This window comes from Capsicum annuum, chromosome 4 (genome assembly GCF_002878395.1).
Source record: "Capsicum annuum cultivar UCD-10X-F1 chromosome 4, UCD10Xv1.1, whole genome shotgun sequence".
In the NCBI taxonomy this organism is placed as follows: domain Eukaryota; kingdom Viridiplantae; phylum Streptophyta; class Magnoliopsida; order Solanales; family Solanaceae; genus Capsicum; species Capsicum annuum.
Genome location: NC_061114.1, coordinates 195,913,730 through 195,985,818, shown reverse-complemented (window position 1 = coordinate 195,985,818; position 72,089 = coordinate 195,913,730). Strand labels below are relative to the sequence as shown.

Here is a 72,089-nt window from a genome sequence, read left to right as displayed (position 1 = left end):
TGATATTAACGTGCAACAAATTCGCTCACGTGACAATGTGACTGATTTATTCACCAAGTCTCTTCCAACTACAACTTTCAAGAAGATGATGCACAAGATCGGGATGTAAAAGCTCAAGGATGTTCTCATTAGGTGGAGTTAATACGCGTTGTATTCTTTTTCCCTTACGAGGTTTTTTTCACTGGATTTCCCTTGTAAGATTTTTAATGAGGCAACCGATATGTGTATTGTTAGAGATGTGTACTTTTTTTCTTCACTGGATTTTTTTCCCACTGTTTTTTTTAGTAAGGTTTTAACGAGGCACATTATCTATCGATTAGACATTCAAGGGGGAGTGTTACAAATATATTACCATATATAATGAATATCTATTTTACCATACATAGTGAATGTCTACTTTACCATAGATAGTGAATATCTATTTATGGAAAAGTTAGAAACCCAAGGGTTAGTTTTTTCCAATAAATAAAGAGATTTTCCTTTATTGTAATTCACTCATCAAGAATTCGTCATGAGAAATACAGAAGTCTCCTCTCTTTTTTCTCTATTTTCTTGTTCTTTATTTTATATTTTATAACAATACTATAGATTTAGGACATATAGTTAATTTCTACCCAAACTGCCGTGGAATGTAAATGGAAATTAGAATTAGGTTTAATTTACTATTTAATGTCAATTTAATTTTAAAATTCTTGTACTAATTAGTTTTATTATTAGGTTAGTTTGATCCGGAAAAGATTTAGTGCTTTTTGATTTCATATTCTTTAATATCTAAAATCTTAACAATGTCTATTAATATTAGAAAATTTATATTACATCGGAATTGATTTGATTTCAGATAATCATACTTTATTTTAAAGATGAAAAGGCCAGAAGGACGATGAAAGTATACCTCATTATACTAAGAAACCCCTCTATTACAAAGTATGCTTATGGCGGCAAAGATACATCGTTATTTATAACATCAATTAATTTATCAAGTTGAGTAAGCTATTGAAATTAATTTAGTGGGCTTTTGGCCTTGAAAAAAGTTCACTTTGTTTGAAATTTAAGTTGGAATTGAATTTAGAGTTGTGTTTGTCATTATTTTTTAAATAAACATTTAGAATTTAAATATATTCTAGAAAAATATAATGTGATTTAAACATGAAATATAATTTAGATGGGGTTATTTTTATGAAAATAAAAAAATAAAAGTTTTAAAAAAGTGAAAATAGCATTTTGGCGTACAAATAGTTTTGGAAAAAATAAAAAAAATTTACAACTAAATGGATCCTAAATATTCTCATGGAGTAATATAAATATTGAACATTATTGTAATATTGCATGTAATTCTTTTTGGACTAACAAGATCATAATTACCGCCAACACAAAAAATTTTATTGATAGAGTTCATTCAGGTTAGCATTTTAATTGTTTTTCAATTGCACTAAGCCAACATAATATTCATTGATACAATTCTCTTGGGATGATGTGAGTCTTTATCTAAGGATACTTTTATTTGTTATTTAAGGTGACACAAAGGTCAATTAAATAATTAATCCCACTATTTAGTGTTAAGTCTTTTGAGAAATAATTTCTCCATACCTATAAGGTAGGTAAGGTCATATATAAATAATTTTTGTGGCTATAAATTATTTTTCATTCACTTTTGTTTGTTTATTCTGAATTTTACACACTCTTTAAAAAATAATGGCTAATGAGTATTTTATCAAAATATTCATATTAATTGATGTATAGTTTTATAAAGTAAAGTATAAAAAAAATATATAAAATTTTATTAATTGGCGTGAGGTACACGTGCAAAGCACGTACTCTAGTAGTATAGTATCTGCAGTAACACACACAATTATATGCTCTCGGAGTTAATCAAATAGGTCAACACCTTTACTTAAGCATGATTCTCATTCAAAGCACCACAATTAGAGATGATAAAGAAGATAAACATTTATGCACAGAAGCTGAAGAAATAATTATTCAGCAAGAACTTAACTACAAATCCTAAAACTCATATGTAGTTATATCAAAGTACCTTACTAAACAACGAACAAACAAGTTCCTGATAAGAACTAACACAAAATTCATCAAATAAGGAAAAAGAGGAAGTGATTCCAAAATCAAACACAGATCACAAATCATTGAGCGAAGTTCTTGCTTACCAATTGAGCGACTTACGAAGTTGTTTTACCATCATTAATGTATTATGAGAGAAATTGAATGCATTAGCAATTGACGAGCAAACTAAGAAAAACAAAGAACTCATGGAGGGATAGCCAAGGTATTAATCAATTTGACTATGCATTCTGCACTTTGGTTAAGTCAATAGTTTACTGCAATATTGTTTATTGTTTCTTGTATAAGTAATCGAATTTGGGTTTTGATTTGATCTTGTCTTTTAAGATTACTTCACCTGTGACTTAACCATTCTCTCCCACAATTACTTGTATACTAATACGTAAATTAAAGTAATATCTTAATTATTATCTAAATAAAGGGTGTCACATAAAATTGGAGAGTTTAAATGTTATGTGTAATATCTTCCAAACTTATTTCTTGTACTATTTGCTTTTTATCTCTAACTTTTTCGGCCTTAATTGACAAGACAGTTGTGGATCAAGTGATGAGTTCACGAATTCAATATAATTCAATGTTTTAAGGTTGAACCCTAAATATGTACACAAAAATAAGTGTTACAAAGTTGAACTCTATATATGAACACAAACACAAGCATGCTATGGTAGAATTACATACCTAACATGGGCAAATAGATTAACTTGCTGCGAAGTAAAGCACAACCAATGCATTTCAAAAGGGAGACATTCATATATCGAATTGAGCTCGTATTACTTATAGCTAAGATAGCTATTTTGACGGTATTGAAAAGTCTCACACTTTAACAATGTAGTCCACGCCACGCAATAAATAAATATAATACTGATTGTCTCTCTAAAGCAATAAAACATATAGAAAGTAAAATATTCTATCGGATTACTTCTGGATGGTCCAGAACTCTCTAATTCTCAAAAAACAACTAAATAGTCATGCCAATAGAAAGTACAAAAGCTAACACGAAACAAGTTTCCAGCGCTAGCCTTTCATCCCACTTGGCCATTTCTGTCCGTTTTGCAACGTTGATCTTTTTGATTTCTTGTTGTTTTTGCACGTCAATCAGTATTACCAAGCCAATGCCTCACTTAAACAGTAGCATATTATTTAAACTTTGAATTTCTACATTTAAAAAAACATTATCAAGTTAATAAAAAGAGAGACAAATTAATATCATATCAACTAAAATTAAAGTTTTATTATCAATAACTAAGATTTTAATTAAAAAAAATTAATACCAAAGGAGATAATAAGTTAACTTAAAGCAAAGACTACTTAAAATTTTTAATGGTATCATTAACCATAATAATAGAAACAAACAGAGGCGTGTCAATAAAATAATGGTCTAAAATCAAATTTTAATAAAAGAACTTAAATATATATATATACATACAAAAATAATACTGCAATAATTTAATATTCTCTTTTTTTATTCTTGCATATTAGTTGTTTTTTGTGTAGTATTTATAAAAGATACATAACATTTAACTTCACATATTAATATGATTATTAATAAAAGTAAGGATTAATTCTAGGGAATAAAATGCTAGACATTTATTTGCAATACATTAACTTGGATGTTAGTGTTAAAACTTTATTTATTGACTAGATATCAAAGGCTCGTGCTAGCACGGGCCTAATATATGTTATTTTTTAGTCTCAATTTATGTGACATAAATAAAATATTGATAATTAATTATATTTTTTATAATTTTTAGATATTTTAAGTTGATAGCTATTGTAATTTATAATAGTTTTTGACATTGTAATTTACTATTTTAAGTTGTTAGCCATTTATAATTTATAATACTCTCCTTGTCCAAACTTTTGTAGTGTTGGTAGTCAATTATATTTTAAAAATAATTTATGTTTCTAATTATTGTGATTTATAGTACTTTTTCTTCTATTCCAATTTAAGTGACACTTATATAATTTCGAAATTCAATCAAATATCACGGTTGAAGTCGCGAAGCAGACATGTCTTAAATGACTACTTATTAGAAGTGATACAACAAAATTACTACAAAAAATAGTTGAGAAAAAAATATAAACGGGCCTCATATAAGATGTCAAGTTAATTTAAAACATCAATAGTTAATTTATCATTTTTTTCGTTTATTTCATCCTTTTTATTAAATATTATTTTTAATACTTAGATAACCCATAATAATTAATTAGAGATGAAATAATAAAATTACGATTGAAACAATTGAAATAGACATGTCATAAATGTTTATTAAATATTATTAATTTCTTAATATGTAAATGACATATAATAATTAATTAGAAAATAACTTATTAGAAGTGATATAATAAAATTAATATAAAAAATAGTTCTGAAACAATTTAGACATGCCTCATAAAAGATGTCAAGATAATTTAAAAGGAAAAAAACAGAAACGACACTTCAAATTAAACCATTTTCATGAAAATGGCCATGGAATTTAAATTTCACTTTCTAACCAATCTAATTTACTGGCTTGTTCTATACTGTTTCTACACGCCTTTTATACAATTTCTATACAAATCTTATACAAATAAATATTTTATATGAAAATTATACAATTTTGATACACAATTTATACAATAACTGTACATTTTTTTTACACATTTTATACAACAATTGTATAATTTTCATACACTTTCTATATTTTTTTTTAATATTTTGTACGTATTTGATAGAACTATACGATTTCTATACATATATCTCATAAAGATACATATACTATTTTACAATTATATCATTTTTATATAATTTAATTATTATTTTTGAACAATAAAAAAAAGCATAATATTTAATCAGTTAAACAATTTATAGCCAAAAAAAAAAAAAAACTTAAAAGGACCGAATTGTCCAAGTTGAATACTGTATCAGTATTGTATATAGACTATATCAGTATTGTATATGAACTACGTGTAAACACCTAATTTTTGACCCAAACCTAATGTTTTTATACCATTTTAATGTTCAATTAATTTTTTTTATTTTAGGCATTTTAAATTTATCTTATTTTTTGAGGTTTGTTAAAAATTTTGAAAACTACAAATATAGAGTCACATTTTAAATAAGTTTTTATTTTATTGTTTATTTATTTTTAGAAAAAAAAAGAATTTTTTCTAAATTATATTTGTTTTTCTTCTTTCAACTTTTAATAAAGAATGTTGTGATATTAATATTTCTTAATCATATTCCTAAGACTAGTTATTAACTTATATTATATTTTATTAGTTTTTAATCATTTTTATTTTATTAATAATAATAATAATAATAAAAAGAAAAAAAAGAAACCTAAACTACCCAAACCACCCCACAATTCCCACTTCTACTTAACCTCTCTCATTTCCTCCACACAAACACACGACACACACCCACCTACACTACAGATATAAGACACACAACACAGAAAAAAAGAAGAAGAGGAAAACGGAAGAGGGAAAAGAGAGAAAAACACAGCAAAGAAAAACTTTGAAGAAGAAAACAAAGGAAAAAGGAGTAATAAATCGAGTTTCGAGTTTCTGTTTGAGTTTGGTGATATCGCTCTTGCTTCTACATTCGTTTAATTCATCAGGTTCTTATCCCATTTTATATATATATTTTTTGTAAGTTTCATCGTTATGAACCGAAGTATGAATGAAAATATTGAAGTGGTTTCTCGCATTATTTAGTATATATAATTAATTAATTAATTAATTATGTGAACTTTCATTATTATTTGTTATGCAATTAAGTTATCAAGTTTATATGTTTAAACACGAAAAAAAAACTTTGTATTCACAAAGTTTGATTTCATCGTGTAAATTAAATTGGACATAATTCATCAAGAGCATTATCAAAATTGATGTCTTGTTTCGGCTTCAGTAAGCAATTATGTTAAGCAAGTTTTTTTTTTTTTTTAATTTCCTTAATTTTAATTATGTTATTTTTGTAGGTTGATTAATGTATGCATTTATTTTATTTGAATTTATTTTGTTTATGAAGAGGTTGTTAAGTTAAATTGATGTTTGTTGAAGTAATTGCTAAATATTAAAGTCTATTATAAGTGTTGAAGTAATTGATTGACGGAAGCAAATCTTTATCTATATAGTAAGTACAGTAATTAAATTTCATGGGAGTTATTTTTATTATTTACCCCTATTAATTTTACTTTATTTTCTGTGCAAATCATACATAAGGTAAAAGACGATTGAAGGAATGAAGGTTTATTAATTGAATATTTTATTGTAATTGTAATAATTTAACCGCTTTAATTGAATATTGTTTAAGGTATATTGTTAAGGTGTTTATTTTTTATTTTTTTTTGTTTTTTTGAATCAACTAATCAACGTTTAAAACGCTAGAAAATTTTAGATATGTTTAAAATTTTAGCCTCAATTAAGAATGCGGCATACGCATCTTTCCGGGAGATTTTAAAATTCAAGGATGCAATAATGCACCTTGACAAATATTTTTCTAAAATTAATTTTCATCAATTTTTATTCAATATAAGATGATAGACAAGTTTTCGGTATAATAAAAATGAGCGAATATAGGCCTTAACACAATTTATCGAAATAGTTTTAGATAGACATAAGTCATTAAAGCGACCGTGCTAGAACCACGGGACTCGAGGGGTGCCTAACACCTTCCCCTCGGTCAACAGAATTCCTTATCCGGATTTCTAGTTCGCAGACCAAAAAATAAAAATAAAGAGTCATTTCCTTTTGAACAGGGATTCAATAAGGTAACTTGAAACACCCAAACTCAATTCCAAGTGGCGACTCTGTGAATAAAATAATCCCTTTTCAAAACATCACTTTAATTGGAAAAAATCATTTTCTCTAAAGCCAACTCCCTAGCGGGGTCGGATGCGGTGAAAAACAGGGGTGTGACACTACGTAGGCCAAAATGACCCAAATTAGGAAATGGCTATAAAGCGGAAATACTATATCCGACTGGTCACTTTTTGAAAAGTTTTTAAAAATTGGGCGATTTGTTTTAAAAAGTGTTATAGAGTGTTCTTTTCCCTGATTTAAAACATCAATAGTTAGTTAATCAATTTTTTTTATTTTATCTTTTTATTAAATATATATATATTTTTTTAATACTTAAATGACCTATAATAATTAATTAGGGATGAAATAGTAAAATTACGGTTGAAGCAGCTGAAGCAGACATGTCATAAATCTCTGCTTTATATTTTTTTATTAAATACTATTAATTTTTTAATATGTAAATGATATATAATAATTAATTAGGGTGATGTGGTAAAATCACGAAGGAAGCAAGTATGACGACCGCCTCCTGCTTCCCTTCACTCTTTTATATATTAGAATATGAAGCTTGAGTTGTTTAATTCAAAGTTCTAAAATATTCTGGTAAAAATTAGATGATTTTTTAAAGTTATTATTTCTTTTTTTCGGATGTAGGTTTTTCTTTCTTTATTATTGTTTTTCAGACGTATTTCACAATATTCATTATTATTTCGAGTAAAGTTGAAAATTATAAAATTTAATATTAAAATTTTGAGGAGAGGAAAAAGTGGTCTGTCGGCCAAAAATATTCCTCCGAAAATGGCATGTGAATTGAAAATTTCATATTGTAGCCATTGGGCTGATGCATGTCCTTTTTCTTTTGCTTTGTTACCTTTTTGTCCGGGCTTCTTCTTTCTTTTTTTGTTTGCCACTGCTTCTTCATCCTTTTTTTCTCCTTTGCTTAAAAATAATTTATCTATTTTTTTTTTTAATTCTAACAAAAAGAGCAATCAACAATTATAGAATTGTATAATTTTTAATTTTTCAAATACAATTAAAACAAATGTGTATATATATATACATATATATATATATATTTAAGTGTATAGGGTCTTAGAAATATTGTTTGAAGTTTTTACCCTTTATTAAAAGTCTTTGTTTTAGACAAAATTGACTTTTCACTTTTTTTTTTCTAATATTTAAGAGTTAAAAATTAATTAAATATATTTATGGTGAAACATTTTCTTATTAGAATTCATCTGAATTAACGACAACTAATATTTTTTTCATCAGTTTAAGAATTCTAAATCAACTAAATTTGATTTTAAGAAGATTTGAAAAATCTAGAAATAAATATAAAAGCGTTAGAATTACAGAAGTATCAAATTTTTAAATCTTTTAAGTACGTAATATATGATTTTATAAGAATTTGACTTTAAAAATAAGAAAAGTTTTTAAATATAGAAAAAAAAAAAAAAGAAAAATAACCATACCACAAATATAGTTCAAATTGATGTGTCTCTCTTAACCTCTGACAGCAAAGGAAAGAGGTACTGCATGACAAATGCAGAAGTGATGATCCATCATCCATAGGGATGGCAATGGTGCGGTGCGGGTTTTTTCTAAACCCGCAAATTTTAAAACCGCACCGCACCACATCACCTTTAAACCGGCATAAACCCGCCCCACACTCATATCCGTGCATAACCGCACCGCCCCGCCCCGTGTATGTTTTTATTTTTTTTGAAAAAATTGTAACTCCATTGAAAATCATAATATTTTCAAATCTACAACTAGGAAATAATAACTAATTTCTATTGTATCACTTTTCACTAAAAAATTGTTAAAAAGTATAACGTGTACAAGTAATCATATTTTTATAAAAATGAATAGAGATGTTAAAAAAGCTACTATAAAATTATTTATTTGTACTGTTATACATATCGTTTTAAATATTATAAAATTTTAAGTAAATAATACATATAGTTTTAGGTATATTCACGTGAACAATACTAATTTTTAGCTTTATTTTAATTTAAACCCGCATATACCCATAACCCGCACCGCACCATTTAAGAAAAAACTTTCTTTAACCCACCCCGCATCCGCACCGCACCGCATAACTTAAAATCCACACTGTCCCGCATAGCTCAAAACTCGCACCGCACCCACACTGCACCGCACCATTGCCATCCCTAATCATCCACTTGAAACTTCTGGTGGTAAAATATATATGTGATTACACTAAAATATATTTATGTTTACATTATTATATTAAAGTGTGAAGAATCTTTGAAAAATGATTTAAACTTTTACACTTCATTAAAAATCTCCGCAATAGATAAAAATTATTTAAGTTTAAATAATCAAACATTGCACATGTAAAACATGTACTGTTAAACTAGCATATATATATATATATATATATATATATATACATATTTTAAACATTAATAATATAGTTTCTATACACACTCTTATACCAATACATATTCTATGCAACAATAATATAATTTTTATACACATTTTACATAATATTTAGCCGCAATTGTTTAGATACATGTTTTATATAATAATTATACACTTTTTATACACATATTATACATATACATATCATATACAATTTTTATACATTCTATACAACATGTATTTGCAGTAATTATTCAGACACGTTCTATACAACAATTACATAGTTTCTATACATATTTTTCACATATACATATTATATACAAAAATTATATAATTTTTGTACATATTTTATACAACCTTTAACTAAAATAATTATTCATATTTTATACAATTACTATACAGTTTCTATACACATTCTATATTATTTCTATATATTTTTATATAGATATGTATTTTATAGAACACTTACACAATTTCTATACAATTATATTTAATTATTTTTTTTAAAAAAAAAAGATGTTGTTTGCCTCCAAAAAATTAGGAAAAAATAATTTTAAAAAAATTGAATAAAGGGCCCGAATTGGGCCATATAAAAAAGGTTAAATTACACAAATCTCAAACTTAAGAGGCTATATTATCTAATATCCCTTATTTTTTAAAAATTTACATAAAATTTCAACTTTTAATTTTACTCTTGATACATATCATCAAAACCTCACATCCTATTTTTACTCCATCATTAACTCATGCAAGATATTTTTTTTCAAATATTTTCTTCTGTAAAATCTCTCCCCAACTATCATCAATTAAATCTATCTTCCTTTCTGATTCTTCTCCTCCATCAATTAATTATTGTAAGCCTTAATTACATTACATAAGAATTAATTATGTCGGTGTCTTTGGTCAAGGATTAAGTCAACACCCAAATATTCTAAAAAAGTGAAAAATTGAGCTCTGTTGTTTATTATGTAATGGTGATTCATATGAATGATAAATATAATATTATTATATGGATATAATAGTGATTCATACGATATATACAGTTTGTATAATTTTAATGGTGATACATATGATATTAATGTGTGATCCATATGGTATTATGGTGATTCATATAACAGATACAATTATTTATTTCAATTATTGGGTGATTCATATGTTTTACACTGTATCTAAAAACGGAGCAGCCATCCCCATCACCGAACCTCACTGTTCCGGTGAACCAGCATCGGTCCACTAAAAAATGACCCACTCACCACCAGAAATCACATAACAGACTACCAAAAAAATACCCCATAAGCGTCATCAATTACTGGGTGATTCATATGTTGTTAACGAGTGATACATTTCAAAAAACGTTCCACTCACCACCGAAAATCTCAATAACAGTCTACCAAAAAATTCACCCCACCGGCATCATCAATTATTGGGTGATTCATATGCTGTTAATGGGTGATTCACTTAAAAATTCAGGGATTTAGTTATTCATACATGTTTAAGTTAATATTAGTATGAAATTCGTCGGTGATACATATTTTTTTGTTAATACAATTGATACATATATAAAAATATTAATTTTTGGGATACATTTTCATAGTTCAACGGTGATTCATATGAATAATAATTTTGTTATCAATATATGAGTGATACATTTGTTAACAGAGTAAGAGTGATACATTTTGCTGTTAGATTATTGGTGATATATTTGTATTGACAATGTATGAGTGATACATTTGCGGTCAGATTATTGGTGATACATACATTTATTTCAACTATAAAAATATATCACTAATATAACAGATAACTTCTGGTGAACAAGGAGATCCATTTTCTGGTGATGAAGAGAGAATGGGAGAGGATGCATTTGAAGTAGCCACAGATACTCTCAACTTGCAATCACCAATTGAATTTTTTTTTTTCGCAAAATAGAATTCAATTCATTATCGATCTACTTGTGCATGAAATTAATACATGATACTGCAATCACTTGATAAAAGTTTAAAATCCAAAGCATAAATAACTTAAAAATTCATAGCAGAATTCCAAAACAATAGCAATAAAGGATAAACATTTTCCAACAAAAACAAAAATCAACGGTAGGATTTCTGGAACCTAGAACAAGCACCACAACCACTAAACTTCTTAGGATCACACCTTCTAGGATCAGCAACAAGCAGGGTTACTGCTACAACAATCTTCTTCTACCCCAAAACACTGAACAGATTCCGTCGTTGCCGCCGCCGCCGCCTCCATGTTATGCTCCTTTGCTTTGCTTCAACTGAAGTGGTCACCAATTGAAATTTGAAAGTTGATTGGGTGTATTGAAATCTCATCAATTCATTGTGTAACTGATTGCGCGTGATTTGCTCCACAGAATAAAAGAGAATCTATTACTTCTTTAAATAAATATCTAGTCAGTTTTAAATGCATCACTTTTTATATGTATCACCTTATAACATATGTATCACAATTTCAAAAAACCAAAATAAGATGTAATTAACCAAATAGTTGGAATAAAATGTAATATCACTTAATGCATGGATTTATGTAAGTTACCCTATAAAAAAAATGGTCAATAAGTGAAATTTCAATGAGCCAAGTGGTCTAATTTGTCCTAAAGCCTAAATTTGAGCTATTTGTTTTGAAAAAGGTCATACAATGTCCTTTCTTCTAAAATTTTTTAAACTTTAAAATAGTTTAAAAAATTTTGGGGGCCTAAAGCAAAAGCTTTACTAGCCTTACTTTTGAATCACCCCTAAAAACGAAAATCATGAATGTCTTTTCATCCTTCTCCTTCTGTACATAGTTTATACCATGTAAGCCAATCTATGCCAGTGTTCAGTTTGAATTTCTGTTTAAGCTGTGCAATGGCATCCTTAAGTCATTTGTTGATTCTTTTTTAATCAAAGACCCCATGGGTCATATTTTATTCAATAAAAGTCAAGATACGTACATAGTTAGCAAACTCTGACCAAACAACTAATTGTCATTTGCTGAATTCCAACATTTTCATTCTTTTTATTCTTTACATAAATTATATCCTCTCTCTTAAGAAAACACATAGAATCAAGACTAGAAACTTGAGGATCACAAAGAAAAACTACGATTTGAGTAAAGGAACATTTTCCATCGTTCATATCGGATCAATTTATGATACAATAATTGTAAAATTTTGTTATATCATTTTTTTCACCTTCAATATTTTATACTTCTTGTGCTCTATCACTAAATAATCTGTGACCATATATTCTTTTATTTGATTTTTCATACGATTAATGACCTCTAAAATAATCACGTCGTAAGTATGTTTCATGGATTTATCTTTAAATTTTTTCATGATTTGTAAAAAGAAAAATAAAAAATAGTTAATAATTCTTCTAATTCAAAATTACTCAAAATACTGATTTCATGTTAGGGTGTTGAAATTTTTATTGGTGAAATTTTTTTAAGGTGACAACTCTCTATCATAATATATGTCATTGCGATAATATAAATTCAAGTGTCCTCTGTTAAGATATTTATAGACATGCAGCGTAGTTGTATTATAACTTTCAATGGTAAAGTATACCGCCACAGGAAATACATTTTTTTTTCAATGTAAATAAAATTAAAAAAAAAAAAGAATATACCAAAAATATTTAAGATAATTCAGATCCAGGTTTGAAAAAGTGTCGAATAACTTTGGATTGGGATAGTTGTATTTCATGATTCTCAATAAATCATTTTTTAGTTGATAAGTTGATTTAGTTGACATAAATTCACTGTGTACCTCAATTAATTTATTTTTTGTCAATTCTCTAGAGTTTATAGTTGTCATAGGAGGTTGTGCTTAGCTTAGCTTTGAGCATTTGTGTCTCTGAATCTTTGAGTCACGATACTGTAGGCAAAATTGTTATGTCCCCAAATGAATGACGGGTGTAATTGAATTAGAATTTGTAATTAAATGAATAATTGAAAATCATATAAGCGGTCGAGCCATATGAGATTTAGTAGTCTTAAACATGACTTTCCTATTTTGTCTTAATCCCGGAGGCATGGGTGATAACTCAACCTTTTCTTCTTCTAATTCTTTTTTTTTTGGTTGCTTCCCTTAATTTGATTCCAAAGTGAAGAATAAGGAAATTTCTAGAGTTTGTTTTTGCTTTTGTTAGATAGTTATAAAGTTTGCATCTTTTGATTATTTTGTGGACCTTCTTGTGAGATTTTTTTTTTTAATTGGTCCAATTCATTGATTTCTCTTTCTAAATTTTTATGAATATAAGATAAAAGATATCTTTTTGTTGTTTGTTCAATCTGCTTCTTGATTTTAAGAGGCCTAAGGAAGTTTTCTTTAAATAGAAAATAAACTCAAGGTGTTTTTTTTTATTCTTATACAGGAGAAATTGAATGTGGTTGAAATATCAAATCCATAGTTTATGTACAACAAAAAGAGATACCCTCGAAGTTTCCATTTGTTAGCTCTTTATTAGAATTTATTTATGTATTTTGAGAGTTTATTTTGCAGAGAGTAATATCCATGGATAGTCACTCATATTTTGAAAATTATCTATAAATATCATTTTTATTTTTTTAAGGATAAAAATACCACTCAACTATCTCTATTTTCCTCAAAATATATTTGATACTCCAAAAATATTTCTTTTCTCCTAGTTGACATGTCATTTCATTAATTTTTTTTAATATATATAATAAATAGATCTATTTAACTTATCAAATTTATTTAACTAAAATTTTATTCTTTTTTTTAAAAAATAAACACACATGATATATTTATCATTGAGAAACAATTTAATTATGTACTTTAAATTTTATACTCTGTCTTTCTTAAAAAAAAAAAAGAATATAAATTATATTTATTCTTTATTCAATACGAGAAAAATTATTACATCACATGATAAAAATATCATATAATCACACAGCTTAAAGATAAATAATTCGTCTGGTAATGTTATGCACATTACTCATCAATGAAGTAGTTGATGTGTAAAGGTTTGAATTATTTTATTTGGTACTTTTCAAAGTTTTTCTAATTTATTGATTTTACCACTTAATAATATTTTTAAAACTCAAGGTATTTATATGAATTGGTACTAATTTAATATTTTTTGGTTATTTATTTCATATACTAAAGATTCTTAGAATGTAAACGAAATAAAAATGATGTCTTTCGAATTTTCATATGCGTACTAAATGTATTATTTTTGAAGGAAAGAAAAATGATTTAGTCATGAAACAAATTAAATTTTTTTAAAAATATTAACAAAATGATCTAATATTACAAGTGAATCTTTAAAATAGTACCCAACCAATTATCACTTCTTTTTTGTGGGTTTAGGATGAGAAAGAAATATAAATTGGCGTTTAATTATATAATAAGATAAAATATAGTATAATAGAAATAAAAATTAATATGAAAAAACTAAATTAAAAATAATAAATTTTAGTTTTCTAAAGTTTCTTTGCCTATGCTAACTTTGCGAATTTGTTTGATTCGTTTATAAATTTACTTGGGGAAAATCCGCAAAATGAATTCATTTTTTTTTATTTTTAAGATTTTTCATCGAATTAGTTTGGTTGAAAGACTTGTAGAGAATTAGGTAACCAGTAAATTTTTTTAAAATTTTTTCACAGAATGTAGATTTTTTTTATAGTTTGTAAGACGTAGGTATGAATAAATAAATTTGGAGAATTAAACAGGTTTATTATTAAGAAAATAAGATTTTAATAACATGATATTTCAAGTAGGAAAAAAAAGTTTTTTAAAGTGTTAAGATTTTTTAGAGAAAAATAAAGATAATTGAATAATATTCTTGTTCTAAAAGAAATAAAAATGATATTTGTAGAAAATTATCAAAACATGAATTAATATCTATGAAAATTAACCTGGATAACATTAAAACGGTAGAAGACCATTCTACTAAGTAACTATTTGGGTTGGGACTTTCAAAGTGAGGTAGATAAAATAGGACCCACACAAGTGTCAGTGCTCAATTATTGATGCAGTAGATGATCGTAGACAATATCAAATTCAGTTTTGCACCTTTTGAAAATAATTGTTTTCTTTTACGTAATTGTTGAGACAAAAATGAGTTGCAGATAATTATTAGAAGTACAATTACTTGCACTGTTGACCCACAAATTATTTTAACGATTTAAACTTTTTGTTATCCATTGTGATAACTTATAACGTAATTAATTGATATTTCAATCTTTCAAGATTGCTGAGCAAATCAATTTAACTGGGGAACTTTCAATGCTTTATATGTAAACTTTTTTTTTGTATTAATCTTTCCTTTTTTGTGTGTGTTTTTCTCCTCTTTTATTTAAAGCAAATCAACTTCAAATAATATTGGTTTACCCAAAAAAAAAAAAAAAAAACTTCAAATAATATCTTTCAAGGAATACTTTTTACTTAAAATTTTGTTCAAAATCTACCAGGTATGAATATTACATTCCAACCTCTCAAGGGACTGACTTTTCCTTTTTTAAGACATCTTTTCTATGTTATTTATTACATCCGAAGTATTTTTTAGATTAAAATTAAAGTCTTATCAGGTATAAATTTGTTCAATCGTTAGATGAGGTTTTAAGTGTCGCCAAAAAAATGAATGTTTTTACCCCATCGTTTTGTTTGTTTACCTTCTAAATATCTTAAATTATTATAGCAAGTTAAACTTTGAACTCCCCAACATGGCCTTACATTAGTATTTTGGACTTTGCCTTTCAAACCTAATAATAGTAATTCATTTAGGACTTTTTACTTTTGGTATCAAGTTTCTCCATCCAACATTGTGCTTCAATTATATTTTCCATTATGACACCAATAAGGTAAGGGTTAGTGTTGGGATGGATATAATTTCTTTGATCTATATATTTAATTATAGGTCTTGAGTTTGAGTCTTGTGAATATATATATATCAAAAATTCTGTTAGAATTTGTTATTCGAGGTAGCCATTCTTTTGAATTAATCCATGTATATTAGCTTCTCCCTCTCTCTCTCCCAATGTTAAGATTTTGTAGAAATTAGTCCATTTAAGTATTTTGCTTTTTCGGAGCTTTGATAAATTCGTTCAGGATGATTTTTTTGTTCAAGAATCTAACAGCTCTTCACCATCTTAGCCAGGGGAGGACCACGTAGTTGCCAGGGTTCATTCGAACTCCAATGATAAAAAATTACGTTATATATATAAGATAGAAAATTTATATTTATGTATATATATTAAATTTGAACCATCTAACTCTAGGATGTTAGATAGCCTAGTGGTATTGGCTGCATTTCTTGGATTGCTTGTTAAGGCTCATGTCACGAGTTCGATCCTAGCTCTAGGGTGCAGGCTACCAACCCTTTTTTCAATTATTTCACTATTTGTCTTGTACAACTGCTATTATTATTAAAAAAAAAAAAAACAGCAAGAACTTAAAACCCTTTTTTCAAAATTAAAAAACCCAAAACCCTTTTTCGTTTTTTCCTTCTCACTTGAAATTGTATTTTGTTGGCTTATTCACACATTTATATTTTAATTTTTTGAATCTTCTGAAAGAAAATTCTAGATCCGCTACTGATCTTAGCCCCATCAATTGACTGAGTTACTAGCTAATCTCTTTATGGAAAGTTATTTTGGTGTGCGAGTTTTCTATTGAATTTTGACTATAACAAATACATAAAAAAAGGTATTCTAATGTCTCCATACTTTTCTAAGGTCTGCTGAGTAACTTTATGGAAAGCTTAGGATGACTATTCCTAATTTTATGGAAAGATTTATTGTAAAAGAAGTACTACATATATGTTAAGGCATATTAGAAAAATTAATAATTGAATTTAATAAAATATATGATAAAAGAGAAATATAATTTAAAAATTAAAGAATCTTAAAGTACTTGAGGAGTAAATACATGATAAGAAATATTAAGAGAATTAATAAGAAAATAACAAAATACATCATACAATAAAAATATATCTACGTATTTGTGTATTCTAATTTAAAAATAGTAAATGTTATATCACGAGCAATCTGGAATTCCCTATATATGATTACTCATGAGATTGTTCAAATGGATTAGCTGATGCTGTAATTTTGAGAGTTCGGGATCAAACTATGCCATCAAACTAAAAATTGTATCAAGATATGTCATATATTTTAAAAAGTATTAAACTATGCTTAACTCACATTTTTGTGAGTTATGCACAAATTTTTTAACGACAGATTACAAATGGCGTCAGATTTTTTGAAAAATGCATAACTCACAAAAATTGTGAGTTATCCATTTTTATTTTAACATAACTCACAATTTTTGTGAGTTATGCATTTTAGTTTAACATAACTCACAAAAATTGTGAATTATCCATTCTTCTTTTAACATAACTCACAATTTTTGTGAATTATCCATTTTTATTTTAACATAACGTACAAAAGTTGTGAGTTATTCATTTTAACATTGAACAATGAAAAACGTTTCCGATCTTCTATTTAACATATTACTCACAAAAGTATATAACTCACCTTTTTTGCAGTAACTTTTTTCCATTAAATTATTAAAAAAATACAAGGAACATATAGTTAACGAGGGGGTAATATAGTTATGTTATGCTATAATTATAATTAACGAGGAGGCAATCTAGTTATATTATGCTATAAATTATAATTAATTGAAGCTTAGAATTGTTAATTAAGTACTTATATTTGATAAGTCCGATAGTTTTTTCTTATTTTAACCATATGGCTTGAAAAGTGTCAATAGACATTAATTTGTTTCTTTTTATAATTGTTGAGTATCTTCTTATTTTTAAGAAAAAATTATATATAATATTAAAAGTGTGAAGACCCTTTGAAAAGTGATTTGAACTTTTTGTCCTTCAATTAAAGTCTCTTCTTTAGACAAAATCGTCCTTTTTACTATCATATAATTATTAATTAATTGTTATATTATAATATTTAAATTAAGGAGTCCTATACTATATGTACTAGAAAAGTTACTAATTAAGGATTCTAAAAATATTTGATAAAAGTTACTAATTAAGGAATCTAAAAATATATGGTAAGAGCTACTAGAATAATTTATAATTAAGGTATCCTAAAATATATGGTGCAAATAAATTTTATGTATTAAATTCTTCTTTATACATTTAATGTATGTAAAATATGTTTTTGTTCTTAAAGTCACATGTGGGTAAATATTTTGACCAAAAACATTTTAATTGTTGAATCCTTTTCCCATTAAAACTACACATAGTCCTAGTACTTAACATTTTAAAATTCAGTTGATCTAAATTATAATATTTAATACATTTAAATTAATTAGAATTTTACTTTACATACAAAAATAATTTCTATAATCCTATTTAAGCAATATTTTGAATTACAATTGATAAGAAACACACTATTCTTCTATTTTTACTTACATTTTTTTCTCTTATTTTGATTTTGAATAAACTCGTCTTCTTATATTCATTACCATCATACTTTGTGTTTTTTTTTCTTTCTTTTTATCAATAGTTTTAACGATTATATAAATTATAAATAATGAACAATTGATATAATTTCTCGTGTTTCTCTTTAAGTTGAAAATTTTACCAATCGAAGAATCAGACGAACAAAGCATATTGTCGCTGAATGAAATAGCCAAAAGTCTAAGGTTATTATCTCTTTTCCTTTTTTTTTGTTCTTTCTTTAATTATGACTTAATTTTGATTATGTTATTTAATGATAGTTGATACATTATTTATTAAACTTATTTGTTGAATTCAAAAGTATAAAGCTATAATTAAGTGTTAAATCTGAATGTATAGATTAACCTCAAAATAACTCTACCTTATATTTTATTGTTGTGCGTTTGTTTGTTGTAAGTAATTTCACTATTTTCTCAATTTTGTTAAAGACATTATGCCCTGATGTTTCAAACATCATGAGGTTCTTTGCATGAAAGTTCAAAAATATATAAATATTCGGTGAGATGTTTTAAAATGCTATATCAAATTATATTTGAGGTATTTTAATTTTGTCCTTCTTTGCCTCCTTATATTTGAATTAGTAAAAATTTAATTGTAAAAGGTGCTATTTTTTAGATTGATGCTTTGTTACTTTGTTTGCTCAATTGAATTTCCTATATTTTGTTTGTTTTTATTTTATCATGCACTTACTAAACGAATAAAAATTCCTTTGTATTTGATTTTATATTTTTTCTTTTGATTGTAAGGTAAGTTGTTAACTATTATTAAATGTATTGTGATATTCGTTAGTGTTAAATCACCGCTCTTGGGATTTTTTCCTACTTTGATTTATTATAACTAAATTTATTATAAAAGGCTTGTTGGATAGTTAAGCTAGTATTGTCTTGCTTATTCTCATTATTATTAACTCCAGTACTCAAATCGTTAATAATTATGTGATAACTACTAAGATTTTTATGTTCAAATGATTCTATAAAATTGAACTCATTAAAATGAAATATACGTACAAGGCACGTATATAATCTATTAAGAGTGTGAAGCGCTTTAAAAAGATTGTTTGAACTTTTTACCTTTCATTAAAAAATTTTGCTATAAACAAAATCGTCTTTTTATTATTTTTCTCAAATTATTAATTAATTATTTTATGATATTTAAAATTAAGGAATCCTAAAACAATATGATAAGAGAAACATATATGGTGAGAAATATTAGAAGAATTAATTAAGGAATCCTAAAATATATGATAAGAAAATAATATATTTAAGAATGAATGAAGGACGTACTACTAAAATTAGAATCCATGTTCTATGTTGAAATAAAATTACTACACGTATATCTAAAAATATAATCTGACTTTATTTGCTTGAAAAGATACATTTTTATGAAAATAAATTATTCATTGAATTCAATAATATATGGTAAAAAATAATTTTATGGTAAAAAGTAAGTAGGAGAAATTAAGCAAAAGAGTCCTATAAATAATGACCTTATAATTTTTAATGTTCCATGTTAATACAAAGTATAAATTATTCCGGCTTATAATTTTATTTCAGGATGATTGCATTTTCTTATCTTGAACCTGGACTTGATGAGAGAATTTGCTTTGAGAAACTATTGCAACTGTATTATTTTTGTTGATTTTTATGTGGATTTTTAAAAATAAACAAATAATATATGATCCCAGCTTTTTAAGGTGACACTATATAATTATGTTATTATCGTGAATTTATGATTTGATTGTCGATCTCTTTTTCTCTTGATTATATATTTTATTGATGAACAATATATATGTTGTCAATATTGAAAAGGTTCATGTTTTATTATATGTGGGTATTACAACTCTATTCAAATAAATCAATTTTAGAGGTCTCTTTTTTGTTTAATTTTTGTTGCATATATAAAGTTTAAGAATTTGTGATATTAGTTTAAGGATGAAGATTCTAATAATTTGACCACAACTTATATTGGTTTGCGATTTATAATTTATCATGTTTTTCTTTCAGTTGAAACTTTTTAAAAATTTGAATGAGAATAAGCATGTTGTCGTCGGATGAAGTAGACGAAAAAAATTAAAATTTATTTCCTTAATATTTATCATCTAAAATATTATTTTCTTCTAAACGTCAAAGTCCTAATATCTAGGGCTCTGGACCGAAATTCTTGCTTAGCAACTATTTTCGTGTTGACGATTCAAAGTTCAAATCTCGATTTTTGCTTTCCTCTCTGTCCCATCTTACAAACCGAAAACATGCAAAAGAGGGATGTTGTTTGTAGCTATAAAGAAGTTACATAATACATTATTTTTCATAGAAAATAATTATACATTGCTACTTTACATTAGTTGACAACTTTAGATTTAAATTACCTTTACGCTGGCAATAAATTTTAAGAATGGAGAGTAGGAATAAGTTCTTGCATAAGAAGAGAAAGGAAGGAGGGTTCATGTCTTTTCATTTCTTTATTCATGTTTCTGATTTTTTTAACAAAGTAAAAGTATTAATTCACGCACATTTGGTGTGTGATTGGTAATTATGTTATCCACTTTAACCATATCAATGCCAAATAAGCTCATCCAATAGTCATAAGGGTTTAAAATACCGTCAAACCTCTTTATAGTGATATCTAACATTTGTCTAAAAAATTCATGGCTTGCTATATCAAGATTTGTTGTATTATTTATACTAACATTTGATGTTTAGCTTTCATTTAATTCAGCCGTTACAAACAAAAGTATAAAATATATTTATGTTAATTAACTTGACAGAGATAATATGCAGCGTCCTAATCTTTTTACAAACGAATTGAACATCAGGCATGCATATGATTCTCAATTCAAGTTTGAACAAATGCATAATTATTTAGCTATGTCCTTTATTAGAGATAATTAGAATTAATTAAGATTCCTAAGTACTCCCGTTCTTGAAGTGAAACAACAACAAGAGGAAGGTGATGGGGTATTGCATGCAATTGGTGAAGCTATAGTTGAAATAGGGAAGACTCCGACAGAGTGAAAAAAGAGAGTAGAAACGAAAAGTCCAACATAATGAAATAAAATAATTGAAATGTTACCCGTTGGGCGCTTGGGCCTCTACACCACAAGAATATATATATATATATATATATATTATACCAAATCTATAGTCTAGTGGATTAACCTCCGTGCCATATATACTAGGCGATTTAGTTTGTTTGGGACACGTGGGCCAAGAAGCTCTAGGTAATTCTCACGATCACGATCGATCATGGCTCAACTCCATGTCGTGAAAGTGAAACCAATCATTTCTTCCCCTTTTTAGCTAGTTATGATTCAGGAAAGGTTAAGACTCGAGTCAAAATGACAGAAAAGAAAGCTATCAACCTAAACTTATTTTTTGGCTGACGGTTTGAATATCATCAGTACACACTTGTGCTGACAGTGATGGAACTTCTTAACCACGGTCTTAGAGAAAGCAAGGACATCTCTGGGGTAAAGAATATTTTCCATATCCACCTTATGATATCCACTATCTAATAGAACAACCACCATTCCACTATGATCTACTTCACACTAGAATATGATACAACAACTATAACTTACTTTTCAACTCTATGATATTGACTGGTTGGAATATTCGTCAGATATTCATTTCTTCTATATCATTAGTATAGTATTCGAACTTTGATATAGATTCTCACCTAACTGCTTACCATTGGACAGTCACTATGTATGTCACTTGCTTTCACTCACTAGAAGAAGATCTTAGACGTCGACACATATATGATGCTTCATTGGTCACCAATGAATATGGAACATCATAACAATGAATAGGAATGAAATGGCTATAGCTCCTATATAAACTACTGGGAAGATCATAGCGAAGAGGTCGAGACCTATCAAAAGAAGTAAACCTGAAGTGTTGCAAAAGACTGGGATGAGAAACAAAATGGAATGTACTGGATTTTTAGCACGTACAACCATCAAACCAGAGACCAAAGAAGGGATCGACAAAATAGAAAGTATCATAGTACGTCATCCTTCCCTGAAATGGAACTTTCATGCTTGAGCAAGAACTAGTATGAAAGTCGATCAATTATGACCAGTGCGGTTGTTCCTATTTTATTTTCTTCTTCTAAGCCCTTATAAGAAAGCACTCACTGAGTTATTTACGAAATATCAAATCTCTAATTAAAAAGAAAGAAGAGAAAAAACTGAGAGTTATTGCCTGCTTGCTTACCAAGTGATCCTGGCATTCCATTTCTCTCCCGTCTGATCCACTCCACTGTCCGTCTAAGTATAGCAAAAAAAGCAAATATAGCAGCTTCAAGAACATATAACAAATATTTCTCACGTCACTTCGATGACGAGATCTTGTATCTATTTACCCAAATGGAATATTGAAATATACGGAGTTTATTTCATTTTTTCACAGATCATGTAAAAATTAATTCAAAAAGCGGAGTTCTTATCGGTCTTTTACTAATGGGGTTCCGCCCTCTTGGTTAAGTTCATGGCATTTCTCATTTAAAAAGCACATTAAGGCTTCTTGGGGGTTGGAATCAGCATTTTCTGTCAAGGCAGAATGATCAGTAAAAAGTCATTGAAATTGACAATCGCAAGAGTGTTGCAGCTCCCGGATCTAGAGATCCCTATTCTCAAACTTAAGCAATCGGTTATATTCCCATTGAGAGGGACAATTATAGAGTTCCTTCTTTACTTATGCCCAACACTCCCCCCTCTCTTTAGAGAGTAGAAAAGGGCAGTGTGAAAATTTAATTTTGTATCGAAGATTCATAACCTATATTATGAGTCACAGGCCAAGGCTCCGGCAGGACCTGGAGGTCGGATGAATCTTCCAAGCAGGAGGGGTTAGAAGGGATTGAAAGAGGAAGTGATCCCCCGACACTTAAAACGCAAATCCCAGAGAGAAGCTGAGAACCCAAAATCCCTAAATAGGATAGCAAAAAGTTCTTTAGAAAAATCAGAATAAAAAAAAATAGATTAATAAATCGATATTTTCCTTTTGAATGAAAACCAAAAGATCTCCAAATCAGGATCAAGCTCAGAATCACTAAAAGGAAGAGCATGGTACACTTACCTGTTCTTAGAATTGGCATTACTCTAACAGAGAAATGCCCAAGAAAGATTGTTATAAGAGAGAGCATTTTTAAAGAACAAATTGTTCATAATGTAATTGTTTCTAGGGAGAATGCTGCTGACGGAACCAAGTCCTAACTACATATGTGTCCAAAAATATAAACAAAGTTACTACTGTCTGCCATTACTAATGAGATCCAAATAGATTTTGTTTAGCCCGAGAAATTATTTTTTGAGCTCTTCGTCCATAATAAAGGAATGCTCAACCACATCTTTGAAATGGAGTCCTTCCAATAATTGCGGAGTTCCATTCGTATCTCTAGTCTCGATTTGGTCTTTTGTTTCAGCTTTTTGAGAGCCAAGTCATGTATACTCTTCGCAATAGTACTTTATTCAAAAATTCATCCTGCTTTAAAAGCCCCAAAAATAGCTCTCGAAAGAAGGAGTTTGACTGCCAGTGTAATCACTTCAGAAAGAAAATGATCCATGTAAAATTCAGGTAATTCTTCTTCTTGCTCGAAAAATGCAAGCTTGTGCAAAAAAAAGGACTGGGTTAGTTGGTTGTTGACCAATGGAAAGCATGGGAGTTATTGGGTGTAAAAGTGACTTTCTTCCTTATATGATATTTTTTGTTAGATGAAAAGAGGACTCCGGTAACCAATTGACGTCGGAACTTTGTACTTCACTTTCGCTTCCTTCCTAGGTATATTCCTACCCTACCTATCAAAATGAAAAAGAAGTCCCCTTTACCGGGCATGACATCATTCTCAAAAGTGTATTTACAGGTACCAAGCGCCTAACCGTTCTAAAAAGGTTGGAATAAAAACCACATTTCGAAAGCCTAGGAAATCACTTTCGTTACTTCACATCTGCACTTCTGTTTCCCACCCCTTATTAGTATAGTTATGAAAAGTATATTTCCCAATAGGGGTGTGCATCGTTCGGTTTGATTTTATGTGTTATTGGTTTGATATATTGATTTTTGGTTTATAAATATGCAAAACCAATAACCAACCAATAAGATATTTTCTTATCGATTTTCGGTTTATTAGTTTTTGGTGCTTAACGGTTCGATTTCCAGTTTAACCAATAAGAAAATACTCAAAAAATAAAAATAGTAACAACTAAAATAAAAAATAAAATCTTAGTTGCAGCCAAAATCATACGCAATGCGTTTTAGTTTACAAGAATCTTTAAACTTGAACTGAATGTTAGTTCAGAAAAAAACTGAATCCTAATTGTTGGAAGCTACTACATGCTTCAAACTTTCCAATACGACAATACCCGAGCTTTGTATTGTGCCTTTGTTTCCTTGAATAGGTTAATACTTTGTGAATCTCTTAATTGTGAAAAAGTAGTATGTGTGTATGTGTGTGTGCGTGTGTATATATATATATACATATATTAGTAATATAAATATTTATATATATAACACAAATAAGAGTAAAACAATAACTTAGTGTATCCTTATTGGGTTATTGATTTAACCGATAAACCAATAAGATAAAACCAAAACCAAACCGTTTACCTAATAAATTTTTTTTATAAAACCAATAAAAAATTATTAACTCAATAACCCAATACAATTAACCCAATAACATTTTTATCGGTTTAGTTTATCGGTCGATTTGATTTTTGCACACCCCTAGTTTCCAATCGGCTATTTGGTATATTGATAGTTCCAGGGAAAAATGGATAAGACGTGGCATTGGTACTAGTGATGTACGAATTACGAAAGCGTTGTTTTCATCCCATTAGAAATATGACAATACAATAAGGACAACGGGGACGGGATAACAAAGAAAAACATTGATCTATATTCGCTGCTTTAGGGGTATAGTTCTATAAAGGCTATTTAAATCCCTTCACTAAAGGTTTCACTCTATAATCTGATGAGTCACCACGAAAACAGAATTCGAGAAAGGTGAAAATAAGACTTCTATTCCGATTGTTCAGCTATTCCGTGTTAAAAGAGGCGGTACCGTAGAGGGACAAATTGCTTGCCAGGGTTGAAGGGAGTGGAACCAATCTATCATTCAAGGTAACAGGGTATTAAGAAAGTTGGCATGGGGTTCCGTACCTTATACTGTTAAAATCAACTCTAAATTACATATAAGAACACGTCTTTACTTCACATCTTTTTGGTTAGATAATGGAAGACGATAAGCCACTGCCCAGTAGTGCTCTCTGAGCTTGATTGCTCCGAGACGATAACCGGAAGGTCACAATATGAATTTCTAACTGAAAAGCAGAAAGTAATAAGTTCAATGGGTAAGAGAATGCGTTTAACCAATTAAAAGTATGATAAGAGTCACTAATGGTACAACGAATAGGGTGTTTAACTATAACACACCGGTAGGAAAGATAACATTTGTGTTTTGAGTTCGCTTATAGAAGTGGAAATCCGACCTATATTTATTTCCAACTAAAGGTAAAGGCATTTTTTGCTTCACCGGAATTCGACGTCAATTGGTTACCAGTTGGTAGTTCCTCATCGTGCATTGACTGACTCCTCATGGGGTTGAAAAAAATGCTCTGAAACTGGTGGGAAAGAAACCTTAAGTGGGGTTTATTCATCTTGAATGAAAGGAACCAATAGTAGGAAATATACCCTACATTTGAGAGAGTAGAATCTCACTCATAGATTTGGAGGAGTTGAATAGGACTGTGTGAGCTGCATCGAAGAAGTACTTCCTAGAGCGAGTAAGGCATAGGGCCATGCCTTACGAAGTGAAGGCGTCCTTTATTGATTTAAACTAAATAGTACAAACCTGCATCTAAAATGGCCTTAGCGACCATTAGCAACATATAATAGAAAGAAATAGAAAAACGGCCATAACCCCTTCGATCGAGTAGTAAAGACAAAGGGAAAGGTTGAACAACACTATGCATTCCAGACCTGATTGAGAAAGAGCATTAATAGTTGTGTGTGTCGTAAGGGGAACCAAGTTCGCACTCCCATGTTGCCCAACACAACAAAAGGGGCTTTACTTTCAGTAACTTCTTTCACTCATTTTGTCATCTCATTTCTGCTTTCAACCACATTTCCACCATGATTTTTCTCCAAATGAGAAGCTTTGGCTAGCAGTTCACTCACTTTCGATGGTCTTCCATTTAGTTCATTCGTTGTAGCAGTGCGAATAATATGCTAATGGAAGGTAGCTGAATGCAACATAAAATAAAAGAGATTGACATCAGACAACTCTTTATCCTTTCCATCCAGAGGTGGTATTGATCCAGCTTACGAGCAACTGCTTTGTCTTTACCTACTCAGTATACTTAGGATTTGAGGACTTCTTTTCATCATCTATAAATTGGTTGTGATGAAGCGAGAGAGCGCTTCCTGGTAGAGGTAGTCAAGCTAAGAGCTAGAAAGTAGCAATTTGGTTAAAATCTAGAAGCATGATAGCTGTTCCTCGATCTCAGTCCATTCAGTCAAGCCAGAAGACAAACAGGTGTAACTCCTAAAGCCCTTGTTGCTTTAGTCAAAGAAGTTTCCTACAACAGCCAGAGAAAATTCATCTTCCATACCATCATGGCATACCAAAGAAGAAGGGCTTCTAAGACAGATAGAAAGCCTTGGAAAACCAAGATAGTAGCAAGTGCGGCTACTGGAACACGATAAGGTGATGGTACAACCGCGGAATAAAATCCATGCCTCGACAAGAAATCTCACATCTAGCATGTGGATTCCAAAGCTGTGGATTCATGACCTGCTTTACGCCTATAGTTTAGAAGCCTCTGTCTAGTTAAAAACTAATCCACTCTTGGAGTGGTAGTGGTATAGTAGTTGTGTAGTAGTTGAGACTCCGACCCTATTTCTTAAAGCTATGGCATCCCACCGATCCTCACATTGGCTCTGCTAGTTGGCTTTGCTATCAAGGTATAGCATTCTCTGGACTCTTCCACCATGTCCAGAAATGGTATGCCAACACGTTTTCTCCTTAGCCAACCAAAGTTTTCTGATGGCAAGAACCGCGTTTGCCATTAAAAGTAAACAAGTTTCCTATGCAGGTAACACCCTAGTCGGAAGACCTAGGTAATACGAGTAGGATATGTAATACGTCCATAGGGATGATAACACACCAGACATCCTGCTTTAACTTCTGCAATTCCAACTTAGCAGCAGGAGCACCTTCTCACCCCTTACTCAACATTGGGCTACTACTTTATTCCCGAATCATTTGCTAATCCACTATTTTTCTTCTGAGAAGAATGAGTTGGGGAAAGAAGGTGCTGAAGCACCAGAAGGTCTCTCGCCCCCTTCTTTGATTCTATAGCCGATCTTTTTTAATCCAAACCTGGTGCATGCTTCATCATAGGTGGATTCATGGAGAATAACTTGAGATAGAAAAGTAAGAAAAGGCTTTTACTTTACTAAATAAGGCCGGTTCTTCTAAGCAATTAAAGAGCTATGGCTTTCGCAGGCAATCAAGATGCAAATCCCTAGCTAATGAACGAAAGACTACACCTTATAAGCTGTAAGAGCTGATTTGTTCACAGACGATTTTTGAACACTTTAAAAAAACTTTTATAGATTCGAGCTATGCCCTGAGTGAGGTTGAAAACCGTTATCAAGGCTATGAACCCTCTCGAAGGCTTACAGAAGAGTGCCTACTTCCCATATCAAGAGTATAAAAGAGAACCACGCATAGAAAGAGCCGTTACATAAGTAATAGGGTGCGGAAAATGCGCTCTTTGAAAGAATAGGCTCTGGGAATGTTTACTTTCCTTTCTGTGTTTATGAGGAAGAGGGGTTCTTCCCCATCAGGCTTTACAGTTAACCGCCCAGTCTTGGAAGGGAGGGTATTGCAATCATTCCAATCCCTCTACTATAGTATTAGCAGTTTCCTAAAGCCATTCTGCTATCATTCTAGTTGTTAGTATAGTGAATGCCGTTGTTGATGTTCGATCGTTTAACTCACAACCAAGGAATGTTCCTGATCTGTGAACAACACCGAAGGAGGTTACTGTGACAACAAACCAACATGCATGATTTAGAGAAGAACGATGATCCATTGTGTATATAGGGATTGTTATTGGATAGAACTGCGTGAGATACATTCTTCAATTGTGACCCAAGGGAGTACTATCGCCAGGTTGGGAGAGTGGCTATCATCTAGGAATTTCCCCTTCTTTTATCACCATTAAAAACACTTTGTCCCGCCTATCAGAACCGCTTCCACCCTTGAGACTTCAAAGAGCTGCTAAATAATAAGGTTCGACATTTGCTTGAGAAGAAAGAAGAAAGGTTGGATCCGCTATTAAAGAAGACATTTCGAGGGGAAGAGTTAGAAGTATGAGTTCCGTTCCTATTATAGAATTATCCACACTTGGACGAAGACAAACAAAAAGCAAGTCTTTTTTAGCATAAGACAAATAAATATAGGGTTAGCATCCAGTTCTGAGATTAAGAAAAAAATAGTGATTAGCAATTAGAGGAATATAACTATGCAACAATGGATATGTGACATAGAATATATAGATCCTTTCAGTCAAGTATATCCTCTCAAGTAAGATTTCCCTCCCGGCTTCGTTAACTAGACTTGAGAACAATGCCTTCATTCCCTTTTTCTGCTTTTTCATACTTTCTTAATACACTAATTCTCTTTCATTCCGTTAAACTATACCTTGCCTTGAACCGAACCTCGTGCTTACCCTAGCAAGAAAAGGGATGTGCTAAGGCACAACGACTTTCGTACTTATTCAATCCATTGCTTCTTTCCTAATCCCATCAGCCATAACGTGGTCTATCTGGGTTGGTCTAACTCCTTAGCTTGGACATGGTTATTATTCTCGGGTCATAGTAAGAAAGGATAAGCTATATATAAATAGACCACGAATGGCTTCATAAAGCTCCTCGCAATATATTGTTAGGAGGATGGGATGACGTGATAGATTGGAAAGCACTTTTACCATAGCCACTTCTACCAATATCAGATGACCACTGGGCTAGACTTATACGATCTCGTTTATAATCTATTCTAAGAGCTAAGAGGAAGGAAGAAACAGCAGATTAGTGGCATCGAAGACTAGTTTCACTTCCTTACTCACTTATTACAGATGCTTATTTCCTCTTATTAACAAACAAGGAGTTTTCTCACCAAATAGCAACTGCACCGATGAGATAAGCGAGTTCTTTCGTAGAGATAAGGGAAAACAATTAATCAATGAGGTATGGTACTACACAAGAAAGACAAGTTACAGCGGATCGTAGACCAATGAACAAGTGTATCTATTTATTTGCAACATAAGTCTTAGCTTATAACCGATTAGCGACCGACTTTAAGGAATTTAAGGAATCAACCCCTTCTCCCAGTCTGCCCCGAAGAGTAACTAGGACCAATTTAGTCACGTTTTTATGTTCCAATTGAACATTGTCCAGTTTTGATTATTCTCAAAGGATAAGATTATTCTCTTTACCAAACATATACGTATCAAATCACGATCTTATATATAAGAAGAACAAAAGATCTTTCTTAATCAATCCCTTTGCCAAGATAACCTTTGAGGTACCTCAAGATCCTTTTCAAGTTTGAATTTGTTCATTTGGAATCTGGGTTCTTATACTTTATATTTATTTAATATGAATATTTTCCCATTATTTTTTATATCATTCCTTAAGTCCCATAGGTTTGATCCTGTAGAATTTGACCAATTTTCTCATTGAATGAAACGTACAAAATAAATCAGATTGATAAAAGTACCATGTGAAATCTTCAGTTTTTTCCCTTCCTCGAACCCTATCCCATAGGTACAGTGTTTGAATCAATAGAGAACCCTTTATTTATTGAATTGATATTATTCCATTCCAAATCCTTCCCTATACCTCCCAAGGAAAATCTCGAATTTGGATCCCAAATTGATGGGTTAGTGTGAGCTCATCCATGCGGTTATGTACTCTTTGAATAGGAATCCATTTGTTGAAAGATCATGGATTTCGTACTTTGGTGGGTCTCTGAGATCCTTTCGATGACCTATGTTGAAGGGATATCTTTCTAATCCAATCGATTGCGTAAAGCCCACGGTAGAAATGGAACCAGGGAAAGTATATAGAAAAGATAGTTCTTTTCTATTATATTATTATTTTTTATGAGACTATTTTATTAGATTAGTATTAGTTAGTGATCCCGACTTTGTAAGTCCTTTCTTCTGTGCTGAACTATTGGCACCAATCCAACATTTTGTCTCTATGGAACGAGGAGAAAAGGGTATCGACGGGAAGAAGAGTGTACCACGAGAGAAGCAAGGAGGTCAACCTATTTCAAATATACAACATGGGTTCTGGCAATGTAGTTGGACTCTCATGTTGATCTGAATGAATCAGCCTTTCTACGGAGGTAAATCTTTGCCTGCTAGGCAAGAGGATAACAAGTTCCAAATTCTGTCTCAGCAGGACATGTATTTCTATTACTATGAAATTCATAAATAACGTATTTAATGGTAGGGTTACCATTATCCTTTTTGTAGTGACGAATCTTGTATGTGTTCCTAAGAAAAGTAATTTCTCCATTTTTTTGGGGTCTCAAAGGGGCGTGGAAATGCATAAAAGCTCTTGAATATAAAAAGATGTAACCCTAGTTCCTTCGGAATCGGTAGTAAATCCTATTCTGATAGGGGCAGTTAACAATTGAATCCAATTCTGACCGATAGTGGTAGTGCAAAAAGAAGGCCCGGTTCCAAGTTGTTCAAGAATAGTGGCGTTGAGTTTCTCGACCCTTTGACTTAGGATTAGTTAATTTTATTTCTCGATGGGGTGGGGTTGGGATATAACTCAGTGGTAGAGTGTTACCTTGACATGGTGGAAGTCATCAGTTCGAGCCTGATTATTTCTAAGCCCAATATGAGTTTTTCTTGTTGGATTTGCTCCCCCGCGGTCTCTCAATGAGAATAGATAAGAGGCTTATGGGATTGATGGGAGAGGGGCAGGGATGGCTATATTTCTGGGAGCGAACTACGGGCGAATATGAAGCACATGGATACAAGTAATACCTTGGAATGAAAGACAATTTTGAATCTACTTTGTCTATGAACAAGGAAGCTATAAGTATGCAACTATGAATCTGATGGAGAGTTCAATCCTGGCTCAGGATGAATTCTGGCGGCACGATTAACACATGCAATTCGGATGGAAATGGTGTTTCTAATGGAGGACGAGAGAGTAACGCGTAAGAACCTACCCTTAGGAGGGGAATAACAACTGGAAATGACTACTAATACCCCGTAGGTTGAGGAGCAAAAAGAGGAATCCGCTGGAGGAGGGGCTTGCGTCTGATTAGCTAGTTGGTGTGGCAATAGATTACCAAGGCGATGATCAGTAGCAGGTCCGAGAGGATGATCAGCTACACTGGGACTGAGACACGGCCCAGACTCCTACAGGAGGCAGTAGTAGGGAATTCTTCACAATGGGCGAGAGCCTGATAGAGCAATGCCGCGTTGAGGTAGAAAGCCCACGGGTCGTGAACTTTTTATCTTAGAGAATAATAAATAAAGGTATCTGGGGAATAAGCATTGGCTAACACTGTGCCAGCAGCCGCAACAATACAGAGGATGCAAGCGTTATACGGAATGATTGGATGTAAAGCGTCTGTACGTGGCTTTATAAGTCCGTCGTCAAATCCCAGGGCTCATTCCTGGACAGGCGGTGGAAACTACCATATAGGGAATTTCTGGTGGAGTGGTGAAATGCGTAGAGATCAAAAATAACACCAACGGAAAAAGTACTCTGCTGGGCCGACACTGACATTGAGAGACGAAAGCTAGGGGAGCAAATGGGATTAGATACCCAAGTAGTCCTAGCGGTAATTGATGTATAGTAGGTGCTGTGCGTATCGACCCATGCATTTTTGTAGCTAACACGTTAAGTATCCCGCCTGAAGAGCATGTGGTTTAATTCGATACAAAACGAAGAACCTTACCAGGGTTTGACATGCCGCTAATCCTCTTGAAAGAGAAGGGTGCCTTTTGATGTCTAAAATTGGTGCTGAGGATCTTATGAATAAAAGCTGGATGGGCATGATTTCTCACCATGTCCTCATCCCAATTTCCATTGATTAAAAATTGAGAAACAATCATGGTGTTAAGCCTGGGAGGGAGATTTCTGTGATAAGCAAGAGGCCCCACTCCAACCAATCATCCCACCAAAAATTATAGGTACCAAACTTTAAAGACCACTGAATATGAGCCTCAGTGATGACTTTGTTTGTCATCATATGCTTCCAAAAAAGAGACTGCCCTGTATCCCATTTCTTGGCAACTGGATTGGCCTTTCGGCAATACTTAGCTTTGATAAAATCTCCCCATAATGATTCATTGGATCTAAAAAGCCACCATTGTTTATATTGTAGAGACAAACAAACATCCTCCAGTTGTCTCACACCAATTCCACCTTCTTCATAAGGAAAGCTAAGGGTTTCCCAGGAAGCCCAATGGTACTTCCTCTTGTCATTGTCCCATCCCCAGAAAAAATCTGCAGTGAGGCTTTGAATTATTTAAGGGTAGTTTTGGTAGGAGAGATAGCTGCCAGAGTGTGAATAGGAAGAGATTGTAAGACAGATTTAACAAGAGTAACTCTCCCACTTAAGCAAATTGGATTGCCATCCCTTGATCTTAGAAATCACTTTAGAGACCATTCTAGTGAAGTAGATGATCTTCGGAACTCCTATACATAGAGGGCAACAAAGATAAGTTAGAGGACTTTCTTTATAGCTGAAACCAGTAATGGTTTTGACTCTATCAATGATGTATTAATGTCAGGGAAATGAAATTGGAATTCAAACGTCAGGGCTTAATAGCCCCTTCAGCAAAGAAATAGTGAACCGCCCTGACCAAGTCATCAACAAAACTATTCCAATAGTGATAACAAAAAAGACCTGGGAATAAAAAAATTGAAAGGATAGGGGAGTCACAGCCCCCAACAAAGGGACTTGTTACGTTAACTATGTCCCCCATATTCTCGATATGCTATGGTGCCTCAGAGCTGTCTTGTGAAGATCTTTGATCCGAACCTTTGCATCTACTCTCTCTTAGAGGATGAGCCACGCCTTCGCTATCACAAGAATATAGTGATCGAAGAGCTATGGCTCAGCTGCTTTGCATATTACATCGTATTGCCCAAAGTTGGCATGCTGCAAGAGCGTAGATGAGTGATAAGCATAAAAGGCATGCCCGAAGGATAGCGGTAGTAGTGTGGTTCCCATCACATCATTGAGATCTGCAGGTTGATAGGTACTTCAACTGCTTTGTATCAGGTGAAGAGAAGGGGGTGGTAGGCTTAGTAGGGCTCGAACCTACAATATCACCGTTATGAGCATTATATTTCAACCAATTAAAATATAAGACCCTACGGATCTTTACATATAATTCGCTCACTTCGGGAAGAGCAGGACGGAAAGAGAAGGCCTTTGTCCTATATGTTTCTTTCTCTTCCCAGGAATGAAAAATTTTTGAAAAAAAGATTTTTTTTCATTTTTTATTTTTGTTTATAGATTATTTATTATTATTCTATAAATAATATTAAGAATAATATTAAGGAAGCAACCTTTCTTTTCGGGACTCAAACAGCCGGTACGCTTTTTGGCTCAAACGGGTGGGGGCTTTCTATTTGCTTGCAATGCCGGCTGTTTGCCTTTAGTTAGAAGTAGAAGTAAAGGGCCCCATTTGCCCCACACCTCAGAAAAAGTCAAAAAGTATGGATGAAGTAAAAAAAAGTACATAAGGAGTGAGAAAGAAAAGCTTGGTTACTTGAACCGAAGGTTAGGCTGACTACTTTAGTAGAGCAAGACCTATAAAAGTTTATTCCTACCCCTTACCCTTTATTTCAATGTTGCCAACTCCCAGAATACTAATGTACCCTCGTGTATAGAGTTGTTCAAATACTTTCTTCCTCCGATTTCTGTAGCCACTTCCATATCTGTCGTATTTGGGAAAGCTTTACTTCGTGGTGAAGCATTTAGCAATACCAGTAGCCAGGTGAGAGCTGGTTGTCTGAGGACAGGTTAAGGCAGGGCCTGTATGGCTTGATTCTCATGATAATGGGTGAGGGTATTCTACCTAAAAAGTAGACACAGGTAATAAATATGAGAATACTAAAGATCCAAGCTATAGAATTTCTCAATTCTAACACAAGGTACTTATTAGATTGAATGTACTTCATAGATCTAATTGAATGATTTTCCATATACAGACTAATACCAATCCAAGCCATTTCATGAATAAAATTTGACCAATTAACCAACCAAAAAAACCACTTGTTACAAATAAGATCTTCTTGTTGCATCGAAAGGGATAAATGTTGACTAATCTGGCTAACATTGAACTTGGTAAAATGAAATAGTTGAATAATTGAAAAATGAGATTATTCAGGAATACACATTGAATGCTGAGATTACGCATTGAATTTCTGGTAGTAGGTCCATAGTAAAAAAAGTCTTTGTCATTGTTCTAGAAGAAATGAAACAAAAGATATGGTAGAGCTAAGACAGTTATTGTATGAGGTCTACCCAATGCTAAATGCAGAGGCACATAATAGATCGATATGAACATTATGAGCTGCTCTGTAATAAAACTAGTTATTATTGATACCTTCTTCTGGGTTCCTTCTTCCATAACCATAGCTTGGAGAGAAGGAAGCCTCATAGGCCAAAGCCTCTGTTCAGTTCTTGCTCCTGTTGGTTTACGAATCAAAAGAGACTAACAAACTACAATAAAGCAAGTGCGCCGGTTGGATTGAATAAACCAATGCAACAATCAAGAAGGCGATTAAGAAGACATGAGTTCTCAAACTGTAGTATAAGTCTTTATCGCATATGTGAGCTTCCCCTCATCCTACTTCCCTCCACAAAGACAATAAGAGAAGGAAACCTCAAATAATAAAGAAGATGCACTACAACCGCATACACATACCCTCTATACAAAGCAAGAAAGAAAGCAGTCCTCGCCTCGGGTAAGCCCAAAAGTCAAGCAAGAATCGACTTCACACACTAAGAATATTATCATTATCTTTGAACGAGTTTAAAAGATCAAATAAGACGAAGGATTTTCCTTTTTTCATACTACGACATTGACTAAGCTAAGAGAAGGATTTAGGACTGACGGAGAGACTGAGACAAGCACTATAGCACAAGGATTATCATTCTCTTGCCTCAAAGTTTCAAAGCAAAGAACCTTCTCCGCTACTGTAACGACCAAAAATCTCCTCCCGGGATGTCACACGGTGCTTAAGGCTACAAATAGCCCCAAGCTAACCCTTGGAGCCTGTCACTACATAAAATAACTCATTTCAAGAAGAAATAAATAGAACACTGGCACTGTCATATCAAATGATAGAAAATATAAATAAAATGCTTGGTCCAAACGACCACAATACTAGAAATCTCAACATACTAACAATCTGATAACTAGTCTGACAAAGCCTCTACTACTTCATGAACTATAGATCCATTGGGACAGGTCCCCAACTGACTCAAACTGAACTAAAAGCAATAATATGTCTATTAACATTACTGACATATTTGAAGATAGGTCCTCGAACCATGAGGACTCACCATTATAGAGATGAAGACAAAGGTACTCAAAAATTACCGACGAGGCTGGGACTGAGCACCAGAACCTACATTATAAAATAATGTAGCACATAGACGTATATGTGGATCAGCACTTGGGAATATACTGAGTATATGGGGGTGTATGCATTTATATAAAATAATATCAATACTCTTTAATCAAATCATGCATGCAAATATGAATGACTTAAATAGCTTGAATAGGTCTAATATAATAAGCTCATAAATCATGTAGACTGAAGCATGTAACACAAATCTCGTGACTCATTATACTTTATCTTTAAAATCTATACTCTCCTCTTATTCTCATTACTCGAAGGTTGGAGGAAGCTTTAAATAATACATATATCTCATGGAGAGTAAAACTTCTTTAATGCTCTAGAACTTATAACTCCTTTAGACTCAGGACACTTGGAACTTGAAATTATATAACTTTGGTTTAAAATCTGATTATTTACTCTTACTGGTTAATAAAACTACTTCCTTCTTGGGAAAATTTTACTTCAAGAAACTATTCTAAAAATCTTACTATTAGGGAAAAATACTCAAAAGTTGTTTATTCATTATTTACTAGAAGGGAGGTTCTCTTAATCGACATACACCATGCAAGGTACATGGAGTCCAACGTCTTATCATCCTAAGGAAGACACCTCACATTGGGGAGAAGCATCATACTCTTTCCAGGGAGTATAACCTCAACACAGTGATCACTTATCTCGACCTCGGGCCCATAAATCTCAATCCTGCGGTGGCACGTAGTTCTGGGGTATGAAACCATAGTAACATACCCATCTCGGTGCTATATACTACTCCCTTTAATTAGCTATGCTCATCTCATGGAAATCTACTTTAAAATAATCTCATGGTTCGTAAGAACCCAACTATAAAATTTATAATCTTATTTAGTAAATGGATTTCAAAGCTACTATGACCATTAAGGTCAAAACTTTCTCAATGATCTCAAAATACTCAAACCATGGGTGCTTATATCACAAAAGTTCTTAAAATAGAAATCTCTAGTAGAGTTTAATGACCAATAATCAAATCTCAAGTTAAGACTTATCAAAATTCATACTAGATGTCATAAGGATACACAAATCATATAGAAATCTGGAATGTTCAGCAATTTGTCTTAAAATCTCAACATACTCATGTACTTCAATTTCTAGAACATTGGCCAATCTCAAAATCTCATGCATAGGAATATTGGGTATGAATCCACGCTTCAAATTCATAGGAGAACTCATAAAGTCATATATCTTTGTAATTTAAAACAATTTTTGGGTACAAGAATGAAAGAATTGTCTTTGTTCAAACCCCACATCCTTAGATTGTGTAATTGGATGTACAAGCTTGTTTGAAACTCTTCCTCTTACTCTTTGAGAGAGAGTTCTTGAAGCTTTGGACTTGGTGAACTCGAATCTCAACTCAAGTTGTAGAATCTATGGTGAGTTCTTGAATTTCTTGGAGAAGGGTTTTGGGTTTGTTCTCGAGGAAGAAACCCTAGCCTTTGGATGTTTTGGGAGATAATGAAGTTATATGCTTAATTTTGGATATATCTAAGTGTCAAAAGGGGAAAAGACCAAAAGTTTTTTTAAAAACTACTTAAAATAGTTAATGGGATTTACGAAGGTCGGAGTGATGGTCCGTCGCTAGTCTGACGGCCCGTTGGATCGTCCATCGCATGTCGGTCAAAAAAGGTCACACTGCCTCAATTGCGACGGTCTTAGCGACGGTCCATCGCTAGCTTGATGGTCTGTCGTCTTGGCCATCGCACTTGGGCTAGAAGTGGGAGTTAATGCCTAGGTTGCGAAGGTCTGGGAGACGGTCCACCGCAAGCTCGGCAGTCCGTCAACCTGCCTGTCGCACCTGGGTGGTTCCAATAGCTCTTAATAAAATGGCCATAACTTCTCACCTCGATACCAGATTTTGATAAAATTGGTATCGTTGGTAAGCTAATTCAATATCCCACACGATAGAAAGTCATTTTTTGGAAAATTAAATCAAAGTTAAAACACTAATCACTTGGAAAGTCACTTCTCAATCTTTTAGAGCTAGAATTACACTTCACTTGACACGCTCTAAGTCTCAGACTACGAGGGAAATTTTGTGGGGTCTTACAATATATTCCCCTTGTGAACATTCGTCCTTGAATGCAACTAGTTAGACTATGAACACAGGAAAAACTGAATACACCTAGCTAAAGCAATTTGCTAAATGGGCTTAAAATCTTTCTAAACTCTTGAATACTTCGGAAATTGCAAGATCTCATGTAAGAATAGATGAATAGCTGCACTTTAGATTAGAAGGGATGAATTTAGGAAGAATAACACCTTCGGCTTGATTTGAACTCATGGAGAAGATGTGCGGGTACTTGGCTCGCATGTTTGCGTCTGCCTCCCAGGTAGCACCCTCCACAGACTGGTTCCACCATAAAAGTTTGACCAAGGGAATTTCTTTGTTCCTCAGTCTACGAATCTGAAAATCTAGGACCTCAACAGGAATCTCATCGAACAAAAGGTTTTTCATATCAGCACTCTCTGAAGGATCTACTATAATAGAATCACCAATATGCTTCTTATGCATGGAGACATGAAAAATAGGATGAACGGCTGACAACTCTGCGGGCAACTCAACTTCATAGGCTACTTTACCAAAACGACTCATGAATCTATAGGGGCTTCCCCTTTTTACCAAACCTCTTCACCCCTTTCATGAGTAAAATTTTTAAGTACACCAAATCACCCACCTCGAACTCAAGGTCCCTTCTCCTCAAATTGGCATATGACTTTTGATGACTCTGAGCTATCTTCTACCTTTCTCTAATCAACTTAACTTTCTCCATAGACTTAAATACTGCATTAGGCCAAATCACAGCAGCTTCACCTACTTCAAACCAACCTATGGGTGATCTACATCTTTTACCATACAAAGTCTTAAATGGTGCTATCTCGATGCTAGCATGGTAACTATTGTTATAAGCAATCTCTATCAATGGAAAATTCCCATTCTAACTACCTTTGAAGTTAAGAGCACATGCCCTTAACATATCTTCTAGAGTCTGAATTGTCCTCTCAGCCTGACCATTTGTCTGCGGATGAAAAATAGAACTCAAATGAACTTGGGTACCAAGACACTGCTGAAACGCTCTCCAAAACTGAGAAGTGAACTGAGTACCCCTATCCGAAATGATAGACAAGGGAACTCTATGCAACCTAACTAGCTCTCAGATATACAATCTAGCATAATCCTCAACTGTATAAGATATATGCACGGGCAAGAAATGTGCGGACTTAGTCAGCCTGTCTACAACAACCCAAATAGAATCATGATGACGATGCGAAAGAGGTAAACTAGTCACGAAGTCCATATTCACCTCTTCCTACTTCCAAGTGGGTATACCAAACTCTTGTATCACACCGCCAGGTCTTTGGTGTTCTATCTTAACCCGTTGGCACATTGCACACTTTGCTACAAACTCAGCTATATTCTTCTTCATACCTCTTCAGCAATAGATTTATCGCAAGTCGTGGTACATCTTGGTAGCACCGGGATGAATAGAATAACGCACGCCATACGCTTCAGCCATAATCCTCTGCATCAAATCATCAACACACAAAACACACAATCTACCCAGCAATCTCAACACGCCATCTCCCCCTTGGAAGAAAACCTCTACCTTTTGGTCCTTAACTGACTCCTTCAGTCTGACCAAACTAGGATCTCTATCTTGCTTCTCCTTCACTTTCAAAACTAAAGAGAATTCAGAGCTGCTCTGCACCAAAGTACTTTCCTCAGCGGAATCAAGCAACCTAACACCTAATCTAGCCAGACGGTGCACATCACGAGATAACTCTTTCTTTCCTTCTTCCATATGAGTAACACTACCCATGGACAACCTGCTAAGGGCATCTGCCACTACATTGGCATTGCCCGGGTGATACAACATACTCATATCATAGTCTTTTTACAACTCTAACCACTTCTTCTACCTAATATTCAACTCTCTCTGAGTAAACACATACTGCAGGCTCTTATGATCAGTAAACATATCAACATAGACACCATACAGATAGTGTCTCCAAATTTTCAAAGCAAAGACCACAATAACTAATTTAAGATCATGGGTTGGGTAATTCTTTTCATGCGACTTTAATTGTCTAGAGGAATAGGCTATAACCTTACCTCTTTGCATCAACACATAACCTAAACGAACTCTAGAGGCATCACAATACAACATAAAACCATCTGTACCATCAGACAAAGTCAATACAGGGCCTGAATTAAGTCGAGTCTTCAACTCCTGAAAACTCTTCTCACAGGAATCGGGTCATGGGATACACAATAGAAGAGAAACCTTCAACAAAGCAGTGATAGTAGACAGCTAGACCCAAGAAACTTCTAATGTCAGACGGAGAAATAGGACTAGGCCAATTTCTTACAACTTCTGTCTTTTGGGGATCAACTCTAATGCCTTCGGCTGAAATGATATGACCCAGAAAGGCTAATTATCTTAGCTAAAATTCACACTTGTTGAATTTGGAGACTAACTGGTAATCTCTAAGAGTTTGCAAGACAATTCTAAGATGATCTGCATGGTCATTCTCAGTATGGGAGTACACAAGGATATCATCTATGAAAACAATGACAAACATATCAAAATATTGCTTGAACACTCGATTCATAAGGTCCATAAAGGCTGCTGGGGCATTGGTTAGCCCGAAATACATGACTAGAAACTCAAAGTGACCATAGCAGGTTCGAAAGTCTATCTTTGGAATATCCCATTCCCTCACTTTAAGTTGATGATAGCCGAATCTAAGGTCTATCCTGGAGAAATAACTTGCACCTTGCAATTGATCAAACAGGTCATCAATTCTCAAAAGAGGATACTTATTTTTGATTGTGACCTTTTTAAGCTGACGATAGTCAATGCACATACGCAATGAACCATCTTTCTTTCGTACGAATAGAATAGGTGCGCCCCAAGAAGAAACACTGGGTCTTATGAAATCTTTATCTAAAAGATATTTGAGATACTTTTTCAACTTCTTAAGCTCTGCAGGTTCCATACGGTATGGTGGAATAGAAATAGGCTGAGTGTCGGGAAGAAGGTCTATCTCGAATCTATCTCTCTATCAAGAGGTACCCCTGAGAGATCTTCCAAAAAAACATCAGGAAACTCATTAACAATGCTGACTGACTAAATAGTTGGAGACTCGGACTTAGTGTCTTTGACTCTAACTAGGTGATAAATGCAACCTTTGGATATTAGCTTTCTGGCCTTGAGATAGGAAATAAAATGACTCTTGGGAGATACCGAACTGCCAAACTACTAAAAAACTGTTCATCAGAAAACTGAAACTTGACCATATGGGTACGATAATCTATAGATGCATAATAAGAATGAAGCCAATCCATACCCAGAATAAAGTCAAAATCCATTATGTCTAACTATCAAATTAGCAAATATAACTTTATGAATAACAGTAACATGACAATGTTTATACACTTGCTTAGCAATAATTGACTCCCCTACTGGTGTGGAAACTTGGAAAAGATTACAAATCCTTTTGGGACTCATTTTGAAATTTACAGCTACAAATGGGGTCACATAAGAGAAACTTGACCCGGGGTCCAAAAACACGTAAACGTCAAAGAAAAATACATGGAGTATACCAGTAACAACATCGGGAGAGTCTTCTTACTCCTGATGAGATGGTAAGGCATAAAATCTATTTTGGCGCTGACCGCCAGCAGTGATAGATGAAGCGCCCTGAGCAGGGGTGGGATGGGGTGCAGGAGCTGGTGCACTAGTAGTCTGTGCCTGAGGTCGGGCATCTCTGTTCCCCTGTCTAGCATGTGGGCAATCTCTAAGTATGTGGCCCAGCTTGCGACAACCAAAATAATCCCCCTGGTCCGCTATCACCGGGATGTTCTCTACCACACTTAGCACTAGGAGGATAGCGGGGTCTGTTACTTACACTATTCTACAACCTAGATATAAAAGACATGTTCCCTTGCTCATGTATGCCTCTAGGAGTAGGAGAATTAGCTGTTGAAGGTGCTGGAAAAGATGAATGGCTTTGAAACTATGGGCGGTTCCCTTTATGGGACCTAGCCTGACCATACTCATGCTTCTCAGATATAGCCCTCTTGTTACCCCTCACTCTATCTCTCCCCCTTATCTTATCTGTCTCTATCTGTTGTGCATGCATCATCAACCTAGAAAGATCCATATCCCTATTCAGTATCGCAGTCCTACACTCCTTCAGTACCAAACTAGAAACACCTATCACGAACTTGCTCATACTAGCTCGAGTGTCGAAAACCAAATCAAGAGCATACTTGGTCAACTGGTTGAACTTCAAGCAGTACTCCTTAAAAGTCATGGAGCCCTACCTTAAGTTCAAAAACTCCTCAATCCTTGGTTCTCTAATCTCAAGTGGAAAGAAGTTTTCCAAGAATACATCTTGGAACACCTGCCAAGTCAGAGGAACAGCATCCTCACCTCTACCCTTCCTCTAGATACAACCCAGTCATAAGCAATGTCTTTCAACCTATAAGACACCAGCTCAATACTTTCTTCCTCAGAAATATGCATCACTTGTGTGATTTTTTTCAACTCCTCAAGGTATAACTGTGGGTCCTCACCTGCCTTAGACCCATAAAACTCTAGCAAATTCATCCACATGAAATCACGAATCCTAGCAGTAGCTAAATCACCTCCCTGCTGATTTACAACTGCAGCCTGGTTATTGTCCTAAACATTAGTGGTGACCGCTTAGACTACTGCCTGAAAGGCCGCCCAAAACTCAGCATGAGACACTATCTCATTTAAGAAATCAACAGACTGGGGTTGCTCATTATCATTTTTGCGGGCATTTTCTCTTCGATGAGGCATTTCTAAAATAGGAGAGGACAAATTATTAGATAAGAGGGACAGCTGTAGGAATGATAGAATATAAAAGAAAGAAACAACTTTTTCCTAAAACATCTCATAGCCTCTTGCTCATAGATGTGGCACGCTACACACCCATGATCAAGACTCTACTCAACGCGGCTTGTCAGACTCCCTTGGAATTTTTAAACCTTAGGCTCTGATACTCAACGGTGCTTAAGGCTACAAGTAGCCCCAAGCTAACCCTTTGAGCCTGTCACTACATAAAATAACTCATTTCAAGAAGAAATAAACAAAACACTGGCACTGTCATATCAAATGATAGAAAATATAAAGAAAATACTTGGTCCAAACGACCACAATACTGGAAATCTCAACATACTAACAATCTGATAACTAGTCTGACAAAGCCTCTACTACTTCATGAAATAGAGAGCCATTAGGATAGGTCCCCAACTGACTCCAACTGAACTGAAAGCAATAATATGTCTACTAACAATACTGACATATCTGAAGATAGGTCCTTGAACCATGAGGACTCACCACTATAGAGATGTATACAAAGGAACTAAAAAATCACTGATGAGGCTGGGACTGAGCACCAGAATCTACATTATAAAATAATGTAGCACATAGACATATATATGGATTAGCACTTGGGAATGCACTAAGTATATGGGGATGTATGCATTTACATAAAATAATATCAATACTCTTTAATCAAATCATACATGCAAATATGAATGACTCACATAACTTTAATAGATCTAATATAATAAGCTCATAAATCATGTAGAATGAATCATGTAACATAAATCTCGTGAGTCATTATACTTTAGCTTTAAAATGTGTACTCTCCTCTTATTCTCATTACTCAAAGGTTGAAGGAAGCTTTAAAAAGTACTTTTAACTCATGCATATATCTCATGGAGAGTAAAATTCTTTAATGCTCAAGAAATTAGAACTCCTTTAGACTCAGGACACTTGGAACTCGAAATTATATAACTTTGGTTTAAAAACTGATTATTTACTCTTACTGGTTAAGAAAACTACTTCCTTCTTGGGAAAATTTTACTTCAAGAAACTATTCTAAACATTTTACTATTAGGGAAAAATACTCAAAAGTCGTTTATTCACTGTTTACTAGCAGGGAGGTTCTCTTAACTGACATACACCATGCGAGCTACGTGGAGTGTAACATCTTATCCTCCTAAGGAAGAAATCTCACCTTGGGGAGAGGCGTCATACTCTTGCCAGAGATTATAGCCTCAACTCAGTGATCACTTATCTAGCCACAGGCCCATAAATCTCAATCCTACGGTGGTACGTAGTTCTGGGGTATGAAACATAGTAACTTAACCAAATTGGTGCTAAATACTACTCCCTTTAATTAGCTACGATCATCTCATGGAAATTCACTTTAAAATAATCTCATGGTTCATAAGAACCCAACTATAAAATTCGGAATCTCATTTGGTAAAGTGGATTTCAAAGCTACTATGACCATTAAGGTCAAAACTTTCTCAATGATCTCAAAATACTTAAATAATGGGTGTTTATAGCACAAAAGTTCATAAAAACTAAAATCTCAAGTAGTGTTTAATGACCCATAATCAAATCTCAAGTTAAGACTCATCAAAATACATACTAGATGTCATAAGGATACACAAATCATATACAAATCTGGAATGTTTGGCAATTTGTCTTAAAATCTCAACATACTCATGTAATTCAATTTCTAGAACATTGGCAAATCTCAAAATCTCATGCATAGTAATATTGGGTATGAACCCACTCTTCAAATTCATAGGAGAACTCATAAAGTCATATATAATTGTAATTTAAAACAAGTTTTGGGCACAAGGATGAAAGAATTGTCCTTGTTCAAACCTTACATACCTTAGATTGTGTAATTGGATATACAAACTTGTTTGAAAATCTTTCTCTTACTCTTTTAGAGAGGGTTCTTGAAGCTTGGACTTGGTGAACTTGGATCTTAACTCAATTTATAGAATCAATGTTGAGTTCTTGAATTTCTTGGAGAAGGGTTTTGGGTTTGTTCTTGAGGAAGAAACCCTAGCCTTTGGAGGTTTTGGGAGATGATGAAGTCATATGCTTAGTTTTGCATATATTTAAGTGTTAAAAGGTGAAAAGTCCAAAAGTTCTTTTTAAAATAACTTAAAAACAATGAACGGGATTTGCGAAGGTTGGAGTGATGGTCCGTCGCTAGTCTAACGGCACGTCGGATCGTCCATCACATGTTGTTCAAACAAGGCAACACTGCCTCAATTGCGATGGTCTTAGCGATGGTCCGTCGTTAGCTTGACGGTCCATCATCTTGGACATCGCACTTGGCACAAAAAAGGGATTTACTGCCTAGGTTGCGACTGTCTGGGCGACGGTCCATCACAAGCTTGACGGTCTGTCAACCTGCCCATCGCACCTGGGCGGTTTCGATAGCTCTTAATAAAATGGCTATAACTTCTCACCCCGATATTGTATTTGGATGAAATTGATATCGTTGGAAAGCTAATTCAATTTCCCACACAATATAAAGTCATTTTTAGGAAAATTCAATCAATATTAAAACATTAATCACTTAGAAAATCACTTCTCAATCTTTTAAGGCAGAAATTACACTTCAATTTGCATGCTCTAAGGCTCAGACTATGAGGAAACTTTTATGGGGCTTTACATCTAAGAGGGAAGAAAAGAATAGAATGGGGTACCGATTGACTTACTATTCGATTCAAAGTAGATGACTACCTAGATTAGAATGAGGATTCAATATTTATTGATAGTTATCATGGATTATAAAGGGACGGGCCAATAACAACGCAGAAATTTCATATGAAGGTGCCTTGAGCAAGTGGGTAAAAGTCATTTAAAGAAGAGGGAAAACCAATCTCAAAAGAGAAATCTAGATAAAAGGGAAAATTCCTGTGATTCTTGGTTAGCTGACTAAGAGCGGATGGGGCAGACAAGGAGAGCAACATTGTTATAGGTTCGATTCATCAATGTCGATATCTCAGTCACAGATTGATATTGTCCTAAAAATACCCCTTTGTTTTTACTTAACTATATCCGTAGTATCAAGATTTCGACCGCCCGATCATTCTTATGGATCTTGATATATTTGGCTAACTACGATGGAATAGAGCAATTCTAAGTAGAACCCCTTCTTACTATATATCAGATAGAGCAGGACCAGTCATGTAATAGCCCCCATCCCTTTCCTTACGATGATTCATGCCTTACTCGTGCCGTATGAATATCATATGCAAATGAATTCACTTTTGGTATAGAATAAATGGGCGAAATCCCAATGCAGCAACTTGCAAGGAGTTGTTCTTTGCTACTTTCTTAGGTTTCCATCTATAGTATTTATCTACATGGGACTGAATTCATCTTTAAAACCGTTATTTGTATGCACCCAAACATGTTCAATCAACCTTTAGCATAAGCGAGTTCGTACTACTATATGCTCTAGTTAGGACTTATATATGAACATCCCCCTTCGTTAGAATCCACCTTAAATTTTCTTAGTAAATAGGGATCATTCAGTAATGACCTAGTCTTTTACGAAACTTCAGGCTTACCTCTTTTGTTAAGTCTCGACATATCCGTTATGATCGTATTTTGTAGCCCTACTAAGAACTTGAGAGATGGAACTATGACTCACGAAAGCGGTATATTAGTTCCTTTTATAGGAAATTCTTACTTAACTTGTTGATTATCTATCATTATGACAAAGCAAGCATACCGATAATCAACTCACTTGAGAGAACAATTCGAGAAGGAAGATCCCAAGTCAGCCCAAGCAAGAAGGAGAAACTAAAGTCAACTAATGCTTAAGACATCTAAGCCAGTTTCTGTCCTTCCATCTACGTCTATCTCAATAGCTTTCAAAATCAAATGATTTGATTAGCTTATATCAGAGGATGGTCTAAAGCTGGCCCTTGCTATCAGTCCAACCAAGGGTTTTCTTTCCTAGTCCGCTTAGTCGGTTGAGTAAACAAACTGGGATTTTAATATGGGTCGAGTAGTGAGTTCTACTTTCTCTTCTGCAACAAGCCTAGTCTACTTTTGTAGAGTCAACAAGGTCTTACGTTTATAGTTGTTCCCTAACCATGGTGTATACCACCATAGCAATAGCATAAGAAGAATCTGCATATTAGTAGGGAATGTTCCTAACTCCTAACCTCTAGACTGAAACTTTACCTATCATAGAACCGTAACCCATCACTGTAGAATCCTAGGTTTAGCTTTATAATACTAGTCATTAGTTCTAGCTATCACTCCAAAGTGATAGCTTCATCGAAAGATAGAGTGTCAAATAATCAAACTTCAATACCTAAATTCATTCATCCAAAGATTTTTCCATTCCCTGATCTATGCCTTCTTGCTTTAACTAAGACTTTTTAAATAGTGGCTTGGCTGGCTTTCAAGTTGGGAAAGATAAGAAAAGCTTGACCGATCCATTCTGAGGGGAAGAAGCACACTGCTTAAGATATAAAACATAGTGCAGCCACCCAACTTTCATCCTATCCTAATAACAGACTCGGATAATAGGTAATCTCCAATACATAGTTCCTTGGTTAGACTGTCAGTGATAATAAGAAGAACCTTCTTCAATTAACCTACTCGAGGAACTTTTGGCATCACCACCTCATGGTAAGATTACTGAGTATCCACCGTATCCCTTTGCAAAGATTTATTCTGATTGGTTTTTGCCATGAACTGTCTTGGCAAAGTCAGGATCATCTTGCTATCCTCCTTATTCGGTAAGTTACCTAACAGAACTTGAAACTTTGGCTCATTTCCTTTATTACTTAACCTAGGTCTGACTGCTTGACTTACCAAACTTCAAGTCTTCCTCCATCAGGTTATCTTTTGAAACCAAGCCTTCTGAAAGAAAGATCATTAGAAAACTCTGTTGACAAGGTTTGTCCCTTCTTCAGCTTCTTGTGGTCTTTCCCAGCCTTACCTTCTGTTGGGTACTTTACCATCAGACCAACATTCTGTTTCTTCTCTGCTTCAGTCTATATTTTCAATTCCATTACCTTCTTCTTCAGCATCCTCTTTTTCTGGGTCCTTGTCAGCTTAGATGATTTCAGTTATGCTGGACTCTCTCTTACAACCTCCTTCTCAGGTCTCGGTTTCTGTGCAAAATGAACCCATTGATCAGTTGGTGGGATAGTAAACGGTGTTTGAAATAACCATTGTTTTCTATTCAATCAAAATTTCATAAGAGAAGAAAGATTTTAACGTGGGTTGGCGTATAGTCCACTCCATTCTTACTATGACGCATCGGAGCAATTGAGATAAATCCTGAGTAACGAGAGAGATCCTCCATACAAATGACCCATCGAGTTCTAACTAACATAGGTGAATTGGACCAACACCTATCAACCATCAACAAGGAGTCGCTTTGGTTATGCAGTTTGGTTAGTAGGCAGGCCGCCTTTCTATATCTTCGGTATGGTAGGCCATACCTTAAGGGGTTGAGGGCTGCTATTTGTACTTTTTTTTGGGTGAATCTCGATTGAAAGAATCTCTTTTGACTCTGCTACAATCGCCAAAAAAGACTTTCTTTCTCCTGCTATCAAGAATTAGGAAATGCAGAACTTTTTTTCTTCTTTAAAACATCCTTAAATTAAAGGCTTATAGAAAGCTTTTTAACGAATGACGTAAGATGATTCCCGAAATAAGTGAACAAATCTGGTATTCAATCTTTTTTGTTGGAGTTTTCGGGGTATTTCTTACAAAGGCGCTTACATAAACTAGCCGAAAGCCCTATCTAAGAAAGTGGCTACTAGCTGAAGTGCTGGTGAAAATCTCGCTTTTTAGTGATAGGAGGGTTTTCCAACTAAGCCAAAGATATAAGCTGACAGTTTATGTACAAGAGAAGAATTTATAAGCTGCGTACTTAGAACTTGTGCTTTTCTATCTATACCACTTTCCTTTATAGAAGCGAAGGGGAATGAGATATTGATTCAGTTGGAGGTATACTACTTTTCTGATCAAATAAACCCACTACTCAACCGCCCACTATGTGTCTGAGTTAGTGCTGGCAGTCGTCTATATTGAGTTAGGTTAGTGTGCTTTGCATGCTTTTCTTGAAGCTCATATTGAAGCTCGTCGATCAAGAAGTTGCATTCCGCTAATCTAACTTTGTTTGAGTGGCTTGTTCCACTAACAAGGACATTTTTTTCTATGCTTTTGTCCTAAAGTCCATTAGGTTATGACATTTGTTTGATTAGACGATTATCAGGTGATCCAGAAGACCTAATCAATGAGATTTGGGGCAGTAATATTCTTTATTACTTCTTCATTTCATGTTCTAACTCCCAATAATAGAATGGGAAACCTACACTTTACACTTGCTATCTTTCTTGATGAGTTTATTTCATATTGGTTTCAGATTCATACTCTGCTCCCCAATCCGAAAAAATTGTATGTCAATGTTCCCAGGGTAGGAACTTCAACTTTTCTTAGTTAGAGTATGGGCTTGGGCTTCGGTTCGGGACTCTAAATCGATCAATCAAATGGGAAAACACCTTTCTTCCTTTATTTTCTCTCCACTCCTTCTCCTGTGGCTTCCCTTCTGGGTTTATTTTATGCCTCCTCTGGTTACTCTGTCCTTGGTATCTCTTTCTTTCTCTTTATCTTTGGGTAAGCCGGTGAAATCATGGCCTATTCTCTATTTGATTCTCTAGGCTAGTGGTCCCTTTTTGTCTGGCCATTAATAGTGAGTGGGACCTCATGATAGTCGGGTAGCTATATTTCTGTAGAATTACATCAGTACATTAGTTAGACGAGCTGGTAGTTAGCTACCCCGATTCACACCAAGTTCTCTTTATCGGGCATGGAGAAATCTCCAAGGATTACCCTAGGGTTAGACCACTCTGTGGAACTCCTTTTGACGGCTGCTCTATGCTTGCCGCTATCTTTCATTCTTCTGGCCAAGACCAATTCCTCCTAAGGTCATGATCGAGTCATGATGAGCTAGTCTGATGACGCTCTTTCAAGGACAAAATGCCCTTGATACGATTATGACTCTTTAGGGTAATATAATACTTTATCCATGTGCAAATCAAGATGTGGTCTGGTTCGAGCATATCCAGTTTCATATCCATATCTCGTAGATCCTGATTCTTTGATTACATAATACCTCTCAGCAGGCTGGGTATTTGTGGAAGTAGTTAACCAGACTGTAACCACAATCGCCCTCTTGGTCACCCCTTCTTGCAGAATTTTACCAAAAGGATTTATGTGCTTAGATGCACCTAAATTCTTATCATCAATATCTGTTTTCCATAAGGATGGTAAATCCTTAGGACTGATAAGGATATCATTGCTATGAATACCACTAAATACCTATTGATCAACCAATATAAAACTAAGAGTTGGAGGACCAAACAGCCACCTAGGTGTAGTTGAAAGGTTTCAACCGATATAATGACGGTTTTAACCACTTCCTTGGCCTTCTCATCACTGACCCTAGTTTAAAAAACAAAAGCAAAACTCTCTCAGTTGAATTAAATCCATTCTTACACCATGAAACCTTAGCGACGATTCCAAACTAGAATCTTCCACACAATGAGGAAAAGACGATACCACCCATGTTGCAGTAAGGCTACCCATGATATGATGAGCGATCCGGATGCATTTGTCTTATCTCTCCAAAAATTTTCTTAGTTGGAAACCCTTTTGATGACCACCAAAGCTATGCCATCTTTATTCCAACTTCCTCTGTGTTGTCAAGGATCTACACACGCAGAATATTAAAGCTATAGGTCGCCGCCCGTAGCTAACCCCTATATGCTTTAGACCATAATTTTCCTCTGATTTATTTGTGGCTTCTTCATAACAAAGATCTTCCTAGTTTTTTGCAACTAGGGTCTTTATAGGGGTCCTCTTGTTATAGGTCTTCAAACTACATTGAACAAAGTAGAACGCCTTCAATTGCTTCCTGCATTCGCTAGTTTGGCATTGTCGATCTTCTTTCCTGTAGGCATGGAAATCAAACTGGAATGAGACCTTCCTTTCTGTCGACATTCTTTTCTATTCAATTTCTCTTTCCTCCCTAGCTACTATAGCTAGAAGTTACAAAGCTTACTCAAAAATGAAGGGCATCCATCCAGTAGAAGTATGCCATGGTAATAACTACTCTTCCTATTCCTATCTGGATTGACTTAGCCTGTTAGTCTAATCTAACCTTAAAGACTAAAAAAAAGGGATGAAGGAACTCCAATCCAGGCAAACTTGGACTTTAAACATATGCAGTTTCCATCCTGATGAGAGACTTCTAGAGAAAGGCAAAGCTTTGGACAGTAGTCATATATCTTATTCTCAAATTGCTACATCGTCATATCTCTTCACTTTCTAAGAATCTACTTTAGCAACAGTGTAGGATTAAGGCTGCACCATCCGCTCACTAATCCCATATCCTTCACTTACTTTTCTGAGTCACCGTTTGCTAGTACCAGAGTTGGATGCTTACTTTGCTTTTTTCCTTCCGACTTGAAATTCACTCACTTATCTGGAATGAGCTACTGAATTGGAGTACAGGCGCGAAGGCAGGGAGTTACTTTTTTATTTAGGCGGGAAAGAGCGAAGCAAGGGCGTAACAACTTTCACCAGGAAAATTTTCTATTAGGAATGGCTTTCTTTCAGGTTGTGTTGTTATAGACCAGACTGTTCTAATAGGGCAGGGGAGATGGATAACTAATCTAATATAGTACAACTATGATTGGGCAATAGCGCAGATAAGATCAGATTGAATGTGCAAAGGATATGGTTCTGGTTCTCTTCTATCCCGTTTCTTCAATCAAAGAAGAATCCACGCCCAGGACTAGTGCCAGCGCATAGTCTGAGTCTTCTCTATGTGCCTAACATACACTCCTTCTAGTTGAGTGCCTTGCAGTTCCTTTAACAATGAGAGAAGGCAATACCAAAGAGAATAACTCAAGGGCACTGGCTACTCCATCAACTCAATTTCGTTGCGTAAGTGAGGATGCCAGTCATCATAGTTTGAACTTGAAATCTTTAGTAGGCTCATCTAATTGATTGGCATTCCGATCCTAGCCATTCATAGATAGTCGACACTTTTAGTTATAGGCTATCGCCTATTCTTGATAGCAGCATCTATGCTCGTTCCTTATTCCATTAAATAATAAATGGGAATTGGTCTGACAACAACTGGGCAAAATCCATCTCTTTCCATCTCTATGCTTGCAAACTTGCTTCTTTTTTTGCTTTCATGAAGCCAACCTTAATAGACATCTTTTCCATTTTTGTAGATAAAAGATCCAGTGAATCAATTTAGTTAGATGTCGCTTACCTAGATACGATGCTTGTCCCTAGAAGCAAAGGTAAAGAATAAGACATTGGGGATTCTGAATCTGACCGCACTTTCCTTAGGTCGAACAGCTATCGATCCTGGACCGATGAGAAAAGGGTTGAACTTATACTTGCCTTAACCTAATCTACTTGGATCCTAGATTCTATTCCATTAAGGCATTCATTCCCATCATGTAATGGAAGAGTTCAACAGAAGTAATCTCTCTGACACTGGCTGTTCTTTTTACCTAAACTTGTGGCTTCTTTCTTTTATATCAGAAATATCGGTCAAAAGCGATCTTTAACTTCAATTTATCTTCAACAATAAGTTCTAATTATTTATATAAATAAAAAAAAATGAAAAGAAAGATATAAAGAAACGGACCTATCATAGTCTGTTTTAACTCCTCCGCAAGAAAGGAATGAGTCGCTTTCCCCTTTTATTCACCACCAGTTAGAGCACAGTCTTCGTCGATCTTAAGGTTATCAACAAGACAAGCCTAATAATGTGGATATGAGCTCTTTCCTTACTCAAACCCCAAGCGGGCAGGGTGACAACACTTTGATGCAGGGTTCGCTTGGTCTTTGAGTATAAGCCTGGAAGGACCAATTTGCTGATGCACTAAGTCGAAGGGATGAGTTGGCATCCAACAAGTTTGAATTAGAATAGATTGCATCCATGAGGGTCCATCCCCAAACACATAAGATAGAAAAAGGACCCCGTAGCCCAGACCCTGCTGAAAAACGTGAGCAACTTCAGTTAGAAGTTCCGCTCGAGTGGAATGGTTGTTGGTACTCTCTTTCATATCCTCCTCCTGTTGGTGACTGGCCTCTTCCTTTCTATTTAGAAAGTGGAATAGAACTAATAGCAGATAGGCATTCAGTTAGCTTGAAAATGGGCTCGTAGTTAGAAATCGCTTCCTCAACAACTATCTTTAGAATGTCCTATCTCTCTCTTTAATGCTTTAAAACAAGCTAGAAGGCTTCTCTTAAAGAAGAAAAATAGAAGTTCTAGTAGTTTCAGCTATTCAATTCAAATGAGTGCCCTCACTTCCTTTTCTTACTACGACATGCCCAAAAAAAAGTGCAACATATCAAAGAGCGATGACACAAATTATCAGTGACCTCCTACATAACATATGCAAGCTTACGTAGACGATTTGGTAGTCTTCTCAAAAGAAGAATGGACACATCAAAAATTTACGCAAGGCCTTCGAAAGGTTAAGACAACATCAATTGAAGATGAACCCAAAAAAATGTGCATTCGAGATCGAGCGGAGGCCTTAAATCAGTAGGGCAATAGCATAGCTATTATTGGCCTGACCCCTATTTCATTACTTAAACCTACTCTTTCTTCAAGATACAAAACAAGCAGCTGAAAATAGTTGTCCCTATTGTATTTTCATTGGAGTCATCTATAGGGCTAAGAATCTTACCTTTACTTAGAGAGGGGTTGTGGTACCACGCTCTTTCGTGCTCGTAGGTTAAATAACCTATGCATCCCGACTAAGGTCTCACAAATGTGCACTTTCCTTATGCATCCAACTACTTAACTAATGTGAATAGGTTATACAGAAGGGTAGGTTGGTGATATACTCTTATGCGGCTTCCTTTTTCAAACCTTTTAGTATGTATTTCCCCTAACTATAGATCAGATCCACCAAATAAGAAACTCAATTCTGCATTGCTGCTGAGTTACCGGACTTAACCACCAAGGGATTCATGGAATTTCCATGGATTGCATTGGGGTAAATCTACCAAAGCTAGGCAGATAGATAAACTCCTTTCCCGCTACTAAGGGAGAGCAAGAAAGAAAATCAAATGATTGCTTTTTAACTAGTACCCTCTTTTGGGTATACAGGCACTAAGAGTCCTCTCACTACCAACTAGCAGACATCATTTGACTGGGTCTTGACGGTATCAATAACGAGGAAGAAACAACTAGAAACAACAACTAAGTATGGCTCTTAGACCAAATAACGTCCTAGGCGTAGGGGAGATCGGAGCAAGAGGGAATGCCTAGACGACGTTTTTCTTCCTGGGCTGCAGTAAGTAGATCAAGAGGTCGTTCCAACCCTTTTCCTTGAATAAGGGGAATATGTTCTCAAAAAATCTTACTCCAATCTAACTTAGCTGGTGAGCGATCCCAGTTCGCGATAGAGAACAAGACAGCAAGCGAGCTTACTTTTGTTCTCTTCTTCTCCACTAAGCATAGAAGTTTAAGGATAACTGTAGGTCGGTGGCTACCTAAGGAAACTTTGATTCGATCCACCCTCGACTGGGAGACATCTACCTCATCCCGATCATAAGGAGAGGTTCACTATGATGGGGGTACTTTTTTTTCCCTTAAGAAAAAAATGAAATGCATAGGGGACCATCTTTTTGTTGCGGTGTGCTCCTCAGATTTACGTATTCACAAAGGGCCTTAGGCCCTACTTAGTTGATTGACAATGACAAAGGCTTGTAAAACTACGTAGGGACTTTTTCTTTTTGTTTGAATAACCCATCCTCATTATATTTAATAAGTAAAGTAAGCAAACCTATAGGTCCTTAGTAGCGCTGGCAAAGAAGAAGGAATCGATTAAAAGAAAGCGAATCTTTTCATTTTTCTTATAGTTTCTATTATATAATAATAAGAAATTTCTTTCTATTTCTTATTATTATATATAGACTAGCTTGACAAGCAACCCTTCCTCTTTATCTGAGGTGCGAAGAGAAAAATTTATTTTTTATGACTTTCACTTATCGATCCTGACCCAGAAAAGTGACCGACCAAGGCAGGGCCCTATTTATAAATGAAAGAAAGGATTTATGAGCCCTAGCCCTGTAAGCCCACACCTGTGTAGAGTTGATCATTCAACACTTCTGGCATAAACCCATTTTGAACCTATTGGTCCTAGTATCATAGGCGACCGAACGGCCTCCCCCTAATTACTAGACCAACCTGCTATAATTATTCCATAAACATCTAGCAAAGATATGGTAAACAAATAAAGTAGCCCTATGTTCAGATCTGACAATACCATACCATAATAAAAAAGATATAACATAAATGTAGCCACTGAAGCCATTCTAAAAGGGGAGAAATTAGCACTACTTGGTGAAATAGGTTCTTTTAGAATCAATTTCAAACCATCTTCTAGACGTTATAACAATCCAAATGATCCCACTACATCAGGACCCTTTCGATGTTGCACAAAAACCATTACTTTACGTTCAGCTAGCACTAAAAAGGCTACTCCTAGTAGAAGTGGTAGAATTATTCCAAGTATTTCAGCTGGAACAGTTATGTATATTTTTGTTTATATTCACTCATGATCTGGCCTGGTCGACCCAATCATGATATTAAAGGAGGGAACCTTTTCTCGAAAAAAATAATTCTCGCAACTACGAAATCCACAGCACAAGCATCCTTTATCCATTTATTATTTCTAAGAAAAAGAATTTACCATAGACCACGACCCCTTAGCAGAAGCTCGCAGTCACGCAAGGCCACTAAAAGCCGCTTATACAGGGGGCTATGGTGTGATCCAATGGTCTCCATAGACAAAATTGTCATTTATCATTTTACTAAATTATTATTTAATTATTTTGTAATACTTTAGGTGTTCCATTAAAATTTGGTTATTAATCTTTTCTTATTTAAACATGATTAAAAATACTATTGATTTTCAATTATTAATTCACCTTCCTTATTTAAACATAATTAAAAATACTATTAATTTTCAATTATTAATTCACCTTCGAGGAACTAACCAAATATGAACTTTAAGTACAAAAAAAAAATACTACTTTAGTAGTTATTTATTGATTGAATTTGTGAGTCCCTTTTTAACAATAATTTAACAAAAATAGGTAGGTTATTTTGGCAAGAATTTTACGTAAAATAGAAAACAAATTAAGTAAATTTTATTTTTTAATGTTAGTATCCAAGTAATGTATGAATCTTTGTCTCTTTACTTTTCTATTTAATTTGTATTTTCTTTGTACTTTGAAATTCTTTTTATCAGTTATTGGTTATTCGTTGCTTTTAAATATTGATTTGATTTCCTAATTATGTGATTTTTTTATGTCTGCTTTATCATATTTTGAGATTCTATCCTTAATTTTTGAGATTCTATCATAATTTATGTTTGATAGATTGCGACCTCGTCCAAAAGAATGCGGTAAGGATAAAAATTTCAATTCAAATTCTAAGCTTCAAAAGAACATAGATAATTGAGGTATAACTTCTATCAATTTAATTAACATATAATTTATTATTTTTGAAAGTTAGATAATCTATCTACATTTATTATTTAGGAGGAAACAATTCTCGTAATAATTTTTTTGATCAGTCATATGTGGGTAAATTGATCAGTCACAAAGAAATTGAGGTTACAACTTTTAATATACATCATGATGTTGTCGTAAGTGTATCATTAAATATTTACATCTAATTATGTACATTCTTTTATTAAAGATATATGAAATATAAAAAAGTAAAAAGTGTGTCCATCATATACAAGATAAAGGAGTGATGTTGGACAAAATCGAAAGATAATAATATATTTTTTTAAAGTGTTTTTTTATTTGTGTTTTCTTAATTTTATGACTTTTTTTCTCCCTTTCTGTTATATTTTATATTATGAATATTAGTCCCAACCCTAAATTGGATCGTATAGTACTAATAATATTTATATTTTAATTTAATATGACGTATATGTACAACAAATGCTCCTTTGTGACTTAATTTTCCTCTAAATCTTTTTCTTTGATGAGCAAAAAATTTTTAATTCATTAAATTTTTCATTTTATGTATAGTTTTATTGATTAAGATGAAACACTTTTAGTGTCAAATAATATCGTTTAAATAGATACAATATTTATGCAACTCAATTGTTATTTCTTAATAATTTTATTTTTTTTTATATATAATTATATTTATCAATACGAGACACACGTGCAAAGCAGGTATACTTGACTAGTATATATAAAAGGTAATTTTGCCTTATTACATAAAATTTCATATTGGAAAACAAATCACAAAAATCCCAAAACAATTACTTAAATCCATACATTTTTTACTTTCTGTCCCCTATCCCTTATACATCCCAAACCACCGTGTTTTGCTCCAAATTTTTCTCCATATTTTCGTCTAAAACCTTGATAACGTGATTTGAGGATTTCAAATTTCTTTCACTTATCAAGCATCAACTGACCAAGTAATTAACTTCATCACTTTCTTCATTTAAATAAAAAATCATTCTAATTTTTTCTGCGTTGCATATGTAGTTCTCAAATTCCTCCCGCCCCACACCCATTAGACTAAACTCCCCGCGATACACGATATATTGACCTGTCGGTTTGCTTTCGATACTGATAAGGTAAACATCAGAAAAAAATCAAAAACCAGTCTCAGCCTCGGCTTTTTATTCAGGTTTGTACATTCATTAATTCAAAATCCCTCATCCAATTCCGCCTCCTCTTTTCGGCACATAATTTTTTGTTGATTTTATGGTCACATTATACTTTAGATATTAACATTATACATTACAAAGTTTTCATCAGATATTACTTTTATAGGTTGTTGGTTTTATGGTCACATTATACTTTAGATATTTACATTATTCATTACAAAGTTTACATTAGATATTACTTTTATACATTGTTGGTTTTATGGTCATACTATACTTTAGATATTTACATTATACATTAGAAAATTTACATTAGATATTAGTCTTCATGACATCCTTATAATATGTATAAGGTTACATTATTATACATTTAAAAAACTTACATTTTACATTAGTTTTCATGAAAAAAAGTTGGTATGATAAGGTCACTACAAAAAAAGGTGAGTTATATACTTTTATGAGTTATATGTTAAATAAAAGATCGGAAACGTTTTTCATTGTTTGATGTTAAAATGAATAACTCACATTTTTTGTGAGTTATGATAAAATAAAAATGGATAACTCACAAAAATTGTAAGTTATGTTAAAATAAGAATGGATAACTCACAATTTTTGTGAGTTATGTTAAAATAAAAGTGGATAACTCACAAAAATTGTGAGTTATGTTAAAATAAGAATGGATAACTCACAATTTTTGTGAGTTATGCACTTTCCAAAAAATTTGACGACGTTTATGGTCTGCCGTTAAAAAATTTGTGCATAACTCACAAAAAATGTGAGTTAAGCATAGTCTAGTACTTTTTTAAATATATGACATATTTTGGTACTTTTTTTAGTTTAGTGGCATAGTTTAGTTCCGGACTCTAATTTTTATGAGATTGTTGAGGTGGATTAGCGAATGGTACAATTGTTGGTTGTATGTGTAAGTGATAGATAATATTGAAGAAGACATCAAGGCATTGCAACTTGATTCATATGGTAATATTGAAGAAGACACCAAGTCGTTGCAGCTTGATTCATTTGGTATAAGTTTACGACCTGATATATATGTATATATATTTTGTTAATTATATAGTACATAAAAATTAAATTAATATAGCTAATAAACTATTTAGAATCGTCTTACAAGTCTCTTCTTTAAGGAGATATGGTGAATGTATTTGTTTGTGCCAATATTTGAATGGCAGCAGAAGATAGAGTGATGACTAGTATCTAATATTGAAGAAGGAAAACTTAGTGAATCTATAAAACCTGATAAATTAAATTGATAGAGATAGGCAAAAGCTTCAATGACATGTTTAATGAATGCTTCTTCTGTTTTTAAGTGATGCTCTGCAGCAATATTATTAATTAGATGTTCTGTTTTTTAGTTTGGTCCAAATATCATTTGTGTTGTTTTATGCTTTAATTAGATTCAAAGACATTTCAATCTTCTTAAATAGGAGTTGATTACAAAAAATTGTACTTGCAATCTTGATGTATAAAAACATTTCAGTTTATTCATTTTGTAATTGCAGTTTATTTTTTAATAAAGTTTATTATCGAGGTCAACATGTATATATATATATATATATATATATAAAATCTATATCTATAATAATAATAATAATAATAATAATAATAATATTTTAAAAGTGTGACGACCCTTAGGAAAGTGATTTGAATTTTTTGCCCTTCATTAAAAGACTCTTCTTTAGACAAAACTGTCTTTTTCACTATTTTTTTAATTTATTATTTAATTATTTTTATTATATTAATTAGATTTTCTAAAATATATGAGACTCCTAAAATATATGGTAGGAGAATTAATTAATATTTTTCTTTCTACTAGACTTCCTAACATATATGGTAGGAGGCTTAGTTATATTTTTCTTTCTACTGTTCAATTAAAAAAATAATCCTAAGACTCTATTAAGGAAATACTTCTATAAATATAACAACAAAACTCCTAAAATATATGGTAAAAATAAGGACTTCTACACTATAAAAAGACTCCGAATATGTATGGTATATTAAGGAGAGAATTGTTGTAGGTGTTTTTTTACTAAAATACATGAAAGAAACGTGTTAAAATATTAGGAGAGTAATGCCAATTATTTATTTTTGTTAAATCATTAACTATCAATTTTAAATCAGCCATGTTCACAAGGTATACTATGTTGATGGTTTCTTCATTGCTGGAGACGATTTGGACAAGAGAACTATGGAGTACTTCATTAAAATTGATTAAGAAGCACCGCTTGGACAAGAGAATATTTTTTTTATTGTTTACAGAGGTCTTAGATGAATGTCAGTTAGCTTTGAAAAATATCTTGTGTAAATGTTAGGTTTAATTATATTTTTTTAATATTTTTATAATCTTATTATTTTATTTTAATTTATAGTTGCTAGATGAATGTGAGTCGACTTTTTAGGTTTAATTGTATTATCATAATATCTATATTAGTTTGTTATTTTGTGGTAGTTTACCATTCGTATATGAATCTCGATCGGCTTTGAGAATTTTTGTGTGTAAAATTTAAGTTTAATTGTATTATTTTTATATCACTTTTATCTTATAATTTTGTTGCAGTTTACAGGTGATTGATTAATGTTGGTCGGCTTTGAAAAATTTTATAATGTAAAGGTTAGGTTTGGTTTAGTTGTATTATTTTGATATCTCTATTATCGTATTATTTTGTTATTGTTTACAGGTAGTAGATGAGTGTCGGGCGACTTTGAAAAAAATTTTGTGTGTAAAGATTACATTTAATCGTATTATTTTGATGTCTCTATCATTGTATTATTTTATTGCAATTTATAGATGGTAGATGAATGTCGACCGATTGTAAAAATATTTTTGGTAAAGATTAGGTTTAATAAATAAATTCTCCATCTTTACATACTCAAAATATATTAAATTTAGTTATTATATTCGTCTTTATTATTTAAATAAATATTTTATTTAATATAATATTTGAACTCATTAATGTGAGGTACATGCGCAAGGCGCGTACACCTAAACTAGTATATTAAAAGTGTGAAGCCTTTAGAAAAGTGATTTGAACTTTTTGCCCTTCATTAAAAAATTTTACAATAGACAAAATTATCTTTTTGCTATTTAAAAGTTTCTTTATTTAAAAAAAATAATTGAAATAAAACTTGAATAGGTCTTGAATCTTATTTCAGTTCTAAACCTCCAATTTATTTTTTTTCCTCTTTTACATCAACTAAAACACATTTCCTTCTTTATAAATTGTAGACTTACACATAAATCTAATACGTAGGACTAGCTAATTTTCACTCCCCAGGGTCAGCCATTTAACATAGAATGTTTTTTATTCGTCATGATATCCTATTTTTTTTTATCTTTATTAGGTTATGTGCTAAATCTCTGTGATGATTTCAATCAATTTTTCAGCCATGAAAAGTTATAATATGATTTCAAACTATTTTTCAGCCAATTCTATAATCAATCATGTAATAATTTCTAGCAATATCAAAATTTACCATGGCTTAACTTGTCAAAACTCACAGTGAACAATAGAGATATATTCAATGTTGATATTATTACGTTTCCTGACCTAATGCAAAAAGATATATATAAGCTTTTGGGAAAAAATTGTTTAGAGATTTATAATTTTTCAAATTAATTCTGTTGTCTCAATTTGCGTGGTATAACTAAAATTTTGAGCTTTATTTTTTTTCGATTGTTTAAATACATATAGCATGTATTTTAACGTTAATTGCTACATTTTAATAGTGTGTTCTTCTTATGAATATATTTTTAGTGATCGATGTGACTCACACGTGCAAAACACGTACACTAAGCTAGCATATATATGTGTGTCAAGATACACGTGCAACACATGTATATTAAACTAGTAAAGAGAAATGCAACCACTTGAAAGCTGATTTTTCGATTCTTCTTCCCTCCATCCACGTGCCTAAATGAGAGTATATTGACGTTATTTCACATATCGACGTTTAGAGAGATCAAACCGAACAAATAACTAAGTTCGGGGGTAATTAAGTCAATGTAAAGTTTAGATGTGTATTGAACGAAACTCGTAAGTTCAGGAGGTCCCAAGCTATATAAAGCACTTGAAGTTTGATATATAGGGGCAGAGCTAACCTTAGGCGAGGGAATTCATCTGAACCCCCTTCGGTGAAAAATTATTCTATTTATGTCTGGTTAAAATTATTTTTTATGTGTATATAGTAGATGTTGAACCCCCTTCGATTTATTCTTATGTTATTTTTGACCCCCCTTAGTGAAAATACTGGCTCCGCCACTATTGATATAGAGTTAAGTGTCAAACACGCACCTAAATTATCCCAATTTTTGAAATTTCATACCTAAATTATTGGGAGCGTGAGTTTCCTAGCTGAACCATCACTCAATGGTTAGCGAAACACCTTTGTCTAACTGATATATAAAATAATTTTATTAGCTGACGCATTATTTTTTTTATATTTTTTAATTGATTTCTTTAAAACCCTAAACTTTCGTTGTTCAAGCCGGGGTATCAATGTCAAGACCTAAACGTCCATGAGTGGCACCCACACTAATCTTCCTATGGAATAACCATCTATACCGAACCATTACCCAATCACTTAATCAATAGTAAGATGAGATTATCATAAACCCAACTTAATAGCAATAATTCAGCGCTAATCATTATTAATACAGAAATCAAACAAACTACTTATTGAAATCCCAAGACCCAAAAGTCATCGTACAAAACTTCTAACACAAACATCATATCTAAAAGAGATATCCAAAATAAATAAAAATAAAGAATGTCTCATTTCCCGAAAGTTGGTCGAGAACTAATATGATGACCCATGGGAACCTGGATATGGAGTGCTAATCCTTGGATCGAGATTGACTATCAAACGCTAGAGATGATGTCGTGTCTGAGCCTCTAGAACACTTTCTGCACTCAACAAAGGAAGAATACAGGATAATGTCAGTACAAACCACAATGTACTAGTAAGTATCATAGGTCAACTCAATTTAATAGCACGTACAACAACATAAATCAATAACAAGTAGACATGCATCAACACATATCAAATATTCGATGAATCAAGAAATACACCAATGAAGGGTCAAACAATGCTTACAAACTAGCCACGTAATTCATCAAGAGTATCAACGATATTGTAAATATCCACAAATCGACAATAATACCATAAGTAACAATTATGTCCGTCTAAACCTCGCAATTAGAACACCATTTGCTCGTTATCAGCTTATTAGATCACAGGACCTTTCAAAGTCAATACTAATCTGTACACACATGCTAAGGGACTTATTTCTACCCAACTAGTCATGACTTGCAGGAAAAAATCTAAGTCCATGTACCGTACCAACGTAATACCCGATCCTCCATGAATAAGTAATATAATATTTATATCTGTATCGGCGTGGTACCCGATCCTCCATAACCATATTATGTATGTTTTATCAAATTCACACTATCTCTTAAGATATAGTACGATGTACTAAATTTACAAGTACACTTAAAATCATAAGGTCATTTCATCAAGTTCATTTTCAATAATTATCCATACAAGTTTCAACAATCCAAATATCATCAAATTCAAGTTTGTCCGAAGGCCAATCAACAAACATCCAAGTTAGGAGCATACGTACAATTAAAAAAAAGTCTATACTCCAATTAAACTATAACCTACCTCAATCGAAGAATCAGAATACAAGCTAATTTGCAACGGCCTTGCCCTTTCGTAAAGTCTCTGAATGATTATAATCTTTTCAAATACATAATCCCTATAAGAATACAAATCTAATAACGTTCATTTTCTAAATTTTTACTCTAAAAACCTAAGTCGTGAACCTAATTTATTCAAAAGTGATAATTGATTTCATACAAAAAAAAAACTTCAATTTGAAACAAACTTAGAAACAGTGGCTGCAACACTTTTAATTCACTAAAAATCATAACATAGCCCCCATTCCATCATTATCCTAATGATTTGCACTTATGTAATCATTAATTAATGATTCCACCCTTAATCACTAACTACACCACTACGTACTTTTTCATTCGCCCATTTCACAAAAATTATAACATCATATACATCACAGCGTAGTTTTTCATTTGCCCATTCACCAAAATTATAACATCACAATGCTATGTACACGTAGAATAAATTTACCTGAAATTCGTGTTATGCTGCTGTATGTTTTTCTCTCCCACTGGTGTCTGTTTTTTTTTTTAAAAAAAAAAAAAAAATTATATTTTAAGAGGTTAAACGTAAATTTCAGTTAACCTAAACGTGAGTTATGTGAGAAGAAAAAGAATAATGGGTTTTGTGTAATGATCCTCACGGTCATTTTCCTTTCTTTCATGCATTTTCGGTGTCTAGAACTTTTCTATAACTGCTCCAAGTTATTTAAGGTTTGCTGGGACAGACAGTTCAGTTTCGGGTGGTTGTTTGATAATTTTAGTGATCCCCAATATATTTTAAAATATTTAATCTAAATTGGCATTTGGTAGAATATATTTTATTACCTTTCCAAAATATTATTAATGTTGATATAATTCTTTAATTATAATATGCCTAGATTACTTTATAAATAATTTTATAACTTATTAATATTTTAAACGAAGATAGTGAATCTAGATATGTTAAAAAATTATTATTATTTAATAGAGATATTATTTCAAATACTTTTCTATATTTTAATACGAACTTATGCAATATCTGAATATATATAATGGGGTGATTAAAAATTAATAAAGTAACACCTCCACTTCCACGTGAAAGTGGAGGGAGTGTTCAATGTGTATTAAACATCCAAGGTGGCAGCCTTTGAATACAATTAGTGTCACTTTTATGATAATTCTTAATATATTACCACATAACCATTAAAAATTGTCTAATTTATAAATTTCATTGTATATGTATACATAGTAGGCATAAATATACCTTTTTCTTACTTTAAGTATATATATATAAGCTACTGACAATAGCATTCCATTTCTAGAGTAAGTTTTCAGCAAATTGAATTTCAAAAGATAAATAATTATCCGTATCAAGTTTTCTAAGCTCGGATTCTAGTAGAACACTATTCGAAGGTTTCTCAAAGAGGTATTTAGCTTGGCATTCAGGTAGTTTAGGTTTACCCTATCTTTAGATTGAGCTTATTCATGATAATTGTGTACTATTATGCTAGTTTTAAACAATTACTTGTAGTTTGCGTATCATTTGATATATATATATCATGCCTTATTTATTCGGTTAGGACCCGTTCTATTAAATTTTGATCCTTTATCTTTTGACATGATATGACATCTATCACTTTAGGAAGTAGAATTAAGTTGCGGAAACTCGAATTTGTCCCTTTTAAATTATGATATGCGAATAGTTATTTAATGTATTTTAGTTACGAATTAGGGTTAGCATATACTCTATTTATGTCATTGCTTGTAAATTTTAATACCACTTTGACATTGGTTATGATATGATTTGAATTTTAATTTTACAGTTGGGTATGATTACTATGACTTTCGATTCGAGTCCGACATCTGATTATTATGATTTGGGAGTTCTGATACCAACTATTGTTGTTCTGGGAGTTGTGGTTCCTCTGAGTTTCGATTAGAGTCCGGCATTTAAAAATTTTAAGTTTCGGTTCGAGTCCGACATCAGATTATGAGTTTTGTTATATGTCATGTTTGTGTCCTCTTGTTATTAATCACCATTTTTGGTTCGAAGCTGACATATGACCTCTTGTTATTATCCACTACTATTGGTTCGAGCCTGCCGTCTGGCCTCTCCTTACTATCTATTGGTGGTGGTTCAAACCCGATGCACATCTAGATGGCTACTATGATTTCACGGGATTGGTGTAGTTATGGGTTATTTACACTTTTTGTTAAAATTATTTCTTGTGTGTTCCATCGGCTTATGGAGGAACTATTGGGTTAATTGTCTTCTTCAGTGTGCCTAGCGGGCTTATGGGTGCTTAGTTAAGTTATGGTAATTTGTTTTTATTAATGCGTTATTTATATTTCTGTATCGCTTATACTTATTCCTTTATCGCATTTGCATAGCCCAATAGTTGTTTACCTTTCTATTCCTGTTTACCTCTGACTTAGATTACACCCTCGCATTTTAGTTATATTTTTCCTATATCGAGCTCAGTCGGTCAATAATGCGTACTGAGTACCCGTTGTTTTGATACTCATACTACACTTCTACATCTTTACCCTAATGCAGATCCGAGTACTAGCAGCCGACATTGACATGATTTCTACTTTTTAGTACTGATCCGGAGTAGGGTGATCTTGCTGTTGTCTGAGACTGATCTTCCTCTATCTATTTTAATTTATCTTTTGGACTCGAGACGACTTGTATATATTGTGTATATTTTGAATTCTGTCTAGTTCCCTATGTATCTTTTAGTAGTGGTTCTAGTACCGACGCTATTAGGTCTTGAGAGAGATTCATTTGTATATTTTGGTTCTTTTCATTCTTTCGTTTGGATATACTTTATATGTTTCCTTTTTGTGTTTCACTTACTATTACTAGTGTTCTCATTATATATGGTCTTTCTGGTTTCTGTTAGCCCATTACCTATTATTCCGGGATATAGCTTGACTTGTCTACTAGTGGGATAAAATAGGCGCCATCATAACTTGAGAAATTAGGTCGTGACATTTTGACTCATTAGATCACTAATTAAACTAATTATTCAAAATACCCAAAACTTTTAATAAATCTTCAAAATTTATTTGAAACCCCATAAAAATAAATTAAATATGTAAATTGATTAAAAAGTACATTTTGATCTATTAAATTCACTAAAACATTAATTCAGGTCATCATGATCTAATGTTGACCTTGGTCAAACTTAACTTTCTTAAAAATTCAAGAACTGAATCAATGACTAAAATCACTTCTGAACACCTCAAGAATTGGTACTACCTATTCCGTATGTCATAATTTACGTATACAAATTAAGGGAAGAGAAAAAAATAGGGAAAATGAGAAAACTTCACAAACGATTGAAAAGGTCGTTACAATCAACACCATGGTCGAGACGAGATCATGACTGAGAATTGTGGAGAATAAGATGCTTGTATGTCGCGAAGAAGAATAAATTACTTTATACAGTATTTTTAACTTTTATCATAATATCAGTTAAATTTAGTTAACTTTTTTACGGTGAAATTATTTTTTCAATTGGCGTAATTTTTAAACAACAAAAAAAAAATACACATCTCGTTATAGGCATGAATACCAAAAATCCAAAAGATCTAACTGCATCGAACTAACTTGATTCTTCGTTTGGTTTTGATTTTATTTCTAAAATTTCGATTGGGTTCTTGATTTTAGGGTCTTGGTATTTTGGTGCACCGGGAAATCAAAGTTTTAATAACATAAAATTCAAAATTATAATTTTTGCTTTTATCTGATTGGGTGTTGTTGCATTTTAAAAAATAAAAGAACCAAAAAAACCAAGAAGGCTGATATAGTTAGGGAATATGGTACCCTTCATATGTAGTGCCATTTTGAGGAAGCAGATCAAGAAGATGGAGTTGTTCCATTCTTTCTCAAGGCTCCTTTTTGCTTTATATTATTACCATCTAATAAGAGGTAAAAGGCAAGAAAAGCAGTCAGCTCTTAGTAAATATGTTACTTCTCCTATTTTGCTTCATCAGCTGTTTATTTCGTGATGTTAATATATCATTAGCAGTTATATTACTATTCATTAACAATTTCATTTGTTTTTCAATATCTTTAGTTGATTTGAATTTGGTGTCAAAAGTTATTTAATTTCACAGATTATTTGGATATTTTTAAATTTAAGACTTGATTAACAAGTAGTAACTACATGTAATATTATATTGTACATATTTATGTAATTAACAATTTAAAATTTAAATTTAAATTATAAAAATAATATATTTTAAAAAGTAAACTGGTCAGTGGGGGTCCGCAGCCCATATGTGATGGATTGGACTTGCTATTTTTTTATCTGTCATGTTGATGGGTCAGCCCGACCTGACCCGTCAAACTCCAAAACCTGTTTAAACTAATCTGAATAGACTAAATTGATCCATATTAACAGCTCTACTTCTAATCATAAGATGGCTCAACCCCTGGTCTGAGAAGAAAAATTTTCCTTTTTTCAGGTAAGAGTTTCTATCAAATCGGACTCTTAATATTTGTGAAGTGGCACAACCCTTTAAAGATACATGTCCTTTTCTATATTTTTATTAATATTATAATAATAAATATATAATACATATATTATTTACTTCGATATGGATTCGGATTTGACCTATATGGATGAGTTAATGTCATTTTTTAATAATTACTAGTCTCTTTTTCGGTATATTTTTTAATCTATGTATAATTTATAATTAATACATGAAAATTTATAATTATATATTTTAACAATGATATATTTCAATAATAAATCACAATAATTGATAACCTAAAATGTTTAAAGGATATATGCAAAAATCGCTCTGAAAAATAAATTTATTTAAATTTTAAAATTCAAAAGATGTCACTTTAATTGATATAATTATTTATAATATTAATTTTGAATAAATGTTGGGCCCGTGCAAATGTGACTAGTTAAGAAAATAAAGCAGTTGTTCCATTCTTTTAATTATGTGTAAATCACACAAATCTCAATCTTTTAGAACTAATTACACCCTATCCCACTTTTATTAACTAATTTACTCTCTCTCCTTTTTAATATACATAAGAAAAATGCATACACATAACTTGTTATATATATTTGAAAGTTTTACTGCCGTTAAAAAAGGAACTAACGTATTCCCTTGATTTAAGGATGTTGTTAAGTCAACTAATTAATTAAGTGGATTAATGCTTCCTTAATTTGTGTAACAACTTCTGAATTTCAAATTTTGAATTAATCAAATACATTAAAATCAAAACATACGAAAATTAAACACCCAAAAATAAATTAAAACATTGATTTCATTATTAATCTGAAGAAAAAAACTTCAAAGGAGCATCTCGTGGATTAGCCTATTTACATTAGGAACCAAATATAGTTCATCGCGACATTAAAACCAGCAACATTCTTTTGGACGAGAGATTTGAAGCTCATCTAGCTGATTTTGGACTATCAAAGCTACTGCATCCCTATGATACTCATGTCACAACAGATCTGGTTGGAACCTTGGGATACATTCCTCCTGAATATAGTCAAACATTAACCGCTACTTTTAGGGGTGATGTTTACAGCTTTGGTGTTCTTCTTCTTGAGCTTCTGACAGGAAAACGCTCCGTGAAAGTATGCAGAGGAAAAAGTTGCAGGGACTTGGTGTCATGGGTTTTTCAACTGAAATCTGAGAACAGGATGGAGGAAATATTCGACATATCCATATGGGATACAAGTTACGAGAAACAACTCTTGGGGGTGTTAAGTATAGCTTGTCGATGTATAATTCAAGATCCACGACAGAGGCCCTTGATTGATCAAGTGGTTTCATGGCTCAAGGCAATTGGAACTGGAAAAGAAAGATGAGATTCATCTATCTTTTCCTTGTAGATTTAGCCTTTTTTGCTTACAATTTTTTGTTTTGCTCTACACGTGAAGAGTTATTACTGATTTTTGTTATTATTTTTTTATAAATTACTTGATTGATATGTTTCAGTTTCATATTAGTGTTACTTTTTTTTTTTTTTTTGTGTTGTTTATGTGGACGCCAGGTCACTTTGAGTAATGCTTGTAATTAGTATGTCACACAGTTATGTATGTTAGCTAACATACATAACCTGTATATATAAACTTTGACTCACCTATGTTCATTAGGTAAGATTACATATAAATTCATGTATATTCTCCAATATATATTATTACGTTATGATGTGCTATGTTTATGTAAACATATACACTATTTAAAAAATTCAGTTTATTCGTTTTTCCTATACACTTGAAAATTTTATATCTGTGTAGACGTAAACTTCAGCTATGTATATTAGCTAACATACATAACCTGTGGATATAAATTTTGACTCATTTAAGTATATTTTTCAACATATATTATTAAGTTTTATAATGTGCTATGTATGTGTAAACATATACACACATAAAAATAATACAGGTTATTTGTTTTCCATATACACTTGAAAAGTACATATCTGTGTATATGTTAACATACGAAAAATTTAATAGGTAATGTACAACACAATAATAATAAATATAATTTTTCATCCTCGTCATTCAAACATGCATTTGTTTGAGGCATCAAATTCAACATTCATCATTCCTAATAAATACATAGATAAAAAAAATCGTCACCATATTTATCAAATAAAATCATATTCTGCCATACAAAAAATTTAAAGTACTTTAACATTGAACATTCCTAACAAATTCTAACAATACAGAAAAAAGTCTTCACAATATTCTTCACTACGACTACTCAATGCTAACTATTCCACTTTCATCAAGAATTGGTATAGCTCTTGTACTTGGTCTTGGAGGGTCATCATTTTCACTAACATAATCTTTCTTTGATTTCTGAATACCGTATTCTGAAGGAGTGATGCATAACACATTTGATGATATTCTACTTTAAAATCAATAAAAGGCACGTTCAATTCTTTGCAACAAAGACTCCACAGTCCCTGACACGCATATAAAATCTTACATGTTATTATGTAGTACTTACAAGCAAAGAAACAAATTAGAACATGTAGACATATAACTTTCGAAATGCAATGGATGCACAAAAACTTTTTTTATCCTGTATTTCATACCCTATTGAAAAATGAAACAACACATCATATGTGAGCATATGTTATCAATACATATATAAAACTTATGTATATTAACAATATAAAAATTGAAGTGTGCGAACTATTGATTTAATAAAACAGCTAACAACATATCACAGGTGATGTATATGTTAACATATACATAGATGATGTCCATTGCCTCAACTACTCATATAAAAAATTAAAACATATACAAAATGAAAAATGATGTATATTAGACATCTCATTAGCAGTTTAACAACATATTGAAGTTATGCATATGTTATTCTTATACACATGACATGTTCAGTGCATCAAACTAACATAACAAAAGACAATATCAAACCTAACTTATGTATATGTGCTGAATAATGTATGTGCAACACATACATACTTACTAATGTACAAACACGTATTTGTCAGTTATGTATATGAACTATATAGATCATTGTAGTTCAAACAAAAACGTCACCACAAATGTATATACCCAACATATACAAAGACTTTTTTATACTTCCACAAACAAATTGCGACAGAAATTAAAACTAATGAAAAAATTTATAACCTTTCTTCGCTTTCTGAAGATTGTAATTCTGAAAGATTGCCACGTATCGCATATGATGGTACTTTTCTACACAACTCACTGAAGATACATCCATTCCTTCACTTAGGTATTCTGCATATCCAGCAACGAACACTCCACAGTCCCTGACATGCATACAAAGAACAACGTTAATTAATATAACACATCGTTAGTAATACTTGATAAAAAAATTAAAAGAATACTTACAAGTTGTCACATCCTTATTGCATAATATTTTGTTTATTATTAACACATACATAACAATATGATGTATATTAAACTTGACATTTCATTACAAATCAAACAACATATCAAAACTTATGTATATGTCTAACATATACATATGTAATTTGCATTGCCTCAAACACACATAACAATACATAATTCAAACCCATTCATGTATATGTTCAACATCATATAAACAGCAATGTATGTTCATAACAGCATATAACAAAACTGGGCATTTAATTGCATATCAAACAACATATCAAAACTTATGTATATATCTAGCATATACATATGTAATGTGCATTGCCTCAAATACACATAAAAAAACATAATCCAAAACCCACTTATGTATATGTTTAACAACATATAATCAGTAATATATATTGTTAACAGATACATAAATACTAATATGTAAACATGCAGGCATCACATATGTATATGAACTATAGATATAGCTGTATTTCAAATTAAAAAAGTAGCACGTATGTATATGCCTATCATATACAAACAAGTGTTATGTATACACACTGAAAACTTCTAAAAGATAG

General features: G+C 32.7%; 2 pseudogenes; one reads left to right on the top strand and one right to left on the bottom strand.

Moving 5' to 3' along the window:
* Positions 1-54,175: 54,175 nt before the first annotated feature.
* LOC107855579 lies at positions 54,176-54,901 on the top strand (annotated as a pseudogene).
* A 468-nt stretch (positions 54,902-55,369) lies between these two features.
* Positions 55,370-55,965, bottom strand: LOC124897693 (annotated as a pseudogene).
* Positions 55,966-72,089: the final 16,124 nt, after the last annotated feature.